This window comes from Chenopodium quinoa, unplaced genomic scaffold (genome assembly GCF_001683475.1).
Source record: "Chenopodium quinoa cultivar QQ74 unplaced genomic scaffold, ASM168347v1, whole genome shotgun sequence".
Taxonomy (NCBI): Eukaryota; Viridiplantae; Streptophyta; class Magnoliopsida; order Caryophyllales; family Amaranthaceae; genus Chenopodium; species Chenopodium quinoa.
The window spans coordinates 1,790,722-1,861,210 of NW_018742815.1; the positions used below are offsets into that span (position 1 = coordinate 1,790,722).

At 33.8% G+C, this 70,489-nt stretch overlaps 7 protein-coding genes and 1 long non-coding RNA gene across 11 annotated transcripts; 3 read left to right on the forward strand and 5 right to left on the reverse strand.

The window, feature by feature from the left end:
* Positions 1–810: 810 nt before the first annotated feature.
* Positions 811–7,302, forward strand: LOC110725678 (eukaryotic translation initiation factor 2D-like). The gene is made up of 9 exons (XM_021905151.1): positions 811–1,055; positions 1,886–1,997; positions 2,756–2,946; positions 3,056–3,150; positions 3,224–3,625; positions 3,923–4,031; positions 5,615–6,260; positions 6,442–6,568; positions 7,088–7,302. Exons 1-8 carry the CDS (start codon positions 921–923, stop codon positions 6,561–6,563), a joined length of 1,812 nt encoding a protein of 603 aa, XP_021760843.1. The 5' UTR covers positions 811–920; the 3' UTR covers positions 6,564–6,568; positions 7,088–7,302.
* A 704-nt stretch (positions 7,303–8,006) lies between these two features.
* Positions 8,007–12,555, reverse strand: LOC110725462 (centrosomal protein of 128 kDa-like). The gene is made up of 12 exons (XM_021904937.1): positions 12,291–12,555; positions 12,115–12,201; positions 11,781–11,914; positions 10,999–11,057; positions 10,864–10,918; positions 10,752–10,781; positions 10,330–10,369; positions 9,725–9,759; positions 9,541–9,645; positions 9,323–9,370; positions 9,117–9,236; positions 8,007–8,939 (listed from the first exon to the last, which is right to left on the reverse strand). Exons 1-12 carry the CDS (start codon positions 12,337–12,339, stop codon positions 8,877–8,879), a joined length of 825 nt encoding a protein of 274 aa, XP_021760629.1. The 5' UTR covers positions 12,340–12,555; the 3' UTR covers positions 8,007–8,876.
* Positions 12,556–13,812: 1,257 nt separating this feature from the next.
* LOC110725679 (glycerophosphodiester phosphodiesterase GDPD4-like) lies at positions 13,813–19,599 on the forward strand. The gene is made up of 9 exons (XM_021905153.1): positions 13,813–14,149; positions 14,893–14,979; positions 15,178–15,275; positions 16,005–16,065; positions 17,059–17,139; positions 17,336–17,428; positions 18,165–18,254; positions 18,747–18,874; positions 18,974–19,599. Exons 1-9 carry the CDS (start codon positions 13,970–13,972, stop codon positions 19,137–19,139), a joined length of 984 nt encoding a protein of 327 aa, XP_021760845.1. The 5' UTR covers positions 13,813–13,969; the 3' UTR covers positions 19,140–19,599.
* A 4,056-nt stretch (positions 19,600–23,655) lies between these two features.
* Positions 23,656–25,384, forward strand: LOC110725680 (phytolongin Phyl1.1-like). Its single transcript, XM_021905154.1, has one exon. It carries the CDS (start codon positions 24,274–24,276, stop codon positions 25,093–25,095), a length of 822 nt encoding a protein of 273 aa, XP_021760846.1. The 5' UTR covers positions 23,656–24,273; the 3' UTR covers positions 25,096–25,384.
* Positions 25,385–28,100: 2,716 nt separating this feature from the next.
* On the reverse strand, positions 28,101–34,340 carry LOC110725681 (RING-H2 finger protein ATL7-like). 2 transcript variants are annotated; one of them, XM_021905155.1, is made up of 3 exons: positions 33,728–34,322; positions 33,555–33,640; positions 28,101–28,806 (listed from the first exon to the last, which is right to left on the reverse strand). In XM_021905155.1, exons 1-3 carry the CDS (start codon positions 34,037–34,039, stop codon positions 28,542–28,544), a joined length of 663 nt encoding a protein of 220 aa, XP_021760847.1. In that variant the 5' UTR covers positions 34,040–34,322; the 3' UTR covers positions 28,101–28,541. The 2 variants fall into 2 exon arrangements, with proteins under 2 accessions (XP_021760847.1, XP_021760848.1); XM_021905156.1 differs by lacking the exon at positions 28,101–28,806 and adding an exon at positions 28,813–32,917 and having other exon boundaries at positions 33,728–34,340.
* A 1,747-nt stretch (positions 34,341–36,087) lies between these two features.
* On the reverse strand, positions 36,088–41,123 carry LOC110725682. Of its 3 annotated transcripts, none has more exons than XM_021905159.1 (6): positions 40,883–41,123; positions 40,534–40,604; positions 38,905–39,010; positions 38,582–38,714; positions 36,701–36,847; positions 36,088–36,484 (listed from the first exon to the last, which is right to left on the reverse strand). In XM_021905159.1, exons 1-6 carry the CDS (start codon positions 40,957–40,959, stop codon positions 36,473–36,475), a joined length of 546 nt encoding a protein of 181 aa, XP_021760851.1. In that variant the 5' UTR covers positions 40,960–41,123; the 3' UTR covers positions 36,088–36,472. The 3 variants fall into 3 exon arrangements, with proteins under 3 accessions (XP_021760851.1, XP_021760849.1, XP_021760850.1); XM_021905157.1 differs by having other exon boundaries at positions 36,088–36,509; XM_021905158.1 differs by having other exon boundaries at positions 36,088–36,608; positions 40,883–41,120.
* A 1,113-nt stretch (positions 41,124–42,236) lies between these two features.
* LOC110725683 (single-stranded DNA-bindig protein WHY2, mitochondrial-like) lies at positions 42,237–48,730 on the reverse strand. The gene is made up of 8 exons (XM_021905160.1): positions 47,394–48,730; positions 46,366–46,484; positions 46,168–46,253; positions 46,004–46,093; positions 44,955–45,049; positions 44,793–44,866; positions 44,127–44,215; positions 42,237–42,686 (listed from the first exon to the last, which is right to left on the reverse strand). Exons 1-8 carry the CDS (start codon positions 47,423–47,425, stop codon positions 42,570–42,572), a joined length of 702 nt encoding a protein of 233 aa, XP_021760852.1. The 5' UTR covers positions 47,426–48,730; the 3' UTR covers positions 42,237–42,569.
* Positions 48,731–57,126: 8,396 nt separating this feature from the next.
* On the reverse strand, positions 57,127–58,193 carry LOC110725463. The gene is made up of 3 exons (XR_002512167.1): positions 58,100–58,193; positions 57,573–57,700; positions 57,127–57,398 (listed from the first exon to the last, which is right to left on the reverse strand). It is a non-coding gene; the product is annotated as an uncharacterized LOC110725463 (long non-coding RNA).
* Between the last annotated feature and the right edge of the window lie 12,296 nt (positions 58,194–70,489).

Here is a 70,489-nt window from a genome sequence, read left to right on the forward strand (position 1 = left end):
TGTTTAGGGTACTTTTACCCCGCCACGTGGTCCAACCAGAGGACGACACGTGTCAGCTTCAGGTTGGCCCATAGTGGACCAATCTCTGTGTGACACGTGTCACTCTAGAAATTAAGGGAAAAAAGGCGGCCTTCAGGCCCAAATCCCGAGAAAGCCGCAAAGCGGCGCAACCCACCAATGATTAGGGTTCAGTGACCTAATCAGGGGCACAAATCCCAAAGACCCTATAAATAGGGAGATGTCCTTCCTTTTGAGGGCACGTTTTACCATTTATTACATACAGTCCCTGTGATAGAGACATCTGAGCTTGGAATCCGAGCAGATACCCACCTAAATTTCCGCACTTTTTTCTCTCCCTTCAAGTTACTAACTTGTTCGTCGGAGGCGGAGCACCAACCAACCGGTGTCTCCGTTTGTTTTGCAGGTACAGCTCCCCGCCGGATCAGTCTTCGTGTTGTAACTCTCCCGAGGGACAAAAACACCCAAAACATTTAGTATATAGCTTATTAAAAGAGCTTTTTGGGCTCAAAAAGCTCTTTAAAAAAAAGCTCATTATAAGAGCTTTTTAAAATTAGCTTATTATACAATTAGCTTTTTGTTTCTTGAATACACTAAAACAGCTAACAATTAACAGTTATTTACCAAACATTTTTATACAATTAGCTAATCATAACCAGCTAGTCAATCCAGATACTATAACCAGCTAGTCAATCCAGATACTATAACCAGCTAGTTTAATCAGCTACCAGCTAATTACCAAACAGGGCTTAAGTATCTCATTTGCCATTCTGCCCCCGTGAGCAACCATCTCACGAACTCATATAAATTGGGTCCATTTTCTAGAAAACTCGGGCACCATTGAAAAGCTTTGAACCCAAACTACCGACATCGCCGGAAAACTGAGTTGAAGTGCGTGAAAAATGTTCAAGAAGGCCGTTGAAGCGAAGTCATTGCAAAGATTATCAGGCGCTGATAAGAAAAAGTTGCGAAGAAGCGTCAAAGAAAAATTCTCCCGTGCTTCTGATGCTGATGTTGATGTCCTTCTTCCTCCTAAGGTAGCTTAACTCCATATTCCCATTTTACCCAATTGTTGTGCTATGAATTCATTCTTAATTGGTTGAGTTAACAAGTTTTGATTGATGGATTGTTAATAATGCATATTCAATTGTATGAATATTATTTGATGTTTTGGAAATTTATTTATATGTTATGTGTAAGTTATAGATGATTTGTGATTGTTTTTGTGGTTGAATTTGTGTATAAATTGATTCATAGGGCTGGTTTTAGGATGAAATCATGTGCAAAATTGGTACTGAATTCTTATTGAGCTGGGGTCTTTGTTATTAATATGTGTTCATTTGTAGTTGCACAAAAATATGTATCCGGTGTTGTATTGGGTTTAAAGGTTTGGACGGTATTCGTACACCCGGGTGTTAAGTTTCAACTTTTCACTTCTTTTTGTTCGTGGGTGCTTCTACATATGAGCATACCGGGAGGCGAATCGTGGATAGATTTTATAAAAAGTTTGATACTATAATGTTTGAAGGGCTGACTATTGTGCAAGAGGTTTGGATAACATAATCTTTCTGTTTCTGAAGCTTCTATGAAAATGGGCTTGAGTTGCCCGTGAAGGAGGACAGTCAATTTGCCAACTAGCTTCAACAATGTTCGGTTTTACAACGAGCTTATTTTATCTAATGTGGGACGAATCACGTGTATGTTGAATTCTGGGTTCTTAATCAAAACTGTAGTGTTATATGGGTGTGTTTTGATTTGTGGATTGGTCTTTGGTTTTTGGTGTTTAGTTGTTGAGAGGAGATGTCAATGAGGAAGTCTCTTACTTCTGCATCTGCTGCTGTACTAATTGGTTATGTAAAATGTTTAGGGGGAGATCACTTTGGCAAAGTTTCAAAATCGAGTCCTTGTCTATGGTGTAGAAGGTGGCTTTCCTATGTTTTTTGATGCTGATGGAAGAGGTTCGGAGTTATATCCAACAGGTGAAATATATATTCTTCTGTTGTTTGGCATCAATACCTCTAATTTAGTAATTTGTGTTTCATTATATGCTTACTGGTACAGCTTCCTTTTTCTTTGTCAACTTTTGCTTCTATTTACTTTGTATATTACACTTAAAGGTATAAACATAAAGACAAAGTTAGTACTTCAAATAGTTCTACTAATGTTTGGGTATTGGGGCATCTTTACTATGTGAGATTCCTAATGTTAGTGTTTTCTGTTCCTTGGTTTCTTCCTTTTTCCCACTATAAATAATTGTATTGTTATATTATGGAAGTGGTGGGTTGCCTTTAAGATCCTAGATGGAATGTGGGCCTTTAGTTATTAGATTCAGGGAGTAGTTTCTGTTCTGCATTTTCTTGGCCATGACCTTTCTTGGCTTCAAGCCTTCACCTGACTTTGATACGTTGAAGTTACATTCAGTTGTGCTAGCTACGAATGGAGATAGAATGTAAAGTTAAGCCGCTGTGCTGAATAGAATAATTAAATTTACACTTCTTCTATTAACCATGAGTTTGGTTGGTTTCTTCTGAACTCTAGTTGGGTACTACGGATTAAGTTTTTTTCTTGCTTTGGTAGTTCAGTACAGTTTACACATAATTTTTATCTTCATCTAAATATTGAATTGGGAAAACGACTCTTCTCCTCACTTCCTTTTCTCTGGAGGAATCATAATGTTCTTGTATACATCTTAAATGAGCATATTTACTAACCTAATCTTCACACTCAATCGTAACAGTTTATGCTCTCTGGAAGGTCCCTGACCTCGTTCCTGCTTTCATGCTAAAGGGGGGAGAGGTCTCTCGATTTATAATTGGAGGGGCGGATTTGATGTTCCCTGGTATTTGTATACCACCAGAAGGCTTTCCATCATTTGTTGCTGGTGAGCCATGGTCAGTAAAGGTTCCTGGCAATCCTGCTCCTATTGCGGTAGGCACTTGGAAAATAGATTTTTTTTCTTTTATTTTGTGACAATTTTAAGGCGCCAATTACAATCCCCTACGAATTTCAGTTTACATAAATTATCTTATAATTTCAGGTTGGCGCAACTACTATGAGTAGTGCTGAAGCGCTGAAAGCTGGCCTACGTGGAAAGGCTTTAAGAATAACACACTATTATCATGATTATCTATGGTAAGTGTAATAGTTGCTTAATTCTTCAATCCAAGCTTATTGATCTATAATTGCTGGACACCTTGATTTTCAGGGAATCAGTTGAAGGTCGTTTTGTGCCAAATGCTGGTTTTTTTGAAGATGCAGTCTTCCCTGATCCTTCTTTCATGGCTTCTCATCTATGTGAAGGCGATGGTTCTGTTGATAAAAAGAGTGACAATGAAGAAGCAATGGATCCAGATGTTGTGAATAATGTTTGCTCAGAACATGATCCTGCTTCATCCTCTCACTTGGATAATAATAATGATGATATTTCTGAACAAGTTGCTGAAGAGTTAGGTGGCTTGACGACAGTGGAGAATGATGCAGTGCAAAGTGAGAACCAGCAATCCCTGTCGACAGAAGATGTAGATGTGCTGTTGGACAGGTGTCTACTGCAAGCTTTGCATACGACTGTGAAGGATAAGGATCTTCCAATGCCAGGAAGTACTCTATGGTAAGACAAATATTGTTATGGTGACATCTATATTCAAATTACCAAAATTGAATGACCTGATGTGGAATATACAGGGTGGGGGGATCTTTAGTTTATCTTTTGGTGTCTTGTTAGTCTCATTCTCTTTGTTTGGAAGATTGTCTGGTTATTAATTATAGTCCTATAACTGGACTTGTGGCATATTGTGAACTAGTGATCTTTTCTTCTTTTCTCCCATTGACATTTTTTTCCCTGAAAGGACAGGTCTCATATTATACTATATCATTTTATAACAGATTCTCTTTAATTATGACCCAGGGCAAATCATGTTTTACCATGTAGACCATCTGGCATTACTCTTGATATCAAAAAGTCGTCTTTCAAGAAGTTGTCAAAATGGTTGCAATCTAAAGCGTCTGCTGGAGTGGTACTCTCTCTCTCTCTCTCTCTCTCTCTCTCTCTCTCTCTCTCTCTCTCTCTCTCTCTCTCTCTCTCTCTCTGTCTGGCTAACTCAAGTACAAGGGATTTGAATATCGCCTTCTGCTATGGCTCTGTTTTGAGTTCCCGTTCTCTTGAAATATACAACTGTGCTATGGCTTTGTTTTGAGTTTCCATTCTCTTAAAATATACAGCTGTTGGACATTTTTGAGATATCCTGGTAATTACAACTAAAAGAATGTTAGAAGAGGTGAAATAAAAGTGATTGTTTTAAATTTTTTCATGATCCTTTATATAAGGCTCCTAGACCCCATATTTAGTTGGCAAGGTGAAGCCATTGCACTGCCAAAGCACACTTAGGTCACCTTGTTAGCCAGACCTAGATTCGCTAATGACTTGGTCTTGAACTCTTTATCACAACTCCACTACTCATTAGGTGATCCGTCTTATCGCCATTTCCTCTTTACCAGGAGCAAGAGAATTCTGTTATAATATTTATATGATTCTATTGGATAGAGTGAAACTGTCAAGTATGTGAGAAAATATGCTCCCTTGTGAGTTGTATCTGTCTGCCATTGTAGATCCTTGCTATCACTAGTCACAGGAACCTTGTATGAGAAGGTTTTAAGATGTTCCATAAAGGATCTCATTTGAGTGACCATTACAAAAGTCATGTAACTAATAATCAGCTGCAAGTATTACCGAATTAGTAACAAAATTAAGGGGCATTTTTGGCAACTGTATTACGGAGTAGTTTTGAGTCACTGATAAAAGTTGATTTGATCTGTAGGTTGGTAGGGAACTAAATTCTGCTAGAGTCTTTTTAAGATGAACCTGGCAAATAGGCTGGTAACTAGTTAGGTCAGTTTTGTCTTGGTAATTTAGGTTCATGTCATGCCAATTTTTATTTATTTTTTTATTTTTTTTATTTTTTATTTATAATTTTTATAATTTTGTGTTTTTTCCCCTTCCTTTCGTGTTCCGGGTTGAAAGTCATGTTCTAGAATCAAGAATTAGATTTTCCACTTTTTGAGTCAGGTCACTTTTTCCAAGGTCTGTTTCAACTTTCAAGGCTTTTCACTTGTTAAATGTACTATGTAACTGCAAATAACATTTTAGGCATTGCTGTTAAGAACTTTCATTGATCTCTTTACTTTCTCTCTCCCCAATTAGTCAGCTGATAAATGATCAGAGACCGGATCAAATTTTCCTAGACACCAAATGATCTTTCGACAAGTTTTCAGCTCTTTAAAGTGGTGAGTAAGAATATTGTTTGTGCAATTTCTTTCCCTGCTCACACATCCAAACAGAAGCTTTATGCCTTTACCTTGCCAAACTGTTCAGGGAAATTTAGGAAAGAACCAAAATTAGTCATACCAAGCTCCTATCATCTGATTTTCTCCCCGCTTGGTTGATTTTTATGTTGTTGGATGACTCTTGTTGTATCCATTTTCTTGAATCTACTTTGGCATGTAGCTCCTCATGATATACTTGTGTATGCTTTATTTATTTATTTAATTTATTTTTATTACAGCCTTGTGAGATGATTGTTTATTTTCATATGGTGTACAGATTACAGTAAAAGAGGATAAACATAAAAAGGAAGTGGTTCTTTTTTCTGTTAATCGGAACCATGCAGATTACAAATCCTTCAAACCTGAAAAAAGGCAACCTGATAAGGTTGAGGAAAGCAGTGAACAGGCTGCTGCTGACTCTCAATCACAGAAATTATTGGAAATAGAGGAGGTCTATAAGCCAAGCATTCATGTCAATGCTATATTTACCGCTGTTGGAGCTGATACTGGAGCAATTTTTACTGCATCGGAGGCTGCTAATGTTGCGTTTGCATATGTTGAGAAGGAGAATCTCGTAAAGCCTACAAACAAAGCAATGGTGATATTAGATGCTACACTGTGTGATGCTTTGTTCAAGGGAGCTATTAAAAAAGGAACAGCGTACCCAACTGAAATTCATAAGAAGGATTTAGGGACTACATTTTTGAGTCGAATGCAAGCCCATCACAAAGTGACTAGAGGAGGTGACTCTGTGATCAGGAAAGGTGCTGTTAAACCAATACACATCTTGACAGAGAGACGACAAGGGAACAAGAAAATGACTAAGCTATCTGGTTTTGAAATTTTTCTGATGGATGCTGAATCATTGGCATCAGAGCTGCAGAAAAAGTTTGCATGCAGTACCACAGTGGCTGAATTACCTGGTACCTTGTCTTTGCATATAATTGTGTTTTTCCGTCAATAAACTGCATTACTGGACACTTTCTTGATATTTTGTATGAGTTAAGATGTGTGGGTGGTGGTGTATTGCTCTTTTTTGGAGAAAATTGGGCTCTTTTCATATAGCTCTTAATACTCTTTGTGTCTGATTTATGAATATTCCAGGTAAGAAAGGACATGAAGTTCTGGTTCAGGGTGGTGTTATTGATCATCTTGCAAAACATTTAATGGATCAATATGGCGTCCCGAAGAGATACATTGAAGTTCTTGATAAAACCAGGAGGTGATTGAGGTCAGTTCCTAATTTTTGCAGAATTGCTTATAATGACAGATTCTCCTGTATCACTGTTTTGTAATCTGTGTATCTGGCATTGCATAGTTCATGATAGGGAGAGGAACTTGCCAAACAATGTTTTGACTTTAAAGACCTCTGTGGAATGTTCACCAAACTTTCCATATAAACCAGTCCGTTTTGAAAATTTGACTACTCAAAAAGTTCTATTTATCCCTTTATATTTGGCTGGATCTAATATGGCTGGATCTATATGTAAATCTGATTTTATTTTTCAGACAGACTTTAGAATTATTAATTTCAATTGCATTTGTAAAACCAACGTTCTACCTTTGCTTCAGAGAGTGTTCGAAATACACGGGTTGCAGTTTCTGTAACATCATGCATTCATGCATTTCCATTGCTGGAGTTTGGGGAGGTAGTTAGAGATGGTTATATACTAAGCGTACCACTGTTATATGTTTCTCTGGACCTTTCTGAGGAGTTTGTACATTAGTTTGATGATGTGTTGCATTTCAGGTTGGAGAGGCCATGGCCTGAAGAAGAAGCCTATTTTCTTCAATAATATGAGTATGAAGGAAGCAGTGTGTTTTCTTTTACGTGGGATAGCTGTGTATTTCAAAATGTATATCATCATTGGATAATAACTCAAAAAATTTTGTTAGGGATTTGACAAAGTTGAGGTTGTTGGCATCTTGTGTATATTGATGAGATATTTCACTGAAAGTTTCTTATCTTGTGATCTTGAAGAAAATTTTAGCAAAAAAATTGTAAGCCGGCACTTTTAAGAAACTCCACCTAGCTCTAAACTGAAGTAGTGAAGTAGTTGCAGTTCATCTGCCATGCCTATTAAGCCTGGAAGTACTATGCTCTTGTTTCGAGTTGAATGAACATTGTGTTTGCAATTTTGCCTATGTTAAAAAAGAAGAAAAAAACTTGCACCGTTTAAAATTTATTTCATCAATACTCAATTTTAGTAGTTGACGAATTTGTTTCCTCATATTGTTAGGGAAAAAAAATTACTTGTATTAGAGGTAAAAATGAGTGCAAGAATGAGTGCTGTAATGCAAGAATGAGTGCAAGAATTATAAGGGTAAAAATTCAGTAGGAATTGGGCAGTATAGATCAAATGGTTTTAAATGCAAATTTATTTAGCCAAGAAAATTCAACAATAATTTTTTCTCAAAGAAATGACATTCTCTTATAGTGTTAAACAAAAGCTCTCAATAGTCAATAATCAATATGCCGAATTCAGTGTCAAAAAACTGACCCACGAACTATGGAGTCTGCTCACTTTCCTGAAAGCTTTTCCAAGCAAAGTTAGCAAGTAAGCTTATTTGACGTTTATGTGGAAAACAAATCTAAATTTGCAAGTGAAATGCAGTTGAAAATTACAGCACAAGCAGGGAATGGAGGTTTAGGCAAAGTGAATGAGCCACTATGACAGGGATGGAACCGGGATCTCTCTGCATATTTACATTCTAAATTGCTAAGAAAACTTCCAGCTAATTGATGAGAGGCTAAGATGAAAGTGGTGCGCGATTTTGCTTCAGCAGAGATGGAAGAAGCCGGCATGTATGCAGGAGACCCGGGGGGGGGTAGGGTGGAGGACAAATTTTGTTTTAAAAACGTTTAATGGTTACATTTTATTCTATTTTAATATTTTATATTCGTTTTTTTTTTGGCAATTGAACATTTTATAGAACGGTAACATACATGTCAACCAAGCCCCTTACTAGATCCACCTATTCATACTTACAAGTTACAACTACATTGTTGCCACAACAAACCAAGGTACGTCCCAACAGCCCAAATTGGCACGCCTTCATAGTTAAGAATACAAAAGAGGTATGCTGCATTAGTTTTACTGATGGACAATAATCAAGTCCATTGCAAACGCACAGAAATAGTATGTCTCTGAATTCATCTTTTACATCAAAAATATTAACACAATATTTGTATCATGTAACAAGAGACTGAAGATCCCAAGACCTATCTCCTAAAAACAGCTCTGGGATTCTGAAATCAAGTTTTAAAAAAATTACAATGTTTACTACGACGACTAATAAGGGCATCATTGTCAAACTGGTTATCTGAAATCATACATCATGTAATCTGACTGTGTAGTATTTAAGTTCCAACATTTCATGATTTAAACAAAAGCATGAAAGTTTCCTGCAATGTTTAACTGGAAAGCTTACTAACGAGGCTGGATCCATAACTCGATAGTATCTGATGATGACTAGCAAAATTCATTCACAGTTGATGTCAATGAGACAATGACTCAATGGTACATTATTCCCCCACATCACAAAGGCCCACTTCCACCTTGTATTCCCCTCCGCATGCACACTTGATAACATGTGATTCCCTTAAAAATTACAAAACATAAGTAATTCAGTACGGAGTACTACATTAGTAGTACTACATAGTACCTTAACATTTAAGATCATGCCACCTTTTTCCGGTACATAAAAATCAAAAGCAAACTACATATATTTTAGCAAAAATGCAACTACAGAGAAGTTTAAGGCATTTTGACATGTACCCTTAGTTTCTCGAGTTGGATCTGTAAACTCTGCATGTACTCCATTTCCCCATTCTTCTCAGACAAGAGAGCCTTGTGTTCCTCTTCCAGCGTAATCACTTCTGTGGCACTTAACTCTGGCTGTAATTGAAATCGACATAAGGAACAAACTTAACACCAAACCCATGGGAGGAGAGGGTGGGAAGGGGAGAAAGTAGGTACATTACCTTGAGATTATTTATTTCACTCTTTAACTGCTCGATGGTTTGCTTCAACTGAGACATCAGAATAGATATAAAGCATCAGTGAGACCAACCAAGTCTGATGGCACTGTTTTGTCAGGAAACTAAATGACTGGTAAGTCAAGCACACATTTCAAATTCTATAACTTGAAACAAAAAATTGTTTTAAAGAAAATTCACAAATCTGTAATAGTGAAGCCAACCTCACTGTTGTCTGAAACCAGTTTGGTTTTTGCAGAGATAACCTCATCAAGCTGAGATTGTGCAGCGTGTAATTTTCCACGAAAAAGCATCTTGTCCTCATCTCCCTATGAAGCTTATAATCCAGTAAGATGCTAGGAATAAAATTATTTTCCTGAACAAGAACTTGCTGGAAAATGTTCATACCGAGCTGCATGGAACTGGACCCTTGCTAGATTTTTCTGCAAGGTTCATTCAACATAATATGAATAAGACTCACCATACACATCTTGAGTAAGCCATCAACAGAAATATGTACTAAATGTTTCCGGGTCTTCTCAACAACCAGCTGTAAAAACATCCTAAGGTGTTTGGGTAGAAAAACTGGCATTCAACTATTCTAATGTGTAATTTATCATGTAGAACTTTAACTGAAAAAGTGTGAAATGCTTTGTTTCTCTTTGTTTTATCAAACTCACATTTCCTTTCTGATATAAAGTAGTGTCTTCCCTGTTCAAATCATTGGCAAATAATAACTCCTCTTCAATGCATCAATGGAAACTGAATCTATGTGACAATACTGAGGTTACATGAAAAGACTCCAAGTGGCAAGATACAGTGTAGGTAATGGATAGTGACATGCTGTCACATGACAAGATATATGCATCACTGCTGCCAGAATTACCCCATTTATCCATTTCTTGTGTTTCAGACTTTCAGGGTGGTTATGAGGGGGTTGTTGAAATGTTACAGGATTGAGACAGGATCTGCATCAAATCTTAAAACCAAATCTAACCAGTTACTGTCTATACCTTGAGGCATATCAATTTGCATGCTACTGTCTTCATAGGGCTGCAAAAACAAAGTTTAGCGGTTTAAATTTATCCTCATAGGAGATGAGTCAATGATGTGATGTAATTGCAGTGATATATCCGGTAGAACTTGAAAAAAACAACCGAATTATGTTGAATCATTTTGGTTTCTAGAGAAGTAATAGACAGAAGCATAAAGAAATAGTGCAAATGAAAACAGTTTTGATCATGTGCACACACAAGCAGCATAATAAGCTGCCTATTAATAATACTCTAGAAAAAGAAACTTGGTTGTGCTCTTCAATAATAAATAGTCCTTGAAAGACTATTGTGAGTCATGCAGACAAGGAAGCAAGTTTTCTAATGAACACTGAAGGCTACAACAACCACCTAATCCACTAAAACACAATTCCAATTCTCACCTCATTACGTCGTTTATTATCCAGCCAGTCCTGTCAAAACACCACCCAAAGATTGGTAACAAATTTCTCCCAGCATAGTGAGAAATCACAAGAGAAGAAAGCTATATTTAACCTTCTGTTCTTGCAATTTAGAGTTCATATCCTCAGCAACCTTGGCATAATACGCCCTGGAAGCAACAGAATGACAAATCAGAAACTAATTACACAATCAATGCGCTTTGTTTACGAGCACAATCTACTGTATCACCTCTTTTCAAGAACTTTTGCTGTAAAGTTGCTTTTCTCTTGTCGAGTAAGTTCCAAAGTCTGTCAATAAAAAGCATAAGAACCAAAATGCTTAGTAGAATACTCCGTAATTATTTTACTGAGCACGGAGCACCATCGAGTCTGGATGGAATGATGCAAAATAGCAAGGATGAAGCTATATTGCAAACCTCAAACAAACAACAACAAATTCGGCTTATCTATACAAGTGTAACTTTTGCACATCGTCTTTAATGTTTGCATCAAAATTTACAACAAATAGATCTGAAAAATCTGAACGAAATGCTGCAAGATAGCAAGGACTAAAACATCATGCAATTTTTCAAACACGTAACTATAAAGCTTGGCCTATATATATGATCCTAACATTTATACATCGTCTTTGTTGTTAGCATTAAAATGTGCAACAATTAGATAAGAACACAGCTCAACTAACCAATCATAATTAGCATATAAACCTTACTAATCATATAAACAAGTGATCTATCCAATTTCCTAATTTACACATGTAGCTAACATTGCAGAGTTCTAATTCTTCTAAATGACAATAATTAATCAATTCCAGCACAAATAACTTGAATTCTAAACAAATTAAAAAAAGTGCATAAACCTGAGACAAGTTAATCAGCATAAATACCTTACTAATCTTGCTAATTTAGACATGTTGCTAACATTGTAGAATTCTAATTCTTCTAAATGTCAGTAATTGATCAATTCTAGCAAAGCAAACTGAAATTCTAAACAAATTATGAAAAATGCATAAACCTGAGATAAGTTGAAGGAGTCAGATTCCAAAGAGGTAATTCTTTTCTGCATCTCCAAAATTTTAGAGCATATTTCAGCTTTACTCTTAACCAATTGATCAGTCTCCTCCACAACTCGCTTCGTTTCCGATTTCGCTGAAACATTCTCAACATCATCATTCTCAATATAAAAGCAATTATTACAAATTACAACTTGGCATCAAATAATTTGAAATTCCTTCAGAAAGCGCGCGTAATTTCCAATTAAGTTCATGAAAACAAATCAATCTAATTCGAAGAAGAAGACGAAAGTCACGCAAAAATTGAAGAAACAGGAAGCAAAAAAAGCTGAGTACCTGATTTGAGATCTTTCTCGAGATTGTGAATAGTAGTAATTTGCATTTGTTCCTCAACAGAAATCTTCGCTGCTTGATCTTCAACATCTGTTCGCAACAACGAAAGTTAGGTTTTCTGTTCATCGTCGGAATCACAGAAAATGCTCGAGAGAAAGAGAGAAGAGGAGAGAGAAAACCGTTCATCTGAGTGCGAAGAGTTTTCATGTACTGCAAGTATTCCTCCATTGTTGTTGTGCTGGTTTTAGAGAGAGAAAGTGAAGAAGACGAGAGTGATAGAGAATTAGAGAGAGAATTGTTTGATTTTGAATGTGGTTTGATTTTGATTTTGATGTTGATGGAAATTGAAGAGTGTTTCAGGTTTTATATTCAAAATCTTGCACCTCAAAACTCAAATGCTCTTGCCTCTGCAGTCTGCACCTGCTGCAACTCTTGCTATTTGAATTTTGATTTTTTTTTTAAAAAAAAAAAATCTTTGGTAACGCGCGCTTAATATACCGACATTTTGCCAAGTCAAAAAGTCAAAAAATAATCACGACATGAGTCTCATGACACTCGAAAAGTAATGTGATTAAGATTTTAATTTGTATGAACACATTGATTTAGCATGACTTAAATTTATATTAGATCTAATTCAATTTAGTTATCAAATTGACACTTCTATGGCCAAGTGTCTATTACCCTGTCAAAATTGGTTTGTACAAAAATGATTGCCCAAGATATTGTTAAACCTACCTCCACTCTTCTATAGTATCCCAATGCATTCAAACGAAAAATAAATTTTCGTATCTCACTCCAGTTCAAAGTCCTTTAAAGAAAGTTTTGTTTATAAAGACAAAATTGCAAATTTATAATAAATAATTGATATTTTCCTTTGTTATCTAACATACGCTATGAAGATTATATGGACTACAATACATTAATGCGATCATGATACTTTTGCAGAGTTTTGCTAATCTTTTGAACAATTCTTTGAACATTTAGTTTTTTTTCCTTGTAATAATCTTATTGAATTAGTAGTCCAAGCCTCTTTGGTATATATATTAGATAAGGGTGCTATCGAGCGAGTCGATCACGAGCAGAAGATTGCTCGACTCGTGCCCGTTGATTTTCAAGTCGATCACAAGTTGCTCGTTTAAAGTTTTACATCTCTAAAATTTCAAATATTTGTTAATGATATTTTTTTTTTTCTCTTTATATAATTTTTTTTCTACTTAAGCTTATTATTTTAAATTTATTAAGTGTCAAGATAAATTTTTGTTTTTAAAAATGAAAAAATAGAAAAATACTGAATTTCTTGTACACTTATCGAGTTTCGATCTGATATGAGCGAGCACGAGCAAACTCGAGTAGAGTTTTGATTGAGCGTTGACCGAGTCGAGTTCGAGTTGCTCGCAAGTTGCCCTGCTCAATTAGCACTTCCAATTTTAGACTTGTTGGATTATGATTCCAACACCAATTTCAATTTAAAATATTCTCATTGATTATGATTCCAAGCAATGAGACTAATTCAAATCTATATAACTTTATTTTTAGGTGACACACTCCATAATTATTTTACGTATGATATTTTAAAATACTACGGATTAAAAAAAATTAAGTAGTCAATATTTAATTCATTTCTGTTCAATTTAGTTCCGACTTAAAACGGTGAACAACCCTATGAAGCTAATCCATAATTACTTAGAACGTCAGGTGAAAGTAAGCATAACATGAGTCACAATCAGCTTTAATTGAACCATCTTCCCACCATTAAACCATCTCCTCTAAAGCTAAAACATAATTACAGTGGACCTCACACAAAGCAATCACCGCTTTATAAGTCCGGCAAATCCGGAATCCTGACTACACGGCGGCGATGAGGCGGAGACAACAGCGGCTGTTACAAACCGGGTGGCGGAAAGAAGATTCAAACTTCAATTGGAGTCGTACATGGCGGAGACTCGCCGGAAACCACCGGAATCTTATAATGCTGCTTGTTGTTATTGCTCTTGCTCCTCCTATCTTCTTCCACTTTCGTCTTAGACGCTTTTATCAGGTACCCATTTTCACCTTCACTTGCTGCTCTTTTGAATTAGCTTTTTGATGCTGAATGAATCTTGTTAAATGAATCAAACCCAATTTATAAATGATCAATTGTTTTTATTTTGAATCATCTTCAATGTTATCCTATTGAAAGTTGCTTTATTGACTGTGATTTATGTATGGTTATACTTGGTTCAAAGCTAGGTTGGAAAAAGTTTTAAATTTTGCTGCTCAATTGAGGTGTCTATTACACACTCGGGTGTACCATGTGAACGGAAATCCCATACACTTTTGTTATGTTCATTGAAAAAAAATCCCTGGTGTACGATGCACTCGGGTGTATACTGTATAATGGAAATTGTTGTAAACATTTGCTTGGTCTTAAGTTTCCTCTGAGCATTTCACTTTCCTAGAGTGATAGAGTTCATATGCAATTAACATTAAGCAATTTCCAGTGGTACATTAAAAGGGTAGGAGATTAAGAACTCCTCTTGCTCATATAAACCCATTGTCATGTTTTAGATTTTCCCATTTCATGCTTTTCACTTACTTTACCTCAGTTTTAATGCATACTAATTTCAAGTTTCATAACGGTTTACCATCTTATACGAAATATTATCTTTATTTAGTGTGGAAGTTTGATGCCTGGCATTTCATATTAGGTTTTCATTTCATATTAGGTGAGCCTTGGTGCCTTGTTAGTTGTTACTCTCAATGTTGGTGTATGACTAGATCCTTTATATTGAGTTTTTGTAGATACAAATGAAGAATTGTGGTTGGATGAAACACCCACCTCTTGTTTGTGCTCATGGTGGTGACTCGACCAATGCTTTCCCTAATACGGTATGATTGCTTATTAATTGCCTTTTACAAATCACTATGGTGGACTTTTGGACTTGTGAGGCTCTTGTTGCCTAAAATATCCCCTCACATCCCCCCCCCAAAAAAAAAAAACACTCTCTCCGTAACAAAAGACCTCTAGGAATCCTCATGTAAAAGATCTTTAAGATTAAATGCAATTCTATTCGATGGTGATTACAGATGGCTGCCTACCGCAGTGCGCTTCGTTCTCGAGTAGACTGCATTGAAATTGATGTTTCTTGTTCAGCTGATGGAGTTCTTTTTGCACTGCATGACAGGTATATTAAGCTATCAACTTATTTGTTTAACTCTCCATGATGTTTCTTTGCTTTCATTTTTGGCATTACTATTGTTTGATGGAGTGCCTTTAAACTATCATCAGAATTCCAACACATTTTTCCAGTTAGGCATGCAACTGAGAGATGTGGAAGGTATCAGGGTAAGAGAGAAGAAATTTGGAGTTATGGAACGCTACAAAACACAGTGCAATAACACTTCATTGATAGCAATTGCCTTAATCTATAAAAAAGGGCAGTGGGAGTAATCTAGATTTTCTTTATGTGCAACTATGACTTTATCAAATTTATATGGTTGTGTGACTAGGTTCAGCATTCTCCACTTGTAGAGTTTCATTGTTGGAATTGGGAAGGATATAAGGGATAAGAAATTAAGAATTATCCAACAATTAAGGTCAGCCCATCTAGGGATTTTTGATGTGAGTGCCCGGCTCATCTCAGAGAATTTTTTTGCTGATGTCAGCATTTTTGAGTAAAAGATGTCACTTCTCACAAACATGTCACTTCTCACTTGTAGCACACAAATTTGTTGAGTTCTTCAAGAAGGGGCATTGTAGAAGTGGAGGGAGACCAAGTAAAGGGGAGTAAGATTAGCATTCATTTTGTAAGAAATTCTCTAGAATGACACTATTTTGGAAATTGTCAATAATTCAAGTGATAAAGTTATGGTTTTGAAGTTTTTGGAGATTGATTCAAATTTGACATAGACAGGGAGTTGCAGCGGATATCTGGAAATCATACTTCTAGAGTGGGCTACTTGAGTATGAAAGAAGTGAGTATCTTTGTTTACTTGTTAGTTCTAATTGTCACCGTAAGAATTCTAAGCCACTTGGTTTGCTTTCCTACACTCATACATGCGCACACACAAATTCCTTGTGAGTTGCAAGTCATCATCCTGATTGGAGAACTATATTTGTTGCTTATATAATTATATGGTATACTACTAATATTACTTCCTGGACGTCAGTCTTCAATTTAAGGAAGACAAGGGATACTCTTTTGTTGCGTACCTTCTATCCCAGTAAACCAAATTGCTGTACAAATCCTGGTTGTTTCCCCGTTTTCTGTATGGATTAAACTCACATGGAAGCATGATTATTTTTCTTGTTTATTACTCTGATCTGGGTACTTGTTTCAACATGGGTGTATATCCAAGAATTAGACTCAACTATTTTATGGAAGCTTTCATTATTTCTGATCCAAATTCCTATATGAAAATATCACGGTTCTCTGTCGGAGTGTCAAAGATCAAACACCGGTACTTAAGAATGTTGAGGTGAAATGAAGAGTTTGGGACTTTGGGTTACATAGATAGGATGTATAAAATTATAATATTTCAATTATATTTTTCTTGCCAGGTTGCTGAGTACTTGTATGAAAAAAAAAAAAAAAAAAAAAAAAACAGTTATGAGTGAAGGGAGCTTGGTTAATGTTGTAGTTATTGTCAGCAAATTTATATTTCTTTGGTTTGTCATTTTGTGATTGACTTCTTATTGATCTCTTTGGCACTAAGCCTTGAGGTCTTATTGATCTCTTTGGCACTAAGCCTTGAGGAAACTTAGTTTGAAATGGTGCAGGGTTATTATATCTATTTTTTTTGTATCAATTGTGAGATCAAGATTCAATAATTAAGCCTTCTTGCTTATATTCTAAAATATGTAGATTTTGGTATTTGCTGTTGAATATGCTTATTCACCTTTTTGCAATTTTAAAATAGAATTTGACTTGTTGGTAATGTAATAATATCTTTAACTTTTGCATGTAGATAAATGAACTGGATGCAGCACTTCAATTTCCAAAAGTTCTTGATGATCAGAAAGTTCCTACGCTTGAAGATGCTTTAAGGGTATATCAAATCTCGTTACTTGTACTGCTTTCATGCTATTTAGCAATTATTGGATTTTTTGTAGCTTATATCTTTGTTTATGAACTTTTGTTACTCTTGTACACATCACATTATTTGTTAATACTGTTTGTGAGAAATTATTTCCAGATTATAATGCAATTATTTTTGGCTGACTCCTGGTTGCTGTTCTTATCAGTTGGTGTCAGGTTCAGTACGGCAAGTCATCCTTGATGCAAAAGTTGGGCCTCCATTATATGAAAAAGGTCTTGTCGAGAAAATTTTAGCTGTTGTAAGTTTGATGTTTCTATTGAAGTATGCTTTGTCCTATCTTGAGTGTAATCCTTTCTTTCTTTCTTTCAACTGAACATCTATGTTATTGGCTTATTGCAGTATGAATTTCTGGAAAATGTGAATTTATCCCCCAAAATCATATTCTATTTTTGTTCATGAACTCTTAAGGGTCACTGATGAGTTTGACATGTTAAAAAAAATACAAAACTAGTTCTCTTCACTTGAAAGAAAATGTGTTTTAGTTTGATTTTATTAATGTTTGGTCTAATCTGATTTGATCAGATTAGGTCTAATGTCTTGGTCTGTGTAAGCATTGACTGTATTTTTAGACCCGCCTCAATGCATATTAACCATATATCTAATCTTCCTGATTTTTTATTCATATGCACTGAATGATATATAATAATAACTTAGTAAGTATATGGATTAAGAAGTTTTGATCTTGTCTGGTCTGATTCATTCCGTCCCCACTTTATTTAGACTTCTGATATATCTCAATGTATTTCTGAGCTTTTTGTTGCTGTTGGGAGAGGAAGAGTTACACTATCAAGTCACTTAAATACGAGAACTGAAATAAGCACAATTAAGTTGAACACTGGGAGGTTTTTATTGTGGTTGTTCTCTAGTTGATTATCACCTAGTATCTTTAATTTGCAAGAGTATTCTTTTTACAGTTCTCAGTTGTAGCTCCTGTTCTCTAGATTAACCTTGAAGTATCTACTGTATACTTACAGGTAAAGAGAACACATTGTACTAATTGCATTATATGGGCAAAAAGTGACACTTTAGTGAGGGAAATTATAAGACTCTCCCCAAACACTACGGTAAACATCTATTTTGTTCTTGTAAAATCATTTTCTCTATAGGACCTGTTCTAATTATATATGCTTGTGTTTTCATATCTGTTTTTCATGAATTTGTTAAAGAAAAGATCAATATGCTTTTTCTATGCTTATATAATCTAGTGGCAAGTAATTTAATGGCACACTGGTCGGTAATTTGGTAGGTAAGCATATTTATTTTGCTCGTGGTGCGTGCTGGCTATTTGTTCTGAGAAGCTATTCCTGCAAGTCATGGTCCTGTTTAGAGTTTGGGTAGAGTAATCACTATGGAATAATCGTTCTTGCTGAACATTTCCTTAAAATATTGCTCTTCAGAATTTCACAAATTTTCTGACTCTTCTAAGCAGCTTTAGTCATTTAACATCCATTATTGTTGTTTGAGCAATTCCTTCTGTTAGCCTTTTAAGGTCCTTTTCTTATCTATGTCATAGGTCATATTTTGAATTTTTGATGTCATCTTGTGGTTTTCTGTAGGTTGGTTATATCGTTATGAAAGATCCAAAAACTGGGTTTCGATCCAATTTGCTGAGGATGAAAAGGGCGGGAATTGTTGGGGTTTATCATCCACTAATTGATGAAAAGCTTGTCCAAATCCTTCACTGGTAAGCATGTTGACAAGTTTTGTCGGTCAACTTTACACAACCGCCTTGTACATACAATTGTGCCCTTGTTGCTTGACTAATACTGTATCGGTTTGGCAGGAGAAACAAAAAAATCTATGCTTGGACGGTGGATGACATGGTTTCGATGCAGGATATGCTAATTAGTAGTGTTGATGCTGTTGTCACCAGTAATCCAGCTCTTCTTCAGCAACTCATGCTAGACACTAGAACTCTGTGTCTAGAGGAAGGCTTTTCTTTGCTCTGATGATGCTGTTGTGTCTTCCTGTTGATTCCGCCTGAGCAGATAAAGACCACAACACCACATATTACTTGAGTAATCAGGTTGGCTCAACACTTCAATTGATAAAAGATTCTACTAGCATCAACTCTAGTTTTGTTATTCATCACCGGCTTATATTCTGATCAAATCCTAGAGTGCCAGAATGTCGGCACTTATTAATTACAAACAGATTAGAGATTGCACAGGGAGTACAGATGTATACTAACAGCAAGGATTCAGATGGCTTGTTTTTTGGTGGTTGTCTAGTTCATGTCAGTAAGGAAGGCTCTACTTAATTACAATAGATGCAGTAGGTTCTCGTTTGCTCCCTATATAGGTTACTAATGTTTCCTTGATTGAGACTGGCATTATTCTGTACGAACAGTTATAATACGATCAACGTTATACATATTTATAATATAAACAAAGTAACTTTTTTTTTCCCAAAAAATATTACATGTAGCTTATAAGATGTAATTACAAACTTACCCCGAACATCTTTGTTCTTATTAAACTTAAAGAAAATGTTTTTGGATGAAAATTTGTTTAGATATTTCTGTTGTGGAGGGCTAAGTTTAAGGTTATTCATGTTCAATTCAAAGTCAAATCAGCTAATTTGTTTATAGGTGAAAAAATGACGATGGTCAAAGTCTAAAGTATAGAAAGTTAAAAATGATGATGCATAAAAGCATATAAAATCTTAGTGTATTGATGTTGTAATTTGCAAAGTTGTTATGAAACGTCATCTAGACATGAAACATGGTAATAGCAAGTGGAATTTGATTACAAAATCTCCTAAATAATTTTGTTAAATATATGTCATGAGTCATGACATCACTACAAGCAATTGCGACATGTATTGGAGTTTAATGTGTTAGTATGCCTAATATGGAGCAAATTCCAATTATCTTCTTATGGCTTGTTTTTTTTTCTAGTGAACTTTCTGGGAAAGAACTTAATTGAGGCAACTATTTGAACGTGACTATAAGGTACAAGCATTTGGAATTTTTTTTTTCATGGATGTGTGGGAACACTTTAAGAGATAGAATTAGAAATGATGTTTTTCACAAGAAAGTAGGTGTGGCAGGCATTGGAGACAAACTAAGGGAAAATCGTCAGCGTTGGTTTGGGCATCTAAGACGACAATCGAGAGTGTACCAGTAAGAAGAGTGGAAGGTGGGACCATAGAGGGGTTAAATGAGGGAGAGGGAGACCAAAAATGACTTGATTGAAAGGAGTTAAGAAGGATAAGAAGAATATGAACTTACATGAGGATGAGGTATTGGATCGTAAGGGATGGAGGAGGAAGATTTTTGTGGACGGCCACATCACATGGAATAATCATATTTGGTTCATGTAGTCAACCCTATTTATGAGATTGATTGATTGTGCATTCTAATTAACATGTGGCAAAATTGTATGTAATTATACTTGTTACATTCAGCTCGTTAAAAGTTAAAGGATGTTAAAAGTTAAAAAAAAGTTAAAAAAAAAAAAAAAAAACTCGTTAAAAGTTAATTAGTTTTTTTTTTAACGGGATTTTTTTAAAGGATGTTTGAAGTTAAAGAAATGGTAATTTATCAATTTAGATATTTTAACTGATATGGTCATAAAAGGAAGTGTACAAGTATTGGGCTATATTTTAATCCACCATGAGTCCACAATAAATTATAATTGTGGTTGTTTAGGTTTTGAATCAGGCAAGGTTTCAACTTTCAAGCATATAATGAAGTAGTCAAATTAGGGGCAGGAAGGATTTAGTGTTTTTTATTATTAAGTTTGGAGATTTTGCAATAAATAGCAAATTTGGGGGAAAATGTATGAAAAGAGGGGTAATAGAGCATCATGAAGAATCATATCTATCGTATGTATATTTAGTATTTGTTATTATTTTTTTCCCTGGACTTTTATTGCACAAGTTCACATTGTAATTTTTTTTACTAAATGTTTAGTTCATGTATGATTTGAACCTGAGATATCAATGTATATCACTAAAGACTTAACTATTGAGTCACATTATATTGCATGTTACTGTAAATTTTACCCTAAAAAAAAGGGGAAGAAGATAATATTTCAAAGAGATTTGGTCATAAATCGTGTAAACTAGGAAGAAGAAAGTGAGTATATGAAGAATTGGAAGTAGTCTCAAATGAAAGGCAAAAACAAAATATACTCTACCCATATAAATTAAGATAAAAATGCTCATTAGTAAATCGACCGACTTGAAGCGATCTACTCTAAGCATGAGGTTCTTTTTCTTCCAATAATAAACAATACTAGATGTAAGCCCGTGCGATGCACAGTTTTTTTGTATTTCATTTTGTATATTATTTTGTAATTCTTATTATCTTTTATATTAGAAGTAGAATATTTTTAAAAAATAATTAAAAAAATTAATTTTTTTTAATAGATTAAAAAAATCTTTTGATCGATCTAAATGATTTTATTTAACCACCCGACGAATGAGATAATATTTTCATAGTTTATTTCAATTTAACAAATTCAAGTTTTGCATACTTGACTAATGAATAAGAATAATTTTTTTTTAAAAAAAACAAACTTAAGTTGATTTTTCTGTTTCGTATGCTCAACAAAATATTATTCCAAAGCTTTACATAAACTTGTTTTTCCTAATAAATATTTCAATAAGAACATTAAAAAAAATTACACATAAGCAAAATGTAAAAAAAAATTATTAGATACACATAAATATATGTAAGAATATTATTAAAACCTAATAAAAAATATCGATATAATTGTTGTGAAATAGATCTAAAAATTGTAAATGTATAAAATCAAATCTATGCATTGGAATTTTTTCATCATTAATTATTGAATCATTATTTTGTTGTCGATATGACAACTCGATATTGCTTATTATTTGGAACGACTGAAAAGTTTCTAATAGAGTAAACATTTCATAGTCTTCAATCAAGTTTGGACGAAAATGTTGAACACAATTGGCTTTAAATTGAGGCATGAACTTGTGTAATCACCCTGAAATTAAAAATAAGAAATTAAATTAATTTAATAAGTTGATTATGCAATCCAAATCACAATATTTGTTTTTAAAAATACCTCTTCGTCCAATATTACCATATCCAAACTTATTAAGCTATTTTGTTTCCGGAAATTTAGTACATCAAATAGGTGAAAAACTCGTACTTTGAATTTTTAATCATTTTTGCTCGAATTTAATTCTCTAATCTGCATGTAAAAACGAAATTCTTCAAACAAAACATAAACATATGAAATTAAGCTAAAAAGTACCCTACCATTGATGACCTAAAACTGACACAAAATTACCAATACAAAATTCTCTAGATGCGAATTTTGTATAAATATGAAATTTTGTTGGTGTCGTATATGTGTCAATTTATAACAGAAGGTATAAAAAAATTTAATTTAATTATGATTAATGAACAATTTTAATTTCTTATTATAAACACTATCAAAATTTATCTTATAATGATACTTTATCATTTAAATATAATTTTTTCGGAGGTATTATTTAGTATTTGTGATATAGTGTCACAAGCTAGATTACGTTGGTAAAATTTGTGCACTTTTCTTTTTAAGAGATTTTTTTTTTTAAAAAAAATTATTATAAGACAAAGATAATGATAGATGAAAATTATTATAAGATAAATAAAGATAATGATAAATAAAATTTGTGGTTTTTCATCCACGTGGCATTAAAATTTTATAAGATAAATTTCATATCTTATTCGCTACTTTTACCTACGTGGCGATACAATTTTTTTTATGTGACATTAAAATTTTATAAGATAAATACCATATCTTATTCGCTACTTTTACCTACGTGGCGATTCAATTATTTTATTCAAAATTAAAATACAAATCTAATTTATCATTGGACGAAATATTTACTTTTCTTATGTGGCGCCCCGAATGATTTCGAAAAATACCTACTTTATATATATATATATATATATATATATATATATATATATATATATATATATATATATATATATATATATATATATTAGATTAGATTAGATTTTCATTGAAAAGAAAAAGAAATACACTTTGCAAAAACTAACCAACTAATGACTTGATCTAAATGATTTTTCTAAACTCTAAAACTATAAATTGAATTAAATAGTGTGATTTCATCAGAATCTGAATGCACTCGGCCCCACCTAGTATTAAAAGAATTAAATTTGATTATACCAAAACAAACTTTTTAAACGAGTGACAATACAAATAATGAATGGGTATGGGAGAATTTGAACATGTAACCTGTTTTACACCAACCATCAATTTTCATAATCTCATTGGTATCATACGAAATTACGAAGTAACAAATTAAGTTACATGAGCAATTCAAACCAAACACTTTAATCTCACCCTAATAAGACTTTTTTTTTTTTAAACCTCACCATAATAAGACTTAAACCAGGTTAAAATAAACTAAATCCGATCCGTTGATCCGAACATCCCATTTGTCACCTAAAAGACGAGGAGGGAGCAGCCAGCTCTCTCAGCAGGAGAAGAAAACTGACCCGGCAAGACACCGCGTCAACCCATAAATTATGAACAAATCAGTTACCCCATCATTACATTTTTGCTGATACTGCTTACCCATAAACTGCCTTCCAATTTCCCTCCTGTGACTAGGTCTACCACCATGGAAGCTTTCCAAGAAGGTGCTTTTACACGCAATTCTGCTTGCTTTCACTAGAATTATTCCTTCCCTTCTACTTCAGTAAGTTCATTCTTCGAAATTTTTGCATAAGTTTTTCAGTATTCTTGACAACTTCGCCATTGAATTTCCTGTATTTTGATGGGATTTGTTTGTTGGTAATACTTCATCCAAAAGAACGAATTTTTATTGAGTTTCAATTAGGTTATGATGTGGGAATTGATTCACTATGTTAAGGATGAATCATGACTGACTTTTTTCTAGAGTTTGAAGATTTTGCGTTGGAATTGTTCTGGTATTTTTTGGATGCTTTTGAATTACTTGCCGATGAAATTATTGCTTTCTGCTTAGTATTTGCTTCGTTAATTGAAGATTTGGTTCAATTCTACTTTATTCGAATCAAGATTCTTGCTTAATTGGACTGGAATTGAGTACTGTATATGCTAATTGATGGGTTCCATGGAAAAGGGTTTTGTGCATTATTGTTGTGTTGCGAAAGGGGGTAGGATATTACAGGCATACAGTGGGGGAGACGATGAAATCGAGAAATTGGCGGTGTTGTGTTTGGAAAAAGCTCCTCTATGCCATAGATGGTATTCTCAGACCATGAGTAAGAGGACTTTTATGTTTTTGATGGAAGATGGATATGTTTATTTTGCCATTGCCAATGAGGGTATTGGAAATCCTGCCCTTCTCCGGTTCTTAGAGCATGTTAGGATCGAGTTTAAGAAGATTGCCAAGAAGGGTTCTGGTGGTCGGAAGGGGGGTGCTTCCAATGTTAACTTACAGGAACAATTGGTTCCTGTGATTCGTCAATTGATAACCTCCTTACAAAATGTTTCACAAACCGGAGCAAATGGTGGTAGTGCGAACACATCTTCATCTCCTTGTGCTTCGTATTATGGGGAGGTGGTGGAAGTTGCGACTTCTACTAAGGCGCCTTTGTTAGGTACTAGTAAGCCCTTGAAGCAAGACAAGAAGGTTAAGGATCATCACATGATTTCCATGAGAGGTATTGAGCTTGAAGAAAACCGCAGGTCTACAGACCGAGGGCACAGGGGTGATTCAGACTCTAATCCTGCAGGTGCAACAGTTTCTCCATTGGCATTGCACAAGGATATGAGCTCTTCCATGAGGCTGAGGTCCCAAACCTCAAGAAGAAAATGGTGTCGCCTAGTACGGTTAGTTCTTATCGTTGATGCTGCAGTATGCATTATATTGTTTCTAGTTTGGCTGCTGATTTGTCAGGGTCTTCAGTGTGTTCGTCGTTGAGTAATTTTTTTTTTTTTTTCAAATGTTATGGATATTGGAGGACATAGTTCCAATAACCATCATTTTACAGGATTCTGGAGTATGTATAGCAGTTACTTTTTTAGCCTGTTGCGTAAACATTCCTATTCTGTAGCATTCAGTGCTAGAATATGTGTACAGGTCTATAGTTTCAGAACTCGAATGTTACATGAGCTGTAAGCTATCATATTATTTATCAGGATTACTTGATACTTGAGCTCTCAGCATTTTCTGCTTCTTAGTTGAAATTGAAATCCAACAGTTTTACTTAGTTAAGTTGTTTGGGTTGTTTTAAAGCCTGATCCAGGTTCACAGACCTGGTATTGTTAATGGAAGGGCACTTAGGCATAAGCTCAACGGGTCAATTACTTTGGTCACATAACCTTTGTTAGCTCAACTCATGTTATTCTTGTGAACTGGTTTTGCATTAAACACTTGTTCTTAGTAGTACAATATAGTATCATTTTGTACTTGTTTTTGGGGGGATGATATACATATGTAGCTCTCTTTCTTGGTAAAAAAGCTTCATGATAACTGGTAGGTATCAATGTATTAACTTTCTGATGATTGGTGACAGTGACTCCCCAAATCATTTTGCGACTAAGGCTTTGTTGTTGATGAGTGTGACTCTGTGAGACCAAGGTTTAGTGTAATTGTGAGGCAGTTAGACTTGTTCAAGATTAGCTTTGAGTTTAATATGCATCGCAAGAGCCTATGAACCTGTTTACATTCAAGTTCGATCAGCAAGAGGGAAATTAAAAATAATCCTTTATACTTTCCTCTTACTCTTGTCAATTAAGGCCATCTGATTTACCATATGCTAAAATATAAATACACATATTATGAAGAAAAAGAACAAATCCATATTACTGTAGTATATTTAGGTAAATTGATGCATGAAGTGGTAATGGTCAAGTAAGACTTTAATTGAAATGGACCAAAGGACATAAGCAGAGCAGTAGTAGGAACATTGGTTGGATGAGTTCATACGACGTTTGGTCGATGCATGAGTTCATACGACGTTTGGTCGATGCATGAGCTCTTACAACGTTTGGTCGATGCATGAGTTCTTACGACGTTTGGTCGATGCATGAGTTCTTATACTATACATCAGTGTAGTTCCTTCTCTGTTACAATTTAATTTGGTTTCCTGATAAGCTCAAACATTGGTCAGCATTCTTAATTACTTGAAGGCATTTTCTTATAGTTTGAGAGGATATCAGGAGTTTGGCTATACTTTTTGCCCAACCAGGACGGAGTAAAAATAGCTCGTGAAGCATAGATACACAGCCTCAAATAATGGTTTGAGCAATCAGGTTGGCAAATGGCAACCCAATCCCGGCGTAATTTTGGTTGAGTCAGACATGAGATCTGCTGTTGTTTAAATGAGACAACTCGGACAACAACAAAACAGGGTTAATGTGGAGAAATGTTGAGAGCATAAAATCTTATTCAGACCTTCATTTCTTGAAATTTGTCACTGAAATGGATATACGGAGTACTTCGTATAATACAACATGTCATTTTGATGAACCTAGTGCTGTCAAATTTCAGCCCGAAACCAACCGACCCAAATGAGAACCGAACCGAACCGATTAAAAACCGATTTTGTAAAACCGAAAACCGACCCAAACCGTATTTAAGTAAAACCGAAACCGAACCGATCCGAATAATGTCAAACCGTATAAGAACCGAACCCGTTAACAAACTGAACCAGTTCTAAACCGAACTGAAATCAAACCGAACCGAAAAAGAACCGAACCATTTCTAACCCGAAACCGTTTCCAACCCGAAACCGTTTGAACCGAGGTAAAAACTGTTTACACCGAACTGTTAACAAACTGCAACCCGTATGCACCGAACCATTTATGAACCGAACCACTTACAAACCGAACCGTCTATAAATCAAACTGTAATTTCAATCTCACAATAACTCGTCAAATCATGATTATGACACATCAATTAGATGATTGAATAAGAAGCATCTAATAATGTGATAGTAAAACAATAATAATTCATTAATACACTAAACTTTTATAATCTACGTTACTTCGTAATAAACTAGTAAGATCAATATGACTAAACTTGAAAATAACATGACATGTATTTTTAAAACCGATGAGAATTTGTATATAATATAATGCCTAATGCCTAAATATGAAGTGATGAAGTCTCGGCTTGATATAAAACTTGTTAACCAGTAAAAGGTTAGCAAGTACTATGAAATTTCAAACCAAAATCGTTTAACTGCCCGAATCCAAACGACCCAATTAAAAACCGACTTTTTTGAAATAAAAAACCGTTCCGAACCATAATTTAGTAAACGTGAAATGAAACTGATCCGAATAACGTTAAACCGTATAAAAGGCGAACCCATTAACAAACCGAACCAAAATAAAAATGAACCGAACCGTTTCTAACTTGAAATCGTTTCCAATCTGAAACTGTTTGAACCGGTATAAAAACCGTATACACCGAACCGTTAACAAACTGTAACCCGACTGCACCGAACCGTTTACTTCCCAAACCGTTTACAACCCGAACCGAATTAAAACCGCTCAAGAATAAACCGAAACGGAATCGAACCGATAACTATTTAAACCGAACTGAAACCGACCCGCGAAACATTTAAACCGATTTCAAACCGACCCGATTTAATACCGAACCGATTTCAAACCGAACCGAACCCGAACTGTCAAACCGTTTTGACAGTGCTAGATGAACCATATTCTTGTAATTTGCAATTGTAGATTTATTTGTAACAAGGAGCCTAATTCCTTCGTTTTCTTTTACTTGCTACATATCATCTTGCACTTTAAAAGAGATCGATGTAAACCTTAACACTTAGGGGCTACCTTGTAATGTAAATAAAAGAATATGGGAGGAAGTATATTCTAGCTTCATGCAAAATCTCAAATGTTACACGAGACAAACCAGGCTAATACATTTGAGATTTTACATGTTTTATACACATGAAAACATTGATTATAAAAAACTATATAATAACATAATTTCATTACAAACAACTATAGGAGATAATTTAAATAGCTTACTAGTTTTACATACTTCTACACACATACAACGAGACAACACAATCAATAGCTCTCTTTGGAGTCTGGACAAGTACAGGTTCCTCAGTTGATAAACACACTCGCAGAGTCGCAGGATACAATGCCATTTGATTCAACACTGACGTAAGAGTTCATATGATATCAATTTCACAGGAAACCCTTTCTTGCTCACTTAAATTCAGGCAAATGTTCCAATACAGCAGAGCTCATCCACAACACAACAAGAAGCAATAAGATTGCTGATAAGATTTACCTACAGCCATCTCGTATCCTAGATTTCCGTCTTCCCTGTACAGGTTCCTACCTTCTTTAAAATCATCTCACACATTCCTGTTTCTCCCATAAAGGAGAGCTAAATCACAAAACCTGCACTCTGCTTAGCTGAAGGGTATCATCTACATTATCTGAGTCTTCAGATCTACTACTATCAGTCTGATCGTTACTCTCAGACTCTGAGGCTGGTGGGGTTTTGGATGAACTGATAAGGGAAAGGCGACAGAGTGGACAGGTGGTATGAGTGGCTAGCCAAAGGTCGATGCAGAACAAATGAAATGTATGACCACACCCAGGTATCTGTTGAAGCTTATCTTCTGCTTGGTACTCCCCTAAGCACACTGAGCATCTGAGATATGGTTGATTTAATGAGATATTTATACATGCAAATAAGCAGAAATTTTCTGGAAGAAATAAAAAAAAGAGATGCAAGAAAATACAGAAAAAGAGAGAAGTCAATTGACTATGTAGGCTGACATGATCAGCGCAGTTCCTAGATCACCAACAAAACAAGGTGAGAGAACTCAATCAAAGAAATCTATATACCAGTATTGGCAAGAGTTCATATAGCACAACCACGTCAAAATATACAAGGTGAATTGAAATATATCAGCTGAAGCTATTCATCAGTATTGGCAAGAGTTCATATTACATCACCACGTCAAAATATAGAAGGCGTATGGATATATATCAGTATTGGCAAGAGTCCATATAACAACACCACATCCAGATATACAAGGCGTATGGATTACCGGTATCGGCAAGCGTTCATATATCAGTATATCACCACCACGTCAAAATATACAAGCTGTATGGAAATATGTCAAATCTCCAAAAATAATCAAATCTTCGTCTCACACTTTCCAGTTCACTCTGAGTCTCTGACACTGAGCAATCCCTACATAGTAACTCTAAATCTTCACTAAAAAAAGGCCTCATAGGAGTCATATCGCAAATATTTGTTCTAGAAAAAAAAAAAAAAAAAAAAACAAAAAAAAACAAACACAAGCAAGGTACGTTACACAACTCAAATCAAGGAAAGTTAGCCCATAACTACCTTTTATGTGGGATCTCAAAAAACAAAATCACCACTCATGTGGACTTCTTTTTCCTAGTGTAATACCTTAAAAAAACAATGACTTTTTTTTCTTTTTTCTTTTTCTTTTTTTTTTTCTTTTTTGACAGGAAAGAGAACTAGGACTTTTTGATCAACTATCCCTTTACAACTTTTTTCATACAAAATAAATTTTTAAAAGTATGATGCTCTAACTTAATCAGTAAGGGTATCAAAACCTCTTTTAACACATAATGGTGACTAGATGGAGGTCACAGGCGGACCAGTACACAAAGTTTAAAATGAATTTTACCAGTCAGATGATTTCACAACAATGGTGAAGGACGATGGAGAAGATCTTTAGAGAATTGGGCAGATTACTCATGAAAAAAAAAAAAAATCAAAAAGCTTTACAAAAACAATTCTACCAATTAAAACAAGAATTTTCACAATTAAATAGGATTAATGAATCATATAAACCAAATTTGAGTATTGTTTTTTCCTATTTTTTTCCCCGCAATCACATCCTACACATGGACATAACTTTCTTTAGTTACTATAACTAAAACGTTAGATGGGTCAAAAATTCATAGTGATATGCACCTCCATATTCTAAAAGCTCGCTGTGACCAAAGAATACTCTATCGACTGATCAATTATTTTCAATAAGGAAAGCATAAATAACCCACAGGTTGTTGACAAGATAAATATGATCACCACTAAATTGTTTTAAGTGCCCATGGAGCAGTTTAAATTATAAGGTAGAATAAATCCAAGCTTTAACGGTAGTTCTAAATTGAAGATGATGACCACATGTATATCAATTAACATCCAAGCACCCAGGTATAACTTTTACATCAATTACGTAGGAGCAAAGCTACCACTTGATATATTTCAAGAATGAAGTGACCAAAGAAACAAAAAGAATAATACATAGAACTAATTGAAGGAAACCACAATATCACCCATCTCATGTAACATCCTTGAAAAATTATTACTTGTATAAAACTTGGGACTGGGTTTTGAATAACCAAAGATAGTGAAGATATAAAGATGTATAAAAACATGACATTGCTTGGAGTTCAAGGAAAATTGTGTGAACCGTAGGCATGACATGTGTTCTGAATTTGGCACGGCCAAGCCAAACCAGCTCACAGGTCAAACCTGGCTGCAATTCAACACGGGCAAGACAAGATGCATTACCAGGCGAACCAATTCAAGTGACAAGTGGGCATAACAGAACCAAGCACAAGACCAGCTTGGCCTGTTGGGACAAAAAGCCCACCCACCTGGCCTATGGTCTAATCCAGGTCATAAGTTATGTGGATCAGTTTTGGGGATGATTAGGCCCCAGACTAGCCCACAGATCATGTATAGGAAATTGGTTGATGACAAATATATATAGACCAGCAATTAGAAAAACAAAGTTAGTTGTGTCACGTTATAGAAAATCAAAATGGCTTATCTTGAATACGTTTGTTGATCTTAACTACTCTATCTGTCTGGATTCTGGAGCTTTCACTCGTCACACCATGACAATTTCACAAGATTACGTATATCATATACCTTACCATATATCTTTATATTACTAGTGGTATGTCTATCACTCTGTCATACATCACTTGCTATCGTCAAGACGCCAACCAATTACGTAGTACATAATTTATGTAAGGAAATATTAGGGATCTGATGATTTGATCATAAATCATTACTATTTCATTCAAGATTAATCACAACATTCAATATATCCCAATATAGTATCTAAGATTCTAAAGAAGTATTAACAAGATGAAAACACCATACACAAAATTTCTACTTAGGATGATAATGGACCAGATCAACTATCTGGATTCAACAGCTAGACGCATTTTCAGTCGGCCCTAATTCATGCTATACTGCTATCTGGATTGTAGTAGGCTTGTGGGGATGCTATTTATGTACATAGGGACCCCTTGACCATGTTAAAAATGGGAGCCTTATGCACTCATTTGACATTGAGTTGCATGCTATAAGCTGCAAACACAAGTAATTCTAAGAGTGTATCCATCCTACTACTCACTTTGTCTCAAACATGTTTCAAAAGCTGAAAAAGAACAAAAATACTACAAAACTAGTTTAGATAAAAGCAACTTTTTTGATGACTTTAAACATGTAAAAGTGAGTTATGCCATGCATTAATTGATACTTACCATAATGAAATGTGTGAAAAGGAAAACATATAACTCCATATTTGGGTGTATACAGTAGAAACTAGAAAGCAAACAAATGTTTCAGGGTATCCAAAGAAAGAATGTTGAACAAAAAGGGATAGAAGGAGCATAAATAATATCTTGTTTGTTGACCAATGGCCAAATTGATTAATGATAACCCCACTTATTTAGCTGCTAGTGCTCTCATAATGTTTTATTTTATTTGAATCACATTAATTCATTTATTTATTATATTCAGGGGTGGAGGAAGTAAATTAAGGAGCAATTCTAAAGAGATCAAACTAGTTAGGGGCAGGGTAATTTGGATAATTTTCCATGTTGGATGGTCATTCCTCTTTAGTCTTTACAAACTAAGAATAAAACCTAATGAAAGTTTGAATTCAGTCGGCCCTAAAATAAAGTAACAGACTAAGAATAACACCTAAGAACATTTGAATTCATTGAATGCAGAACATTGCATACTCCAAATTTCACACTGGAAGACTATGAGATGTGCCATTAATGATTGGTTTTATAAAAAATTAGCGACCCAATGTAAAGAATAAAAACTTCCCTTATATATACGGATCATCTTACATAAGACAACTAGGGTTTTATCACTGGTGAGGTATTAGCTTGGATGATTGCAGTTGCAATAGGAGTGCATGGCTTATATAGTTGTATTGTTTCTTGATCAATTTTATTGGGAGGTTAGAAAGGCTCCAGGTACAATAGTTAAACAAGCACATACTAACCAGTGAAGACCCTGAATAGCATCTCTAACAGCATGTTTGGATAACAATTTAGAAGGGAAAGGGAGGGGAAGGAAATAGGAGGAAGGGAAGGGAAAGAAAGGGAGGGAGAAAGTGGAGCTTCACTTTCCCTCCAAATCTCTCCAATTTTGGAGGGATAGTAAAACGAGGTGGGAAAATGAATCCCTCTCTTTCCCTCCCCCTTGTGTCCCTCAATCCTTTATCCAAACATGGTGATTTATCCCCCTCCCTTTCTCTTCATTTTCTCCCATAAAGGAATAAGGAAAACATGATAGAAAATAAAATATACTCAATGCACTAATCAGAAATAAGTGAAGGGATGGAGGACATAGTACTAAAGGAATCAGTTTGGGCACCACAAATCCAACTCCAAGTTGCTTCAGGCACAACATTAGGCTTGGACTGAAACTGCTCCACATTTGAAAGTTCTATTCTCCATTGTCCCTGTAATCATGTCATTGCACAGATTCACCAAGTACGCATACAATACATAATCTCATCACACTGGCTATGTCACGTGGACTCTACTACAAACATCCAACGCCAGCACATTTTCTCTACTAAACCATTTTCCGAAAATTTTGCATAATTTAACTTAAGTCAAAGTGGCTAAATCTCCAAACTGAACTTGAGGTAATGTGATTTGTGAAGAGTCCATGCAACATTGCTCATCAATTATCATTCATAAAATCATGCCTGTCCAAGGCCGCCCGGTCCCAACAATTGTTTCAAACTTTCAACCATAATTGCTAAATTGAAAGATTTTAAAAACCACTCTAGATTTTGTAACCTGGAAAGAAACCCACTATAATGTCTTGCTTATCCACTATCCAACAAGAAAATTTGAGTCTCAATGAACAGTTGTCTAATCCAAATTTAGTATCCCCGCATCTTTAATAACTTCTAAAATCACATAAATACTTCCATCACTTTATAAACCAAACTCCACTACCTTAATTTAGTACACTAACTACTTTTTACTATTAAAAATTGAAACTAAAATTAAAAAAAAAAAAAAAAAAAAAAGGAGCATATTAGTACAAAAACAAAAAAAAAATGCAAGAAAAGGGAAATTACTCACTGTGTATCTCTAACAGAAAAGCTCTCCTTATACACAATAATTGGCAGCATCTCCCTAAATTCTTTCTTCAACCCCAATTCAACCACCTAAAAATGAAAATCAAACCAAATTTTATAATACAAATCGATAACAATGCTTGCAAATCCATCAATCAACTAACAAACAACCATTACCACAACAGCATCGGAAGCGGAGGCGGCGACAGCAGCAGAATTAGACGCTCGCATACGAAGAGACGACCAATCAACACTATGCCTTCGAAGATAAAAGAAGTAAAACAAGAAGATGATGATCAATGTGAACACGATTGGACCAGAAAATATAATTGCTTCATACAATTTCACTGCTTCTGGATTACTACCGCTAACACCGCCGCCATTGTTGCTCGTAATCAAGCTCGTATCACTTTCCATTGGATTCGATTCAATAATGCGGCGATTACTGCTACTTCTCCTACCATTGTAGGATGCATTTGCAGTCGACATTTACAGATCAAGCCTTAAAATAGTCGGAAATTAGGGTTTTGAAGCAATGAAAAAATGGAAGAAAAACAGAAATTAAATTGTAAAATCCTAGGATTTTAGCAGATTTATAGTAGAAAAATGATGTAATTTGATAATGATGTCAGATGAAATCATGCCGGGAAAAGATTAATCTGAAGAGTGTAGCATGCAGTTCCATCTGTCAAATAATAAAGACAAATTTTCTAAAATGACGAAACTCCCAAATCTCAAAGTATGAGTCATGCCCTATATTTTTATATTAGGTTTAATATAATAATTAATCTAAGTATATTATCAATTTTCGGATTAGCAATATCGATATGCTACACTACAAAAATCTCATTCAATCGGATTATTTTATGATGGTTTATTAAAGTCTTAAGAGGCGGTATTTTCTATTGGATTATGGAGATATTTTGATATTAGTATAAGAATATTACTAATCCTAATAATCTATATATGTTGTCAATTTTTAGATTAGCGATATCGATATGCTACACCGCAAAATTCTCATTTAATCAATTTATTTTATGATGTTTTGTTAAAGTCTTAGGAGACCGTATTTTATATTGGAATATTAAAAAAAAATGAATTTCATCCATTTTACTAGAAAACAAGTGGTAAGGTTTTGATATTAGAATAGAGATATTAAAAACAAGTATTCACTCCGTCCCTTTATTACATGCCTGTATTTTTTTTTTGGTGACCAAAATTAAGTGCCTGTTTCTAATTATAGGTTGTACTTTTTGCTAATATTATTCTTGTTTTGATGAGTTGTCATCATTTTTTTTTTTTTGTACTTTATATCAATTCCCAATACTTTCTCTCTCCTAATTCTCAACCACTTTTTTCTTTCTCTCTATCTCTCTCTAACCCCATATGTATATTTTTACTCCCAATTTTTAGTTTTAAGGAATCTTTAGCTTTCTTAATTCCCGTGCAAAATGAGAAACAGACATGTAATAAAGGGACGGAGGGAGTACTTTGTACTACATACAATAATCTAATTTATAGTGTTTTGTTAAAGTCATGAGAAGGTAGTATTTTATAAGAAGTGCTTATCTATTTTATGGAGTGTTGGACTATTAAATTTGAATCGCGTCTACAAAACAAGCGGTAATATTTTGATATTAGTATAAGTGTATTAACTTTGATATTAGTATAGGTATATTAAATGTAAGTACATTCTAGGGAATCAGATGAAAATCATCCTTATGGGCTTTACGGCTACAAGAAATCGTTAGACCCGTCTCTTCGAAAAGGTTGTATATTCCAACGATGTGTGCGAGAGATGTACTACAATGCAAAATCTATTCAATGATCATATCTTTGATGAAGGAAACCCTAATTTGATTCAATTTTCTGTATTTGTTAATTAAAATTTCGTTATTTTAACCAATTTTAATTTCATTTATATGTCATATGGCCTTTTATCAATGAATTGATTTGTTTTTAAAAAACTAAAAATGCAAGTACATTAACGACAAACATGCTTTATTTCGAACAATTTTTATTTTTTTTAAATCAACTTAGAACAATTATTTTGTTCTAAAAAACATTTAGCCTCTTATTTAAAAAAAAAAAAATCATTTAGTCTCTTAAATTGGTAAAATTAATACTTAATTTATTCTATGAGTGCTTGAACAAGGGTATGAAATATCTTTTGTTTTTGTTTTACAAAAGTATAAATTAATTTATCTTCGTTGGAAAAACAAAAAAAAAAAAAAAAAAATCATTTGACTTGCTTTTGTTAAACAAAACTCATTTTTGTAAAAGTTTAGCTTAATAAATTTTTGCTACTCGTCTATTTTAATTGACTTATTTTTTTAAACAAGTGGTGATATTAATTTTTATTGCCTAGTATTAAAAATTAATTTCGTCTATATTACCAAGAAATTCATAACAAGTGCTACGTACAAGTTTTACCATAACCTTAATTACCACCAGCTAGATAGACCGTTTGAGATTTTTGGCTAATCAATCCTTATTGAGGACTGGTAAAAGTCAAAGAGAGCACTCCATCATGAATCTTTCACTAATTCACAGATATATACGAACAGTACCAAGTTGATACTGGATAGTATGATGCTGCAGTTGCCTGATAAATCTGGCTAGAATTACAGATTCATTTAGGACAGTGGAAGATAACAATAAGCCCCGTCGAAGTAATAAACAAACTGTGATGTCAACAATATACAACCTTCACTAAGAGTTCATTGCCTCATCTTCATGATATAATGTATATGTGCCTTCTCTCTCCATAATTTTGGTTATTTACATATTTGAAATGGAGGGAGATAATTGAATGGGGGCAAGAAAGGGTTTTACTTTAGATAGTTCTTTCGACAGCAATCCATTGGAAACGATCATCCTCCATACAGACAGCACACAGCAGCATAAATTGTTCAACAGAGATCATTGTTTTCGCTGGGATTCACATGTACATAAAACGCTGAACAAAGATCAGTTCTTTGTGAAAAGAGCACCTCTTGATCAGAGCTAGCAATTCAACTAAACAAATCCACGAGCATATAGTCTATACTATCAAGGCCTGGAGAAAAAACATGGATGGCCTGAATGCCTAACATTTATAGGAGCAAACTACATGTGTTCTAAACATAAAATAGATCAGGCAGCCCTCACCTTGAGCCTAAGTTCTTCATCGCCTTTTAGCTTCTTTGGGCTTAGGGGGTCAGAGCTGAATTTCTGCACAAGAATCTTGTAACAAGGCAAAAGTACAACATAAAGTAGGGCCAGGATGAACGGTGCTGCAAGCAGCCACCCCACCAACTGTACATAGAGTCAAAACAACAAGAAAATCAAATCAGCATCACAATTTACAGCAAGTGCAGGAAAATAACTTAGACAAAAGAACAGTACAAGCATGAAAACATAACACTGAGAAGGCTACTGATGTATAAGTTTATAATAAGGGGAACTTGTGATGTTAATGTAACGGCCTAATGGGTTAGGAACTTTGGATGAATGACCCTAAGCAGCACAATAAAGCAAGTTCTATAAAATTAATCACGCAAAAGAAAATCCAGTGTCTTTTAGAGTATGTTCTACTTAGCTTATTTTAACTTGTCTCAAATTCAAAAAAAAAAAAAAAGGTTCACTAAGTACAGTAAAAGGGGAAAAAAATAACAGGTTCAGATAAGTCAAATTGAGCTGAAGAGGTTATACTCCCTAGTGTTGTTTTTTTTTTTCCTTTGGTTGACAACAGCAGAGTACCAGATTTCAGTTGAGAAACAAATAGATGACACAAAAGTAATAATGAACATGTTAGGAAAGGTCAGTTTGAAACTTATTAAAATAAAAAGCACAAGCACGTTGTGTTGAAATATTAGGTGGTTAAGTGATCATCATCGTCATCATAAGCTTCTAAAATTTCAAATCAGTTTGGTACATTGGGATCTTCATCAAAGATTTCTAATGGATAAAACAGTTATGATCAAGGATAAAAACAGACCATACAAACAAAAACCAAATTCCTATTCAAAAAAAAAAAAACAAAAACCAAATTCTGATGACTGAACTTAACCTAAAGAGATGATGTTGCACCAACGATTAAAAAAAATAATAATAAGGAAAACATGTCCCTTTAAGCTACATAGATAGGAGCATCAACATGAGAACGCCTTGATGAACAAAAGGTTTCACAGCACCTTGAATCATATCTATAAGAAAATTTATATACCCTTTTTCAATATTTTTTAATTAAGACTGGACAATCAACTAAATGAGATTTCCTAATATCAACCATAGGAATACATTTTTTAGGAAACCTAGGGTTGAGTGTGTATCCACGTGGATATGGTTTTAGCAGTGAACTGTCATCAAAGAATGCCTAAGAAGTTCATTTAACTCATTAGCTGCCTGTATTTATTGCTTACTTGAGAAAAGCAGTCAACCAAACAACAAATTCTGGCTATTATTTGGTAGCTTATGTTTACCATTTTGAAGTGATAGGGAGGTTAGATATACAAAAGAATCATATATCTAATCTTCAAAACAAAGAAAGGTATTTTATTCCACCTTTTATCCATCCTTTTTTTGTTAACTATACATAACTGAATCAATGAACCCGAAAAAGAGGTACCAATACATACTTGGTATCTTTTAAACTGCACAAAAATGTAAAAGCCATACATAATAGCACTTCGGAATTCGGAATTTATAAGACCAAAGCAAATGTCTCTTTAAACTCTACCTATATTTCCTATAATATGCTGCTATAACTAGATTACCAAATAACCCTTTTTCTAATCATCTTCAAGACGGAGAAAAAAGCCATTTGAGATTGTCAAAAAGTCTTTGAAGTTGTGAGAATAGGCTGGCACTGCCACCTTTCCTTCAGTTTTACCATGGTAGAAGTTTCATACTTTCATTAAAGCCACTAGGGCTATGTTATACAGGTGTTGTTTGGTGAGCAAGGTATACTGTACACACATGCCCATAATAATAGAGAGAGCAAACAAGTAGAGAGGCGGAAAGAAGAAATATAATAGGTTGAATTCATACCGCATGAGCAATGCTTAGTAGAACATCAGTTGAAGCTTGGCCTGTCAGAACCTTCTTCAAAGCATCAGAGGTCAATGGAAATTGAGGACCACCACAGATAGCTTCACCAAGACGCAGGAAGGGTATCACCAAACTACAAAGCATAGAAACTATAGTTTAGTAAATCACAAAATAAAGGGTACAAATGAACCACAAAGGTGGGTACAAATGATCCACAGAGGTAAAAATTATAAGACCAGCAACCCAATCACAGTCAGAAATACATTGAAGTAGATTTAACCTCATAGAAGCTGTTTACAATTATTCATTTAAAAGAAAATTACCTCAATTCAATGGGAGTAGCCACAAAATTTGCCAGCAGCACACTTGCAGGATGACAACGTGACCCCAACAAAGGAATAGCAATTCCACATAAAAAAACAGTTACCCCTGTTAAAGTCAAACTTAGCATGTACATTCTCAAATGAACATTACTTAAGCTCAGTTGTCTCACTTAGAAGCATGATACCAATAAAGCAGTTATAACAATCGACTTCTACTGCAACTTCCAAGGGAACACTCTACTTAATACATGACTATCTTATTTCAGCAATATATACATGGTGTGTTTAAGCGCACACACACGAGCGCGCGCACACACACACGAGCGCGCGCGCACACACACTGACGCTATAATATTACCTAAAACGCATATACTCTATTGGAAGTCAAATATGTGAGGCATGATTTATCATTTCAAGACAAATAGGTGAAGGTAAATGGTGAACCACAATGGGTGGTCGAAAATAATTTTTTTTTATACTAGTTTAGTAAAAAAATCTTAAATATTTGAGTAAAAATATACTCCCAATAAATTGAGACGTGAAGGTAAATGGTGAATACCACAAAATAATAAAATGAGTCAAAAATCTTTTGTGTACAAAAATGCAAAGATTTTGGGAAGAAAGATAGTTTCAAAATTTTAAACTTAGATACTAATTATCTAGTTACTAGTTGTAGAGTTCCAAATGACTTCACAAAGCAATTTAGAGGTACAACCGTAACAACCATACAAACATGCATCTTTGAGCAAAAGAAAGAAGAAAACACTGAGAACATGGAAACTAAAACACATTTATCATCACATTAATTATCCCTTTTAAATGCGGAGTATATATGGCCCGTATAGACGCATAGTATATGGTAATGTATGGGTAAAGGCTACACATACAATTGTTGTATGTGGTCCCTACATACAACCACAATTTGTCATGTTTTTATTAGTTAAAATTATGGATCCAAGTTCCATTTGAATTCAATTTATATTTGACTCATAGTTTTCTTCCCTTTTTTATGATGTGTCAAATTTCTAATGGTATTGTATGTAGGGACCACATACAATGATTGTATGGAGGTGATGTAAGAAATTTTAATGTCAATATTCAAGGTTACGCTTTTCCATATCTCTTTTTTTTCATAATTTCCAATTTTCCATAACAAGATTAACAACTCATTAACACATGTAGAGGTAGTAATGTAGTATTGACTATTGAGTAAAAACTAGAAACTTGTGAAGAAAACACATATTAAAGGATTGGAGTTCCATCAACATGGACATTAGCAAATGACATCCTTTACAAGATTATATAGAAATATCTGTTCCTATCACCCCCCCCCCCCCCCTCTTTTTATTACCACTTTACCAAACAGGCCGACAAAGTAATACATATCACAGTACCAACAATTGAAATAAACAAAACAACACCATTTACAATTGCAGATAGCTCAACAAAAACACATAATCAACTTTAACAACAAGCTATATCCAAAAACAATTTCATTTAAACAGCAAAAAAAAAGACTAAGTATTAGAAGTAGTCATAGAATCATACCCAAAAGCTCGAAATATCACATCTACAGTAAAAATACAAAATTTCTACTCAATTAAACAGGAATAAGAGAAGATAACATACCACATATTGGGAATACACCCAAGGTAAAACCCAGAGCTGTTGAAAATGCCAATTGCTTAGGCTCAGCACCCCTGTAATCATTCCAATTACACAATAATTAATTACATTAATCATGATATAAAGCAATATATGCTAATTTCGAAAATGGTCAATAAACCCAAATAAAAGCTCGGAAATTGAACTGAAACAAACATTAAAAAAGATTATTTGACATAGATTATGATACCCACCTCAAAAGGGTCAATAATTTGGAGATTATCAAAGTAAAAAGGTCCAAAATTTAAGAAAAATGAGTAGAAAAAATACACAAATAATCACTAAAAATAGATAGAGAAGACTAGAAGATTACCTGCGTAAAATTTGGAGAAGGGGTTCGACGATCTTGTTGTGAAGCCATGTACCCAAAGCAGACGTAGGATTCCGCATTTCTCGGGTCGGGTCGGGTCGGGTTGAGAGAGAAAAGATATTGCTAAAGAAGAGTAACAATGATTTGAGATCCGAGATAGAGTGGAAGCAAAACTGAAATTAAAGTTTTCATTTTTGTTCTCACCTCATGTTTATTTTATTTTTATTTTCTTGTGACTCATTATTTTCATTTTTGTTCTCACCTCATGTGTAATTATTGTTATTTTCATGTCACAATCACATGAGATATTCTATTAATCAAAAGAAAGTATTAATGGCTCGACTTAGAAATTTAGAATAGTGCGAGTTTAAAATGTACTATTTTGAATAAATTTTACTATGATTTATAACTTATTTTAATACACCTCAACTTAAAATAAAAAAGTGTGGATTTGAGTAAATTTGGAATACCAAAACCTAACCTAGCGATCTTAGCCCTATGCTTAATTAGTGTATTAAATTTCATCTTTGCTTAAAAACTTGAGGTACACTCACATTTATCTGATTAGACATTCCATTTGTCCTAAATTACTACACATTCTTTACGGTGTCTTTTCACCATAAGTTAGTTACATTATATATTAGTGTATAATGAGATTATTTTTTAAGTGGATGCAAAGAATAGTGAGAGTTATTATAAAATAACGAAAAATATATGTCATTTAGCAAAAATGTTTTAAGAGGTATAAGATAGATGAATGAAGACATGTTTCTTTCTGAGATAGACAGATAAGTTTATCTTTGTGGTAAAATTGTAAATAATTTCACATAGAAAAAACATTTATAAAAAATATCTTCCTCCTACCTAGTCATGACCTACCTCTATGGTTTCATGTCTTCCTCCTTCGATTTCCACCCAACTTCATCTTCTTCCTCCTCCGATCCTCACCCATCTTCAATTCCTTCTTCAAGTTGCTTCAACGGAGAAAACCAAACCCCGACACCACCTTTGTCAAATCCAACAAAAACCCTAAGATAAAAATTAAGGGACTTGTTAACTTCTAAGTGGAAGGTATGTGTTGTTTGCTAGTGTGAATTCCCTCCTCTATTGAGTTCACCATTGATGGTGTCCAAAGTGTTCGTGAGCTTCTTTGTACTCATGAGTTCTCCAATCTTCATTGAAGTTGTTCAAGAGTGTCTCTTCTTGAATATGGCAAAAATGCCATGTAATATAACTTGTATTTTCTCCAAGTACAGGATGGCCTAATAAGAAAAGTGTAACAAAACATCTTGAACATATATAAGTGCTAAACATATAGGTCGCCTGCCTAAAACATCAAAAAGAAAAGTGGAACAAATGGATTATAACAGCATCATATGAAATAAATGAACCAGGTACAAGTCCTTTGACATAATATTCGCAAGTCATGTACCTTCCATACACACCCCAGGTTTAGGGAAACAAAACTCAAAGAAGCACAAGAAGCATACAACTAACCCCATACCAAATTCAAGCTCTTGAATATTGCAACGAAATTATGTACTATATTACATATACTGGCATCCTAGGTAACTTTAACAAAGTCGACTTCCTAATCATCATAGAGTTGGCAAAAGGCCTTCCTTACAAAATGAAAATTCGATTGGTACAGTCCAAATAAGTCCTATGTTCATTAGTCTGTTGTGTCAGTTCATCTGTCCCATTCTGAATCCATGCTCCGCAGACCAACTTTCGTTGCATTCTCCTCCTTAAAAACGGGCGGCTGGCTAGAGTATCGATCCCAACCCATGATGTGAGGCAATGCAAACTACAAAACCAAGTCATATCAAAGGCCAGCAAGATGCAAATATACTGATGATAGTATGAGGCTATTTGCTGACAAAATAGATGCATTCAACAGAACTACAGCAACTGTCAGTCACTAAGTTGACAAGCAGTACCAAATACTAAACCAGTCAGTAGTTGGTCTATGATTTGAGAAATCGTTTGAACTCTTCTTTTGTACTTAGTATTATTTTCTTAATTCCATACCCCCCCCCCCCCAAAAAAAAAAAAAAAAAAAAAAAAAAAAACACCTTCCCTAAGACAAGGTGGAGAAAAAAGGGCAATACAGTTCAAGGGCTAGAGTTGGAGAGTTGTAGGAGGACAACAGACAAAAGAATTGCAAGAATTGGTTCCTTTTCACAGCTGTTATACTAGCACCAAAGAAAGGGGGAATATTACACCTCAAATATTTGAGTATCCTATCCAATATCAACAAATTCGTAAAATTTTATAATGCAACTCTCAACATTTAACAAAAAATCAAAACCTTTGCAGATTTCCATTACTGCTCCTATATAAATTTATCAGTTACATTAGAACACTGAAAAAACCTTAAAGTTATTGCTGGTAGTTTCTTCAAATTAATTACAGGCAACTAACTACAAGATATCTCCACCGTTGAGTATGGAGAAGAGAAATGAGAAAAAACTTATAATTGTTACCCAGAAGAAATAATTAGCTGCCCTTACATTTATAAAGCTAGACATCTCCAGCTTTGAGTATGGAGAAGAGGAATGAGAAAAAACTCATAATTGTTGTCCAAAAGAAATAATTAGCTGCCCATACATTTAAAAAGCTAGACAAACTGAATATCAATAGAAGGGATACAAGTATATGAAACATCTTACAAAGGTTCCAAGTCATGAGCATGATAATCAAGAAGCAGAAGTCTAAATGGTCATACATTAAACATGAAACCACCTAATCCCACTAATATTGCATATTTACAAGAAATGATTGATAAGTTTCAGGAATTTGATTACAATTAAATACAATGACGTGATAGGAGCAAAGAAGAAAACTGAAGAAATGTACGGCAATGACTACTGTCAACTCTGACTATTTTTTGACTGAGATTAACTCTTGAAAATCTCTGAAATTAACAACGAGATCCCGATTCCCGGCAAATACCTCTTGGTCCACATATCCAACTACTAATACCCATCACCAGATTTTTCTTCTAAATTATAAGTGAAAACTGAGGTCCACTTATTATCATTTAGAGTCAGATTGTTTAAGAATATAAGAAAGCAAGCAACAAATTTCAAGATGAGAAATGTGCAAAACTTTGTCAGAGTAATTTTTTATTAACCAGGATACAATAATATTTACTCCCCTCCCACCCACCGAGCCACTGACCACCACCCACACACAAATTTGAATAATGCGAGGAATTTAAAAGAGGGAGTATAAGGTCTCATACACTGAATGATGTGCGCATGACAGCAAATTCAGCACTTGTCACAGGAACAGAAAAGCGATCATTGGTCTTCGTGATGTTATTGGTAACACCTAGAAAGATGGAAAGCAGAAGGATCAAATGAATAGACAAACATTTTTCTAAAAAATTGTTGCAAGCCAAGGTAACCTTTAACTCTTTATGGCAAACATCCAGTGAACTAGTATAATTGAGAAAGGAAATTTATTCAAACCTAACATATTCATAGCACAGTAGTTTAAACTTTAAAAATAGGTGCCTATTACTCTCTCCATCCCTTTTTACTTGCCCAATTCCTTTTTAAGATATTCTCTTTGTTTTTTCTCTTGGGTTGGTCCCACATTTACCCACCCGTTATTTTTTTATTTCTCAGCTATTTTACTTGCATAATACCTCGTGCAAATGGCTATGGGACTAGTAAATAGGGATGGAGGAAGTATACAAGAAATTTAAAGCCAACCTTGTATGGACTTTTCTAGCAAACTGTAAACCAATACCACTAGGCCTTACATATAATTAATAAATACATAAAACCTGATTTGGCAATCAAATTATAGAGGATTAAAAAGGCCACAAAGTATTCATCTACAGCTAACCCAGACTTGTAGGAATGAACATAGAGAGAAAAGATACAGTAGAAACAAGACTTACTCAAAGACATGAAATAACCAGTACCGTCTGGACTTGGTTTGATTGATAAGCTCTTTCGCACTTGGCCAGCATTACTAACATTGTCATATACAAGGTAAGGATTAATTTCAGGACGCAGTCATGCAAAACATGCTAGAAAACTGTTCTAGGACAAAAATTAACCTTGTCTGCATAGCAGGATCATGGAAAAAATCACAAGAACCATTAGGACCCAAAGCAAGCAAAGAGCCAACCTCAGTGGGTGACAACGCAAACATCTGAAGAATCAGACCAAGTCAGTCAAACAATAAAGAGGTAGGAGAATGACAAGAAGAATATGGGACACTTGTCTCACCTTTAACAGAAATTTATAAACTAAATAGGTGACTTTGTGACATACAAGATGGTAATGCAGTTCAACAACTAGAATAGTTGAGCTACATGCTCCAAGTCCAAGGTTAGCATCTACTTTGTATTCAAGTGATAATGATCAGAAGATCAGTATATATACCCTTGCTTTCTGACCTATGAAGAATCATATACACTGATCTACTTCAAAAATGATTCTGAATATAAGCAGATAAGTATCAATTGCTCAGCCCGTCAAACCAATATTTCTCTGGTTATTAAGGATAGTTACATATTCACTAGTCACAACTAATGGGCCAATGAAAGAATCATTTGGCCAATAAGAATGATATATGAATCATGCCACATCAACTATAATTTTTATGAGACATCACAATGCATGCTTCTACAATCAGCAAACATCACCGTGATATAAACTACAACTACAATTTAAAACCCTGTTTTGATCTTGATTGCAAACCAAGAACAGGTCTCTTCCATATGATAAATAGTCAAGAAACTGTAACAGATGATGGGAAATATCGTATGCATAATCTCAAAACAAAAAAATCAACAGTGTCCTTGCAGCTTTTCCTAAGACTGTTTGTTCAGCATATGAAGTAAAGAGGGTTTCCTGAATTTCAGGTAATGCAGCCCTGTGAAGACAGAAAGCTAACATATACTATGTACTACAGTTATTCATCCGTTTAAAACTTAAACACTATGTTCTTCAAAAAAAACTTAAAACACTATGATCCAATCCAAACATAACAGCTACATTGAGGAGTCTATATCTTAGTGGGAAAAAGGATGTATCAACGTATCATGCATATAAGCCTGACAGTAAACTGTTCAATAGACCCGCGGAACAAGCAATTGTCTACCTGCTTCCTCTGCCAGTCATACTTGCGCTCTCCCACAGAAGGAGAAAAGGTCATCATAATAAATCCTTGACGCTTAACTCTGATACCAGACTGCACACCAAAAATTTTATTATTAACCACCACAGAAAAAATAATTAAGAATAGCTTATGTTCATACTTCATACATCAACTTTACAAAATTTTGGAGGAATGGGTTCAGCAGAGAATGCCGCTTTTCCCTTGTACACATAGTATGGTGCAAAAATGCGATCTGCACGTAGTACGAAACATCTCAAATACATGAAAGAACTCATCAAACTCAATCAACCACAATGCAGTTCCAAAAGGAAGAATAAAAAGAATCCATTTGATATTGCTATTACCATTGGTAAAAGTCTTTTGTCCAACTGTAGACATGCCAGCACAGCCCATTAAAGCGTGCAAGCCAAAGGCATCTTGCGTAGGATTATTCCAGTTGAGGAGTTGTCCAGAAACATTGCCCCTTAATTTCAAGAGAAAATAGAATAAAATGTCACTAACAAAAATCAGAAATAAAACAGCTTACTCTAGTTTGGCAATTGGCATCCTCATAATCGAAACAGCATTGATGACAATGCTAAGGTAGGGCTCTATTTAATTAAGAAGAAAATGATTTACTTCTACTTGATGATAAAACTAAGCCGGAAAATTAAGTAAATAACACTTGTTCCATCACAATAAGAGCGTATGAACAAACTCCCCAATCAACCTCCTCCGTCATTCAATGCATTACCATCACTCTTTGCGGATTAGAATTATACACCATAAGGTCATTACACTAAAATATCTGCTAAAACTTTCTGCATCTGCCACCATTTCAAAAACTTCCCTTCTAGTCAAATCAATTTACGCCGAAATCTATTTGCAAACCCACTTTTATTTTGGCGAAACATACTCCGAAACATCAATACAAAGTACAACAACCTCTTCAGCCACATCCAGTCAGCCCAAAAGTATCCCAAAGCTCCAAATGCATGAAAACCACTTAACCATCAAAACAAAGAACAAATTCAAACATTTCAATCCACATTTTAATCTTAATTTTAATATATTTATTAGGAGGAAGATTACCATCTAAAATCAACATCACTCACAAATTATTAACAAATATTTTCAATTAAACAAGCAAATACGAAATCAATGCTTAAATAAAATAAAACAGAGAAATGCACATTCAGTTCGACGCAAGCATATAACTATAGCAGAAATGTAGTCAATTTACAGAGTAATGCTACAATAAACAGAAAATCAGAAACCCTAAAAGCAGCAAATAAAGGGTATAAATAAAATTGAAAAGACGAATTAAAGGAAAGGGGAAATAAATAAGAACCCTAATTGCAAAGATTGAAATTAAGCAGAAAGTAGAGTAAACCTGGACTTGAAAATGGAGGCTAATTTCATCATGTTGCTATAAATTTCGGAAGAGAATGTCAGAAGCAAAATGGGGTTTTCAGCGGGAAGAGAGTGAATATACAGACTTGACTGTCTAGAATTTAGAAGGAGACTGTATATTAAGATTTTCAAATTTATTCTTGTCAAAAAAAAAGTTTTTTTTTTTTTTTTTGAAACACGCTGCGGATTAAAATTAGAGAAGATCAATTTCCGTCCAAGTTGTCAAGTTTTAGGGAAAAGGACCGAGAGAAAAGATTTTCAAATTTATTACTACGTTTTTTTTATTTTTTTAAATAACAAATAAATAAATAAAAATGTAAAATACAGGTGAAGTTTACAAAGACTGATGCATAAAATAAAGGAAAAATTATCCCCATTAATCCCAACTTTGGCTCTTTCGCTAATAATAATCCCTACTTTCGATTATTCACTATCACTCCCAACGTTGTATGAGATTAATTTCTATTGCAACCATATGACTTACAAGAGTTACAACTGGTAAATAAGGTAAACATTTGTGAATTAGATTTTTTTGCACACGTGTCAATATGTAATTGGTTGAAAAAAAAACATTAAAAAAATGTAAAAAAAAAAAGAGAACATTAAAAAATGTAAAAAAAATAGATAAATTTCCTAAAAACTAACCCAGCACCTTCACCACCACCACCGACGCACACCCTTCCCACACGCAGCCGCCAACCACCACATGCAAAATCGACGCACACACTCCCCACACGAAAAATCCATCACAGCCTCGTATCCCCACCAAAAATACAACCTCCTCCCCAAAATCGACCACCAAAATTGGCCACAAATGGCCGAAATCGGTCGATGTTGGGGTTGAATGGTTGATTTCAACCCATTATCAGCCGACTTCGGCCGCTAGTGGCTGATTACGTCGCCAGTTTGCCTTGTGTTTCGAATGTTAGGGCTAGGGGTTAGGATTTGGGGGATTTTGGATGGTTTGCGGGGGTGATCAAAGGGGAAAGAGGAGGTGATCGGGGAAGCATCGGCACCGGCACTCGGGGGAGGGGGATAAAGGTTTGGGATGGTCGTGGTGGCAGAGGGCTGTTGTTGGTGGAGTTGCAAGGAAGAGCAGGTTGGTGGAGTGCGTGAAGTGTGCAGGGAAGGGGAATAGGAAGCGGGGAGGTGGGCAGGGAGGCGGCGATACGGAGGTGGGGGAAGGGGAGGTAGTGCGCGCTGCCGACGTCTGGTTGCTGGTGGCCTGGTGGAGAACCATAAGGGGAAGGGGGAGGAGGGAGGAAGGTGGAGAGGGAAGGGGGGTGGGGGAGGAGAGAGAAGGTGTTTTTTTTAATTTTATTTATTTTATTTTACTTTAATTTATTTTATTTTAATACATCCAACTTTTAATAATAATTCCAAAACTCCTCTTTATTAAATTCAACATGGTTTCAAAATAAATCTTTTAAACATGATTAATAATTAATTCATTTAAAACATGATATAAAATCAATACTCCAATTTATTTATTAAAACCAATTTATTTAAACATATTTTTATTTCATAATCATAATTCAATTCAATTTAATTCAATCATCACAAGAAATCATTCAAACATGCTCATTCAAATCAATCTTTTTCAAGGTATTTAACCACCTAACGTACCTTGATCCTCGCTTATCAAAACACACAAACGGAACTTCAAGATTCTTGTTCGAACACACCCTACAAATAAATATAACCTTAATTAATATAAGGTGACCAAATAATCACAATAATTAAACTAAAGACCTCCCAACTATATGTACATAAACCTTTTAAATTAACTAGGGCATCCAACGCGTGCGTTGCGTGCGGGTTGGCTAGCCGTTGCGTCTTAATTTTTCTTGTGTTGTGTTTGCGCTTCACATGGAGGAATAATGGACCGGTAAAGGAATATATCTCTATTGCTTAGGCATTGTTTGTTTGTAGTCGTAAGTTGAATTTTACATATAAAATATCTTGTATATTGAATTTAAATCTTTATTTTTATTTGATGTATATGTCAATAAAATAAAATAAAATAAAATTAAATGTATGTAGTGTTTCTTTTAATTGGAATACTATATATGTAGAGTTACGTAAGAATATAGTTCTTAGTTTTTCAATAATGCAGAAAAGGAACAAATGTCATAATGCTTGTTTATTTTCTCAGTGTTGATATAAGTATAACTTAATTGTGTTATTGATACAATACGAAATAGAGAAAGAATCATCAATGATGAAACCGAAATGACCAATTATTCCTAATCCACCACAGAGGCTAAATCGATTTGATATTAAAATGATGAACACTCCTACAGTCAATGGTATTTTATATAAAATACTTCCAAGCATGCATATTATGTACTGGTATTAATTTGGTTCCTCACAATACATAATATCATTGCAAGAATATGAATTCTTCTGAATCATATCAATATTCATCACTTTGATTATCCTCTAGTGTTCATACGAATTCTGTTTAATCGATTTTGCCTTTTGAATCACCAAAAAACCCAGCAAGTGTTGGTTAATAGCCATTTGCTTCCTTACAGTAGGCTCTAAGATGATATTAGTTGACATGGAGCTTGCAAGAGAGAAGCCTACATATTTTATTATTTCAAAATTAGGCAAAGAATGCAGGTATTTTAGGTTCAAGGAAGAAATCATATGCTACCTTTGTATGTGATACGGTTGGGCATAAGTGTGTGAAGGCTGCAACTACTGGGCTTATAGTAAATGAAAATCAGTTACAAACTCTAGCAAATTCTTGAGCTTGGTTTTAATTAGAATTGAATTGAAATGATAAGAGGAAATGAATGCATAGAATTTGAAAAGAATTACAGTTAATTGTAAATGGGAATAATTATTGCTAATTATTTTTCAATATTGTAGTATTCTAAGCTTCTTAGATGTTGCACAATGAATTAAATCTAACCTCCATTGAGCAGATTAAAAGCATTTCAAAATTATCATCTTTATTGCCAGTCAATTATTACTTTTGATTATATAATTTAGAGGAAATGTTGTGAGTGTACTGAGATAAGAAGTAGATCAGATTTGCAGCCTTATAAACATTAGTCTAAAATTTTCAACGAGTGATAGGATATGTAGAGTAAATAAAATGGAATAGTTTTAAATCACTGTAAAAGGAAATTACTATCTATAAGGATTGTACTTTTAAATTAGAAGAAAGTACTTGTAAATATATTATACTAAAGCAGCCCATATCCACCTATCAAGTCCAGTCTAACCAATGAGTTCTTAGACCATCTGAGGTAAGCAATCTTGACATTAAATAAAAAAAATAAATAAAAAAACAAAAAAAAAAACAACGTAGACAAAATTTTGCAATCAAAACTTACATATTGTGATTACAATTTTTTTTAAAAAAGAGCTGGATCAAAGGATATAAGAAAAAGAATAGAATCAAATTGATCGATCTCTGATAGAATGGTCAAACATCATTTATATGATTTCCCTCTAAACAAGTAATAATTTTCTAATCAAAATAGGACTCTAAAATGTTTATTACAAAAGTTAATAATGCATGTGTACATTTATACTCATGGTCATAGAGTCGATCAGTGAGTAGCTATGGAAAGATAAAGAAGCAGAGAGGATAGATAAAGAATTACTGGAGTGGTCGGTGACCTACCACCCAGGAAATCCGGTCGCCCTCTTCCACCGCCTTCCCCTCCCTTCTCGAGGCTTTCTCGTTTACAGCCTGTCGACCGCGAAAAGGTTTCGTCATTTCTTCTTTTTCCGCTATATCTTGGTATTGTCAACTTTCTTTTGGTCACAATTTGATTTTTATTGTTCTTGATTTGGAAATTTTGGGAAGATGGTGAACAAAGATATAGAATTTGATACTTGGAGATGGTGAACAGAGATAGTGTACTTGGAAATATCGACGACTAAGAACAATTTGCTAGAAAAAAAGTGTAAGAGAAGTTGGGGTACAAAATTACAAATAAGGGTAAGAAGGTAAAAAAAACATTTTGAAGGGTATAAAGGTCCGTGCACTGTTCATAAGAGCAACTTTCTACTTTTTATAAAGTAGGGATTTATCATAAACACCATTAAAAATCTGATTTTATATAATTAAAACATGTCATAATAATTTTTTAATAAATTCCCCATAATAATTATAATTAATTGAATAAGAAAAAAGAAGAAGAAAATATAAGAAACCAAGGAGAAGAGAAAAAGGAGGTAGCGGCAAGGGGCTGCCGGCGGCGGCAGGTGGTGTCGGAGGCACGTGGGCAGCCGAAAGGTGGTGGTGCACGGTGGAGGTGGTGGTGCGCAAGGAGAAAAAGAAAAGAGTAAGAAATTAATTAGAGAATTTGAGAGAGAATTATGAGAATTTATGTGAGGTTTGATCATGATCTGAATTGAAGGGGTATTTATAGGCTAGTGTAAGCATGATTTATGGTAAGAAAATGTAGGAAGAATTATGGTAAGTAGGGTTTAAGGGATACTTGGAGAAGTGGGTAAAAAAATTAAGGACAGTTTGGATATTAAGGTGATTGTGTGTACTAATATATGGAAGGTATGTATGTCATGAAAAATAATAAGGAAATTAGAATTACTTGGGGAATAATTAAGGAGAATGAATGGCAAGAAAATATAATGATTAGATATTAAAAATATCGAGAATTAGAATTAAGGAAAATAAGAGATTTTGGGAGATAATTAAAAATACAATTTTACCAAATCAATTCCCCCAAAATAATTCAATAGGGCAGGAAATATTAAGCTTACCATAGCTCAAATTTTTGGAATCCTATAAAGATATTAAGGAAGATTTTGCTCGGTTTTTATGGAATAAAATAATTGTATAAAATAATTAATTAATTAATTAATTAATTAAATACCAATTATTTACAAATAAATAATCAATAAAAATCAAATTTTCCATACATGGAAAATCCAAAAATCCTAGCTAATCATTGGAAAATTTCGGCCATAATAAAATATTATTTTGCTTTAATTAAAATATCCGAAATATGTAAATAATCCGGTTTTAAAATAGGATAAATGGATGATAAATATTATCCAAAATAATGATTAGTTTTCAAAATACTTTTGGCGCCAAAATTCAAATATTATTTTGGCCCCAAATAATAAATTTACTAAAATACCCTTTTTAATAAAATAATTCTTAATTAATTAATTAGAAAATACGTATAAAAATACGGGGTATTACAATGGCACACTTATTGGTTATGAGTTAATTGAGTGACAAATTGTATTATTATTCGAGGTTGGACACAATACAAAGTTTGTAACCCTTGAGGTATATATGTGTAATGTAGTTTTGAACTACATTGTTTAAGTAATTAAGCTAGTAATGTTAATTATTCTATTATTCTTTGTATTCTGATAAGTGGTGATTACTCAACTAAGCTTTTTGCTGACGTGTGTGTTTGTTTGTTGTGCTACTTGTGTTTGTGGCCATGTCTTTAATTTTCTTATTATGGTGGCCCTGTGACGATCTTGTCCTTAATGGTGAGCAGTCAAGATTGTCTAAGCAGGTTGATTAAGTGATCGTAGCTAAAGGAGCTCAAGTGATACGATTATTTTGTTATACGAGTTTGTAAAGTTGTATTAATAGCTCACCTAGTTTATTGAGTTGTAATTATTGAGATTTTAAAAGCCTTAACACTTGACTTGTTGTCGAGTGTGGAAATGATACCTCCGATTATGGGTGTTCATAAATCGGCCCGGACCGAAAAAATGGACCAGACCACCTCAGACCAAACCCGGACCGGGCCGGATTAATCGGTCCGGCCTTCGGGTCTTGAAATTCATTTTTTCGGTTTTCAGTCCGATCCAAAACCCTATAAAAACTAGTTTTTGATCAGACCAATTTTTTTTATTAAAAATATGCGTGAAATCTTAAATAATGGTTAAAATTATCCTTAATAAGCTTAGAAAACTTTAACTTTATAAGTTTTTTTGTATTAAACATACAAAAAAAGACGTTAAGATATAGTTTTTCCTTTACCCTTTTCGTGTTTTTCATAATTTTATTAAAAATTTAGTACTCCCTCCGTGTTTTTTTAAGTGTTACACTTACCAAATCCGGCCATGTTTCAATAAGTGTTACACTTCCTTCCAAAAAGCTACATTAAAATATTATATCTCTTTCCTCTCATGGTCCCCACCCAAACCCATTACTACTTTTTTATTATATCTCTCCTCTCACATTCATTACTTTTCAATAAACTATAACTCCATTATCTTTCTTTTACAATTTTTTAATACTCCAACTACCCCACTTACTTCTTATTTTATTTAAGTCAATTAAATTGCCTAAAACTATGTGTCGGTCAAACTGTAACACTTAAAAAAACACGAAAGGAGTATTCTTTTTTTTTTAAAAAAAAAAACTCTTAAATTGGTCTAAAGCGGGTTGGTTCGGGTTTTAGATCGCTTCTTTCGGTGCTGTCCGGGTTTGGTCCTAGCTTAATCGATCCGGTCTTCGATTCTTAAGATTCTATTTTCCGGCCTTCAGTCCAATTCGGGTCGGTTCGGTCCGGTCTTAGACCGATGAACAACCAACCTCCGATTTAGGTGTATGCTTTTGCAATTTTATTTAAAGGTTGTTTATTTTTCCTTTAATTCTTATTTATTATTTGGTTAGGAAATCGAGGGTGTTACATTCCAAAGTATCCATTAATCAAAGAACCCAAACGCCTTTAAGCAAGACCACAAGAAGTTTCATTCAATCCTATCATAAGCCTTTTCCACATCTAGCTAATTTCAAAGCACACCAGCCTGTTTTGTTTTTATATTTTTGGAAAACATTAAGGAACCTCTTGAACAATGAAGAGATTGTCATGGATAGATCTTTAGAAGTGAAAAAATTTTTGCAAACTGATGACATGTTGTAGAATTAGGCATGGACGATTCACCATAATCTTAGAAATTGCCTTATATAAAGAGTTAACAAGACTTATTGGTCGAAAAGGATTTGGTGTTTCAGGAATTTCCACTTTAGGAATCACAGTAGTAGTATGATTTTATCGAGGGAGGCAAGTGTCCATGAGAGAAGAAACTATAAATAGCTAAAATGATGTCCTTTTCAAATATCGACTAATAAGCTTGAAAGAATTTGGCCCTAAAACCATCGGAACCCGAAGCCTTATTAGGGTTCATATTGAAAAATGCTTCTTTTATCTCCTCATCTAAAATTATGGGAGTTGTAAGCTCCTGAGGATCATCATCCAATAAACAACTTTCAACAAATGAAAGGTCAAAATATCTTTGGAAAGAGTACACTACTAAAATTCGGCTAAATTGCGACCGTTTTTTCTACGACCGTCTAAAAAACGGTCGCAAAATTCATATTTTGCAACCGTTTTTTATGCGGTCGCAATATTACGACAGCTTTGACAACGCTCGCAAATTAGCGACCGTTTTACGATCGTTTTTAGCTTTTAGACGGTCGCTAGGATGTTTGAACAATTAAAAATAATTCCAAATTAAAATAAATCGTTTGCGACCGTCAAAGACGGTCGTAAATGTCATAATCTGCGACCGTTAAACAGACGGTCGTAAATGTCAAAATCTGCGACCGTCTCTGACAGTCGTAAATGTCATAATCTGCGACCGTCAAAGAGACGATCGTAATAATCATAATTTGCGACCGGCAAAGACGGTCGTAAATGTCATAATCGTAAATAATCATAATCTGCGACCGGCAAAACGGTCGTAAAAGACCTTTTTTTAATTAAAAAAATACGGTATAAAAGCATACCTTATTCACAAACCCTAATCTACTTCACACTCCCTCACGCCGCTCACCCCTCCTCTTTCTTTTCTCTCTCCTGCTCTTTTCTTACTTCTCTTTCTCAAGTTCCTCCATCTCTTTCTTCTCTATCCTTACTTCTTTTGTTTCCTTTCTTCTTCTTCTGACTTCTCCATTTTCGTTCGCTTCTCACGCCCCTCCATCTTAATTCATTCTCTTTTTCTTCTTCATTTTTTTCAGAGCTGTAGTTTTGGTGTACGTATTTTCGTCGACAAACAAATTATGGATTTCTTCAACAAACGAGTTATGGTTATTCATGGTCAAATTCGACCTTAAAAATTCCAAATATGGAGTTTTCTTGGTCGAATTTGACCATATAAACCTAAAGAGGAAGATATATTATGAAAGGTATGTTTATTTTTCTGAAAATTTTGTTTATTTTCGAATTTTTGGTTGAATTTCGTTTTCCGTTCAAATTTCCATGTTTGTTTGATTTTGTTATCGATTTTTTAATTGCGTTTCCGTTCGAATTCCTTTGATTTTGGGTGTATTTCGAGTTTTTGTTAATTCTGTTCGAATTTGTTCTTTATTTGTTCAAATTTCATAGATTTTTTGTTTGATTTTTTTGTCGAATTTTTTGTTCGAATTGTGGGTTTAATTGTTATGGGTTTATTTTTTGGGGGGTATAATTATTGGGAGATTTTTTTTTTAATTTTTGTTCGTTTTTTTGTTTAATTTTTGTGCATTTTGGGCGTTTTTTTATTTAATTTTTGTTCGATTATTTTATATAATTTTTGTGCATTTTATTTGTTCGAATTTGTTCTTTATTTGTTCGAATTTCATAGATTGTTTGATGATGTTTTATTTCATTTTTGTTTGCTTTTTGTTCAAAATTATGTAGGTGATTTTTTTTTTCTGTTTTTTTGGGTTAAAGGTGGGTAGGTGGTGGTGGGTATTGGTGGTTAAAGGTGGGCGAAGCTGATGGTGGGTAGAGGGTGGCGGAGGCGGCTAGTGGTTGTTTAAGGTGGGTAGTGGTGGTGGTTTGGGTGGATCTGGGTTAAGGGTGGGTGGGTGGGTCTTTTTCTTCTTTCTTTTTTTTTTAAATACTTTTAGCGACGGCTTATGACGGTCCTAAATTCAATATTTGCGACCGCTTCATAAGGCGGTCGCAATTTTTAATATTTGCGACCGTTTTTTAACAGTCGTTGAAAACAGATAAAACGACCGTTAAAAATCTGCGACCGTCAACCGGTCGTAATATTTTTTTACATGGCGACCGTTGACAGTTGTGACCGTTTTCACTATAGTCCCAAAATAAATACTTTTTTTCCTCTTAAGCAGGGTAATAGGCACTTGTGATAACATTCACTTTATTGAGAGGTTTGAAATTAATAATTAAGTGAGCACACTTGTCATTTAAATATGAACTTTTGACAGAAATGTTAGAATTATCCCAACAAATCCATATAAGAGTGTGATATTTTTGAAGATATTGTGCGTGCATGGTGCATCTATAGTTAAGATATTGTGATGTTAACACAATGTATTTGTCTCATCTAATAGTAATGATTTATTAAATAATAAAAAGGTTTAATAGTAAGGATATTGTAAATAAAAAATAGTGTGATTATATACACGTGTATATTAAAGAGTCAATTTATTATAAAGAATCAATTTATTATGATTTCGAATCAAATATATTCATTGTTATATAATGTTTCCTATTATGATATTTATATGTTTAAAATATTTATATCAAAATATATTCAAATATATATTTGATATATAATAATTAAAAAAATAAAAGAAAAACAAATATTTTGGAAGGAAAATAACAGCACCGGAAAGTGACATGTGTCATTCTTGGTGTTTGTTTTAATTTTATGTTATTGATTAAATTTAAACAAAATCTTACATTAATTCGAATGTTTTTACTCTTATATTTTTCAAATCACACATGAAAAAATTTGAGTGTATTATAATATTGATTTTGTAAATTAGTGTTACAATGATAAAAGAGTACTTTATATCTTTAGTCAATATTTCTTATTATTAGCTTGAACAACCATTAAAATAGCCAATCTAACAAACTCAAATGAAATAAAGCTCCACATAAACGAGCCTTGTGATAACCATGCATAAGGTTGACATGTATTACTTTTCTCATCACAATAGTTTCTTCCACAGCATACGAAGGCGGTTGGCCCGGAGCAAGATCCCCCGCAGGCGTGCAATGTTGCTTGGGGTCTACAAACAAAGTTTTACGAACCATATTGCATAAGGAGTAAAAGTGTCAAAATCTGACTCAACACAAAATGATTTGATTTGAACCAAATCATCACAATTTGTTGCTAAAAAAACAAATTATCACAATTCAATTACTTATATCATAAGAAAATAATGACATAGTTTGTCACTTACCTTCTACACATTTGTGACCAGCACCTTTGCTGCACCTATATCCCGGACAACAAGTTTGTAAAAATAAGAAAGTTTTACATTTTTCTCCGGTAATACGCAACACTCAGTTTTATCAACCATGATTTGCACTGCAAAATTTTCATACATAGCATAAATTTGTAGAGTTAATAATCTTACGATCTATTTGGTATACGTATGCAATAATAAATCAAGGTAATCAACATGAATTTGTGTTGTAAGTTTAGTTAAGAGATTCAATTCAAACACTCGGGTCCATGGTACATAATGCTAAGTTAATTGACCTTATTTATTATAAAAACCATGTTAATTATGATGTTACCTTATTTCTTGTCAAAATTACACTCAAATTCATTCTCAATATCGTCATCAATTATCAACTATTGTGTCGAATAAATCATTAGTACTTAAATGATAAAATTTATCTAATAATGATCGAAACACCCACAAAAATATAATGGACTAATTAATTACACCATATTTGATTACAAATAAATTACTTATATTACCTAGAGTTAGGATGAAAAGAATGGCTACTACATTCTTCTTGGATTTGTAGAAAACCATTTTCCCCTCCATTTCGAGTGATAGATTTTGAAGACTATTAAATAATTTAGAAATGTTTTTCTTATATAAGGGATTCTCCGTCTATTTATATACAAATTTAATTGGCTTAATTTGATATCCTTCTCCAATGTACCTATATAATTAGTATTACAACCTAGCAACCAACATCGGTGGTAGATATTGTTTAAAATTGGATTTTTTAATTTATCCATCCATCAAAATACAAGCATAAATGCATATGGTATTAAGCATTTTAATTACTGCCTTCTTGGAATTTGTCGTGAATTCGTTGGAAGAAAATAAAAAGTACTCGTATATCTCTTGCAAATTTTCTTAGGAAGCGCACTTGATTCACAAAATTATTTTAACCCCAGTTACATCCGAATTAATCTCATGCCACATACCAAGGTTATGGTGGGTGAGTAACACTTGCATCTATAGTTAGTATATTAAGCTTTTAAATTCGTATCTTTTTTACTATTTTTTTTAAACTTAACATCTTGTTCATTCTCTTATGTTCAAATATCAAATTATTATTCAACTAAAAAAACAAGTAATTAAGTCCAACTCATTCTGATTCTCAAGTTATCATAGTACTAATGACCATTACATTATATTGTGACCTTTATGTGTTAATATTTTTTACTACTTAGAGTTTTTTTTTTTTTTTTTTTTATTTATTTATTTTTTTTTTATGTTTTTTCTAAAATTGTAATTCAATTTATATTTGTATTTCTTTGTCAGCCACAACATTATTTAATCTATATTTGGGGGATTTGACAAGTGGATAATTCATTAATATTACTTCGTATTTATCTTCTATTTGTTATAGATGTTACACTTTTCATAATAAAGAATGTCACGATACACGTTATGATAAGTGTGTATGCTATACTCTTTGTTTTGTCCAAGATTCGCCACTACATTATCATCAGTCATCAAGTTATTCGAAGCTTTGGAGCCAAAGATAATTGAAGAAAAGAGATGACACTACTTACAAATTGTAATACCCTTAATATTTTAGTACTCTATCTATTTTTTTTAAAAGAAAAGTTTGATTTAGTTTTACTTTCTTTCAAAATTACAATTAAGTTATTTTTCTACAGTAAGTTTCGGGATGAAACTTGTTTTAAGGAGGGTAGATTGTAATACCCGAATATTTTATGATTTTATATAATATATTTTATTAAAAATAATAATTTACTTTTATTTATGGATATTTTGTAAGAAACTACCTTTTAAAGCATTTTTTTTTGCGAGAAACTACCTTATAAAAAAAATGTTGTAAAAAACTACCTTATAAAAGCTAAATGCTGTAAGATACTACCCTTGGTCGGAAAGTGAGAGTTGACTTAATTTTTCCGGCGTTGACCTAGTCAGTGCCGGTCACGTGACGTTTAATTCATCCTTCCCCATTTTCCCCTAATTTTCCCCGAGCCTATCCATATAATACCCAAGATGAATTAAATGTCATGTGACCGGCACATGACTTGGTCAACGTCGGAAAAATTTAGTCAACTCTCACTTTCCGACCAAGGGGCTTACAACATTTAGCTTTTATAAGGTAGTTTTTTACAACATTTTTTTTATAAGGTAGTTTCTCGCAAAAAAAATGCTTTAAAAGGTAGTTTTTTACAAAGTGTCCTTTATTTATTAAATAACTTTCCTCATCTCGTGTTTTTATTTTAGTGTTCGGAAAGTTATAAAACCCTATTTTATTTCAATAGCATTGTACAGTTTAAAGAGTACATAAATTATTTAAACCCCTTTACCAAAAAAAATTATATATATATATAAAGTATAAAGCAAAGGGAGTGTGATAATTTCCATTATGCTCATGTTCCTCTATTCGAAGCTTGCGGCACATGTGTGAGTTTCGGCAGCCAGACGATCGTCATTCTTCATTGTTGATAATGATGAATTTTGTTTAAATTCTTTTAACCTTTTCCTAAATTCAATGATCAGCATTATCCATGATTTGGTGTTGCAAAGGTAATCACATGCATGTTGCCGAAGTTGTTTAATTATTAATTATTGTTGTATTGTTTGTATTTTGTATTATCATATGTAAAATTTATAATTTTGTTATTTATATGATCAAGATTTACATATATATATAAGTGCGTGGTATTATATGATTTGATTTGATTTGAATATCATATTATTTATGTTGTACATAATTAATTGTACATTTTTTTAGGGTTTTAATGTTGTTGGTATATGGAGTATTGTTTTATTGAGGTTTTAGGGTTATTAATGCAGTGTATTATTTTTGGGTTGTGAGTTAACTATTTTGGGTGCTAGTATTATTACCCTAAGAGTTGAGATATTTATGAATCGAATTGTTATGTTATTTGATAACATGTGCCATTGTTGAGATTGTTTATGAATAATTATTTGATCGATATATGAGATCAAAAGGTTGAGGAATTATTATTTTATAATTTGTTCTTGGTTTGAGGCTCGACGTTATATACCTTAGTCCTTGGCATTTTGGTAAGGAGATGATAATCATGAGTTAAGACTGAGGTACAATCTTTATTATTTATTTTTTTATGGTCCCCTACAGTGGAAATTGGCCCGTATGTGGTCTGGTTCAAGGTGTTTTCTGGTTATTGAGAGTATTCAAGTTTTTATACTTGTTGGTTTGTTATTCGAATTACTCATGTCCAAGGCTAGGTATAGAACAAAGAGCATGACACACTTATTGGTTATGAGTTAATTGAGTGAAGGATCGAATTATTATTCGAGGTTGAGTTGATAAAGGTTATTTTTCAGAGTACAATGTGTAATGTAGTTTCGAACTACATTGTTTAATTGAACTAGTATTGTCAATTATTCAATTATACTCTATATTCTGATATGTGGTGATGATTACTCAGCTTTTACAGACGTGTGTGTTATTTTGTTGTGCTACTTGTGTTTGCGGCCATATATTTTTCTTATGGTGGCCGTGCCACGATCTATTTTGGAATTTGTCCTTAATGGTGAGCAGTCAAGTTTGTCTAAAAGGTTGATCAAGTGGTCGTAGCTAAAGGAGCTCAAGTGTTTCGATTAGTTTGTTATAACGAGTTTATAAAGTTGTATAAATAGCTCACTTAGTTTATTGGGATTTTGTAAGCCTTAACACTTGACAGGTTGTCGAGTGTGGCGGTAATACCTCTGATTTAGGTGTATGCTTCCGCAATTTTATTCAAAGGTTGTTTATTTTTCCTTTAATTCTTGTTTATTATTAGTTAGTAAATCGGGGGTATTACACAAATCATCACTTGGGCCACAAATTATGCTACGGGTTTTCAAATTTTTTTGGCAATTTTAAAGCTTACCACGGATAAAAATAGAATTTTCTACAAACTAAAGGTGACAACCAAAATTTATGCCCGGGTAAACAAATTTTGTGGCAAGTAAATACTTTCGCCACGAATTACGCCACGGCAAAAAAGTTTTAGAGATGATAATTGGGTGAACCAGGTCAAAGCTAAAAAATTAAGTCCACTTCTCGGGCCGGAATTTTTGTGCCCAAACCCGTCCAAAAAGGTCGCATCGTGTGGGCTTTTCGGGCCATTTTTGGGTTGGGCCTAAAAATCAACTAAATATGCATTTCCAAACCCGCCCAAAAAAAATAAATTTACAAGTCGGGCCGAAAAATTATGTCCAAAATCGGGTCGGGCTAATCTTAATCACCTCTACAAACAAGTATTTTTGCCACAATTTATGTCACGAGAACTCTAGAAGTATTTAACGTGGCAATCTAATAAAGTTGCCAGAAGTAATTTTTACCATGACATGAAAATCACTTATAACGATCTCTCTTTTTGCATGATAAAATTTTCTTATGTATAATTTTAATTTATCTATGTGTACATTTTTTAATATACAAGATTACACTTAGTACATTGACTTTTTATATTGGGGTTTACTAATGAATCTTTTATATAATCAAAGAGTTATTTTGCAGCACTTAACCTCAACTCTCAAAAACCCTAAACTCTCAATTCTTATGCATTTTTTTTCCTTTTAGAAAATAACTCTCACAACTCCAACTAATTAACCTTTTTTAAAAATAAAACCATAACTTCCTTTCCACAACTCCAAATAATTAACTTAAAAAAATAAATAAATTAAACCACAACTTCCTTTCAAAATAAATAAATAAATAAATAAATCTATAACTTCACTTTACTAATTTTTTTTTTTTTTTTTTAAAACATACATTACTTAATTTTGATCCATATATCTCATGTATTAGCATGTGTACATTCTAGTGATAATAAATTGCATAAATTGCAGATTGTTGTAAAATAAAGAGAAACATAAGAGATTGAGAGATAATTAATATGTATGTCTTTATTCCATATAATAGGGTATATATATACATATAATATAATTAGAGTTTGGTTGGATACGATATAAATTTTAGATCTAGAATATTCCGTAATGATACAAGGAGGATAATGGATTTTCATAAATATATCATAACACTCCCCCTTGGATGTCCATTATCGAAAACTTTGCCTCGTTAAAACTTTATTAAGAAAAACCATGTGAGATAAAGACCTATTGAAGGAAAAAGAGTAATGCATCTATCAACTTTCGATATATATATATATACACATACATTAGAAGACCTCAATACATAACTTGATGAGGTCTTCTAATGTGATGAATCCAATATAGTTGAGTGTCTTCTCACATGACGTTGAATAGTATCATTCCTTGATTTTCGATCCTCCCAAATCTTCAAATTTTCACGCGAACTAGTGGGCTGAGTCTTCATATCACCATACCTATAATAATAAGATAATACATGTGTTTGTCCACATTTCATTCGAAATCTTTGTTTAAAGTTGCCTTAACCATTATACTTATACCTTCTTCTGGAGGTTGTGAATAACAGAAATTGATGATCATTATTTGATCAAGCATTCATTAATAATTATATGACACACATGATATTATTAATGTTGTTTTTTAATCTTGTATGAAATAATAATAATAATATAACACATGTAATTATAACAATGATCATGGTTCTTCTGGACCATAAGAAAACAATCTCAAACATAAGTATCCCGTTGATATTCTTTAAAAGTTTCATAAATGACATGACAATTCTCATGTAAATACAAATAGTAATTCTCGATCTCATTAATTCTCATATGCTCAAACTTTAGGTTGAGATATCAATAATAAAGTCACATCACTAGTAGAAAAAACGTTATGGGAAGCGGTTCAAACCCCCAAATGGGAAGCGGTTCTGAACCGCATGGGTTTAGGGGGCTTGCCAATTGCCATGTAAATGGAAAGCGGTTTAGAACCGCTTCCCATTTGGAGGGAATGGCAAGCGGTTTGGCGTTAAAACCGCTTGCCATTTGTATTTTTTTTATATATATATTAATTAATAATAATAATACTATTAGTGACTTGTTTTGATATGCACATTAATCTGTAATTTTAAAAATTATTATTATTATTATTATTAATTAATATTAATAATTAATAATAATTAATTAAAAATATTACATATTTAAGAATAATAATTCAATAATAACAATAAAATGCATAATAATAATAACATATATAAAACTCATAAATAATATATAGTACTAATTACAAATAAGTAATATAATGTACATATATATTTAAAAAAAAAATAAAAAAGATAGTAACTAAATATAAATTGTTCATAATAAAAAAAAACTCATCAATCTCATTCATTATCTAACTAACACATATATATTATATATTCTACTTAGATGCCATCAAATGTCACACAAAAAAGCCCACATGTCGCGAATTTCATCATCTTCTTCCCTTGTCAAAGGCCCTTCCCTTTGAATCTTACAAACCTTTGGAAAGAAAAAAATATCAAACATTAAACATCATTCATATATTACATAAAATTCAAACTAATAATTAAAAATTAATAAAATATATGTTAAATATTTCAAACATGATTCTAACTTGCTCGATTTAGCATTCTACTAAGTTTTAGGACGACTTTTACCAAAAATCGCCTATTTGACTTGTAACTTGCCCGATTTCTACATTTCTTATCTAATGAACTATTTCTTTATCATAACATGTCAATTATAACTAGTCTTAGGTGTCTAATGTTTGAAATCATAGCAAATTAGCATTCTACTAAGTTTTAGGACGACTTTTACCCAAAATCGCCTATTTCACTACTACTTTGCCCGATTTCTACATTTCTTATCTAATGAGCTATTTCTTTATCATAACATGTCAATTATAACTAGTTTTAGGCGTCTAATGTTTTAAATCATAGCAAATTAGCATTCTACTAAGTTTTAGGACGACTTTTACCCAAAATCGCCTATTTCACTACTACTTTGCCCGATTTCTACATTTCTTATCTAATGAGCTATTTCTTTATCATAACATGTCAATTATAACTAGTCTTAGGTGTCTAATGTTTTAAATCATAGCAAATTAGCATTCTACTAAGTTTTAGGACGACTTTTACCCAAAATCGCCTATTTCACTACTACTTTGCCCGATTTCTACATTTCTTATCTAATGAGCTATTTCTTTATCATAACTTATAATTATTAAATAGTCTTAGGTGTCTATTGTTTTAAATCATAGCAAAAGATCATTTTACTCAATTTTAGGACGGCTTTTACCCAAAATCGCCTATTTCACTACTACTTTGCCCAATTTCTACATTTCTTATCTAATGAGCTATTTCTTTATCATAACTTATCATTATTAAATAGTCTTAAGTGTCTATTGTTTTAAATCATAGAAAAAGATCATTTTACTCAATTTTAGGACGGCTTTTACCCAAAATCGCCTATTCCACTTCTACTTGCCCATTTTTTACATTTCATTTCGTTTGAATTTTTTTTTCTCAAACCATGCCCATAATACCTAGTGTTAGGCATGTAATTTATGATATCACATCAAATGAGCACCCAACTAAGTTTTAGTACGATTTTTAACAAAAATCGGCGTAAGTGACTTATTTAGCTTATACACTAACAAGTACGCAAAAATTACACAAAATAGCATGAGGTGCCATGAATAGGCCAATAAATTACTCCCCGGGCTGCTTTCCATGGCTTTTGGAGCGGCTCGGTTGCTTGCACGGCTGCTGCAGCTGCCTTGGCAGCAGCCTGGTGGCTGATGCAGCTGCTGCAGCGGCCTGGGCTGCTGCCAGGTGATTGCTGCGGCTGCCTGGCAGCTGCTGCAGTTGCCTAGTGGCTGCTTGCAGCTGCCTGGCATAACCCGAGGTTGTTGCCTCGGGTGCTGTAGTTGCCTCGGGTGCTCACTTTCCCATTTTCTGCATTTTGTATCAAATGACCTAATTTGTCCTTAGAGCAGACCCATATTAACTAGTCTTGGGTGTCTAAGGTCTGTAATCGCATCAGAAGAAGTTTTTACTAAGTATTTGGACGGCTTTTACCCAAAATCGCCTATTTGACTTCCAACTTGCCCGATTTCTACATTTCTTATCTAATGAACTATTTCTTTATCATAACATGTCAATTATAACTAGTTTTAGGTGTCTAATGTTTGAAATCATAGCAAATTAGCATTCTACTAAGTTTTAGGACGACTTTTACCCAAAATCGCCTATTTCACTACTACTTTGCCCGATTTCTACATTTCTTTTCTAATGAGCTATTTCTTGATCATAACATATCAATTATAACTAGTCTTAGGTGTCTAATGTTTGAAATCATAGCAAATTAGCATTCTACTAAGTTTTAGGACGACTTTACCCAAAATCGCCTATTTCACTACTACTTTGCCCGATTTCTACATTTCTTATCTAATGAGCTATTTCTTTATCATAACATGTCAATTATAACTAGTATTAGGTGTCTAGTGTTTGAAATCATAGCAAATTAGCATTCTACTAAGTTTTAGGACGGCTTTTACCCAAAATCGCCTATTTCACTACTACTTTGCCCGATTTCCACATTTCTTACCTAATGACCTATTTCTTTATCATAACATGTCAATTATAACTAGTTTTAGGTGTCTAATGTTTGAAATCATTGCAAATTAGCATTCTACTAAGTTTTAGGACGGCTTTTACCCAAAATCGCCTATTTCACTACTACTTTGCCCGATTTCTACATTTCTTACCTAATGACCTATTTCTTTATCATAACATCTCAATTATAACTAGTCTTAGGTTTCTAATGTTTGAAATCATAGCAAGTTAGCATTCTAATAAGTTTTAGGACGGCTTTTACCCAAAATCGAACCGAAAAAAGTAAAAACAAGTACTTTCTCAATGTGTTGGGCTTTAGTGCACCTATTGACTATGTCATGCATAAACCTCATCACGTACAGGGCACAATCAACGCCGTTGTCTTTTTGCGCACACTAACATGACACAAAGTTAAAATAGTCATGCATAGCCATAACTCAAGACAATTTAATTAAATAAATCAATATATCAAGACTTTACCTTCGAATATTTCCACGTGGGACCCGCAACCGAACGACAATTCAACTTCTTTATAACACTTTAAAAAAATAAAAAACATCCAATTTAAGAACATAGCCACTCAATCACTTAGGTGATGATACAAAACAATATATAGGAAGCGGTATGTACCTATTCAATAGGTTATTCACTAGCAACTTCCTTGGTGGCCATATACGAGCCGAGTCAAAGTAGTAGATTGTGTTATTGGAAACACAAATCACCATAAGGCTCCAATGTAGACTACATATATATTAAAGCAAATATCAATCCATCAATTGTTATGCGTCAACATCTATAATTAACAAACAAATTAAGAGTGACATGTTTAAACTTACTCCTCAAAGCAAGGGGCTAATATGAACTTGTTTCCCGCACGCATTGATTCTCTAATACCCCGCTCAAGGTAATCTATCACATCACGAGGGTTATGAAAGCATTTGGTTACGGAGGTATGCTCGAGGCATAACCACCCAACTGCTACTTCACCATCGGGTTTACTACTTAGGAGCTCCTGTAGTGACCTTCAAGAAAGTAATGTGTGCAAGTAATTACTAGTTGCATTGTTTTGGTACGAAAATACCAAAAATACAATATGTTTAGAAATAGTCTCGTTAATTTACCTCATGAAAGTTTGAATGATGGAAATGTTAAGCATGGAACCGGTTAGAAATTCCGTCACATCCTCTCTAGAAAGGTATGCGATTGCATCCTCATCATAGTGGAACAATGCCTTAGGCAAGTTCACTTGAATATGTGTACCCGTAGGAAACTCACTAACAGGGTTGTGAAGAAAAGTACATGCTTTCGAAAGCGACTTAAGGACATTGGCTTTTACCAGTGGAGTACATGAAGCTCTCGAACTCTTCTTCGACACTTGTCCTTGTTCCATCTTCGGTGGACCTTCTTCCTTGGATTTTGGCTTCTCCACATTCTTCCTTTTAGCGGACTGCTTTTTCATAGTAATCTAGTGTAGGGAATTCAAGCCTTTAAATCCCACTAGTTTGAACCCCACTGTGATCATACACTAAAGTACGGTGGCGTCCAAAAGGGAAGAAGATAGAGCAAAAGAGTCGCCAACAAGTTTTTTTTAGGAACTTGTAAACCGTTCACGAGGTGAAGGTTACACCCCTTAACGATCCAAGAGATCGTCAACTCCATAAGGTCTAGAACCAAATAAGGGTTCGGGGATGAAGGTACAAATCCAACCTAAAAGAGATTGAACCTGCCCTAATAATAGGCCTCTACTTTATTCTGATCGTATTCATGTGCGCTTTCTAATTAACATGCAATCAATAGGATTAACCCTAAAATTGTTTATCTATGTTGGTTGAATATTATGCACAAACAAACTATTATTGGCGATCACTTGAATTATAATCACATTAACCCTAAACAAGATTATTAATTATCTTACTAAGCGTGATTACAAGTACCAATTCCCTTTAAACATGCAATAAAGGTGATCAAGCAATAAATAATAAATATCAAGCAACATAATAAATAATCAATATCATGAATAATAATAAATTATAATAACAATCATAATAATAATAATATCATCATAGATCATAACAATCATAATAATAATCATATTCATGTTAATATTAAAGCATAATAATAATAGCAAGATCCTAGGCATGATACTAACAAGATTAATAACAAACCCTAGCATGTCACTAAGCATTAAAAATCAAATCTATAACCCTAACATGATACTAACAATCATAAATATTAGGAAGAATATAAGAAGCATCGCAGGAATCATAATAAGCATATTTGATATTAAAATTACCCTAGACATGATACTAGGAATATCATAATAACAATGTAAACATGATATCTACATCATAATATCAATTAACACCATTAAATTACTTACTTTGATGCTTCGTACCTCTTTCTAATAACAAAATACACACGTTAGTAACTTTAAGGAAAATAATAAACAAAACAATTAAATTAAATAATAATTGAAATAGGGATTTGGGACCAAACCCTCAGAAATTAAAACCTTTCACGTCTAGGGTGAAGGCAACTTCGAATATGGCTAGGTGTTTCTAGATCTTGTGAATGCAGAATTTTGTATGTAAAAGCAAGGTTTAGAATTAAGAGAAAAAGAGAGAGAGATGAAAGAATTAGAAAACTGATTGTAGGTGAATGATCGTGAGAATTGGTGAATGATTAGTGAGAATAGATGATGAATGAATGAATAAAACGGAGTTTTTAATACGATATTTATAGAGAAAATCAGCCAAAAAGATAAATTAAACAAAACAGAGTCTGACGCACAGAAAACAGAGCTGGCGCCAACCCTGGCTAGCTGGCGCCAGGCACCAACACTAGCGCCAGGCGCCAATGGCTAGCTCCAGGCCTGGTTCCAGGCGCCAAGGCCTGGGGTTAGGCGCCAAGCCTGATTTTAACGCTTTTTGAAAATCAGATAAGTTTACCGTACTAGAGGATAAAATCATATAATTTCCTCGAAAATACTATTTGATTTTGATTAAAACTCTGAAACGTCAACAAAAGTAAATTTATCAATGCTAATTGAATTAGGAATGAAAAAGAAACTTCTAGAAGAATCTAGAAGACCAAAACCATTCCTAATTGCATTAGGAATGATAAATCATATTAGGCCCTCCCCTAGATCATTGGGCCATATATAAAGCTCAAACCGGACCCAGTTTAGTAAATTGGCCATAACTTCCTCAATATTCATCGGAATTGGGCTTATAATATATCGTTGGAAAGTTCTTGTTAAGCCCCATCCAACTACACTACTATTGGACCCATATCATGGACCAACCAAACTGGATTGACTTTTTTCTTAAAAATAAGTTTTCAAAAACAGAGAGAAAAGAAAAGAAATTAAAACTATCCACAACACTAGCCTTTCCACACTTTCGCTTCATTCGATTATGATTCGACGTGAAAGGTACTCATCCCTGGGTTTGGTTTTGGGGAGACACAAATGGGTGTCTACATCTAGTAACATAAAAGAACATGGTCATCGCACAAAGCACATGTTAATCTAGTTACATACAAGTAGTTACATACAAGTAGTGTTTACTTACCCCTCCTACCAACCTCAACCGATCAAGCACAAAGCTCCCGGTCGCGTCACACAACTTAAAAAAATCATATTCCACTCTAGGCACTGGTAGTGGTAAGTCCTCAAACCCAACAACTATAGAATCGATCCCGACCGAGATGTAATGGGTGCTAGTATTAGACTTAAATGGACCTTGTCAAAAGGTTGTGCACTACCATACCCCACCAACTACAACTGTTCACCAGTGTTTTCCCCGGGGTGAAAAAGCTCACAAGGCGTCTCTTCCTACATATTTGATTAGGAGTTAGGACATAAGTTATGAAATAACAAACGAAAACCTAACGTAAGAAAAGCTGATTACGTAGTGAAGTTTACCTCAGGCATCGGATTTTCTCTCTTCAATGACTCTGCATCCATAGGACTAGGATCCTGCAAAAGTAAAATAATTAAACATGCAAACGACCTCATTTGACGAACTTCATATGACGTAATTCTTCCTTGTACAAAAATTACCTCTCTCTCAACTACTGGATCGTCCTCGGGGGCCTCCTGGGTGACTACATGAGTCTACAGGGGTACTCGAGGGAAATGGAAAAAGCGGCAATTTCATGTGCTTCAGAATGGCATTGAATTGACTTTGCATCTGTTCTTGCAACTCCGCACGTATCTCCGCCTTAATTGATTCATTTTCCTCTCATCAATCCGATGTGGCGAATTAACACTTGATCTTCTTTTTCCTGATTTGGTGTATTCTGAACCCATCACCTTCTCCCACCTTAGTTGTTTCCCGCCAAAACCAATTACTCGCCCAGGGTG

What these genes read in the sequence shown, in the direction of transcription:
- LOC110725678 (XM_021905151.1), top strand. Translation starts at nt 921, where the DNA reads ATGTTCAAGAAGGCCGTTGAAGCGAAGTCATTGCAAAGATTATCAGGC. An exon ending in ATGTCCTTCTTCCTCCTAAG is followed by an intron (nt 1,056 to 1,885) that starts GTAGCTTAACTC and finishes TAAAATGTTTAG; the next exon opens with GGGGAGATCACTTTGGCAAA. An exon ending in ATGCCAGGAAGTACTCTATG is followed by an intron (nt 3,626 to 3,922) that starts GTAAGACAAATA and finishes ATTATGACCCAG; the next exon opens with GGCAAATCATGTTTTACCAT.
- LOC110725462 (XM_021904937.1), bottom strand. Translation starts at nt 12,339, where the DNA reads ATGGAGGAATACTTGCAGTACATGAAAACTCTTCGCACTCAGATGAAC. An exon ending in GCAAAAGTTCTTGAAAAGAG is followed by an intron (nt 10,919 to 10,998) that starts GTGATACAGTAG and finishes TGTTGCTTCCAG; the next exon opens with GGCGTATTATGCCAAGGTTG. An exon ending in GTCCAGTTCCATGCAGCTCG is followed by an intron (nt 9,646 to 9,724) that starts GTATGAACATTT and finishes TAAGCTTCATAG; the next exon opens with GGAGATGAGGACAAGATGCT.
- LOC110725679 (XM_021905153.1), top strand. Translation starts at nt 13,970, where the DNA reads ATGAGGCGGAGACAACAGCGGCTGTTACAAACCGGGTGGCGGAAAGAA. An exon ending in CCAATGCTTTCCCTAATACG is followed by an intron (nt 14,980 to 15,177) that starts GTATGATTGCTT and finishes TGGTGATTACAG; the next exon opens with ATGGCTGCCTACCGCAGTGC. An exon ending in CTTGTCCAAATCCTTCACTG is followed by an intron (nt 18,875 to 18,973) that starts GTAAGCATGTTG and finishes TCGGTTTGGCAG; the next exon opens with GAGAAACAAAAAAATCTATG.
- LOC110725680 (XM_021905154.1), top strand. Translation starts at nt 24,274, where the DNA reads ATGGGTTCCATGGAAAAGGGTTTTGTGCATTATTGTTGTGTTGCGAAA.
- LOC110725681 (XM_021905155.1), bottom strand. Translation starts at nt 34,039, where the DNA reads ATGTCGACTGCAAATGCATCCTACAATGGTAGGAGAAGTAGCAGTAAT. An exon ending in CCGCTTCCGATGCTGTTGTG is followed by an intron (nt 33,641 to 33,727) that starts GTAATGGTTGTT and finishes TTTCATTTTTAG; the next exon opens with GTGGTTGAATTGGGGTTGAA. An exon ending in TTTTCTGTTAGAGATACACA is followed by an intron (nt 28,807 to 33,554) that starts GTGAGTAATTTC and finishes ACCATATCTCAG; the next exon opens with ATGCTCAGTGTGCTTAGGGG.
- LOC110725682 (XM_021905157.1), bottom strand. Translation starts at nt 40,959, where the DNA reads ATGCGGAATCCTACGTCTGCTTTGGGTACATGGCTTCACAACAAGATC. An exon ending in CTTCTCCAAATTTTACGCAG is followed by an intron (nt 40,605 to 40,882) that starts GTAATCTTCTAG and finishes GAATGATTACAG; the next exon opens with GGGTGCTGAGCCTAAGCAAT. An exon ending in TACTAAGCATTGCTCATGCG is followed by an intron (nt 36,848 to 38,581) that starts GTATGAATTCAA and finishes CTCTATGTACAG; the next exon opens with TTGGTGGGGTGGCTGCTTGC.
- LOC110725683 (XM_021905160.1), bottom strand. Translation starts at nt 47,425, where the DNA reads ATGATGAAATTAGCCTCCATTTTCAAGTCCAG. An exon ending in ATGACTGGCAGAGGAAGCAG is followed by an intron (nt 45,050 to 46,003) that starts GTAGACAATTGC and finishes CTGATTCTTCAG; the next exon opens with ATGTTTGCGTTGTCACCCAC. An exon ending in GATCCTGCTATGCAGACAAG is followed by an intron (nt 44,867 to 44,954) that starts GTTAATTTTTGT and finishes TGACAATGTTAG; the next exon opens with TAATGCTGGCCAAGTGCGAA.